This window comes from Eucalyptus grandis, chromosome 4 (genome assembly GCF_016545825.1).
Source record: "Eucalyptus grandis isolate ANBG69807.140 chromosome 4, ASM1654582v1, whole genome shotgun sequence".
NCBI lineage: Eukaryota > Viridiplantae > Streptophyta > Magnoliopsida > Myrtales > Myrtaceae > Eucalyptus > Eucalyptus grandis.
The window spans coordinates 10,640,084-10,711,623 of NC_052615.1; the positions used below are offsets into that span (position 1 = coordinate 10,640,084).

Genomic DNA, 71,540 nt, shown 5'->3' on the forward strand with positions numbered 1-71,540 from the left:
GAAGGTTGTGAATGAATCATATGATCACCTAAGCAATGCAAAACAAAGAGAACTTTCTTTTTGTCCTCAAGGGGACATCCAATAGCATATTACTCATTAAAATGTTTTTGAAAAGCACCAAAATACTGGTGAATAGATGAAACATTATCTCTATGATATTTTTGGAGTTGTAGAAAAATTGAAACTTCACGTTCCTTAGCTAACTTGACAAAAATATTTTGTAAAACAAACCACACGTCAGCAAATGTCTTTAAGTCTATTACTTGAGCAAGAACAAGTTCTAAGAGCATCACAATGACCTATCCTGGAAAAAGGCGATCTAACCTTCTCCATGGTAAAAACTCTGTTACTTCCTCTAAGACTCTAGCTTCTTTTGCAAAATTAGAGAAGTTGGCTATTGTTAGGCTCGGCATTTGGTACTCGCCATCAATGAATCCTACCAAATATTGACTTTCAATTAGTGAAGGTATATGGACTCAGCATCTGGTACTCACCATCAATGACATGGATACTTAGGATTGGTGGAAGCCATGGTTAAGGATAGATTTTTTTCGAAGATATGCTATGATGCCATAAAGGAATAAGATCTTTGATTCTTGATCTCAATGTACAATTGTTGAAATGATTTCTATCATGTAAAGATATTACAAATGTTACACTTTGTAAGGAAACAATACAACAATAGAAAATAATAAATGAATATATCAATATATTAAACAAGTTGTCAATCCCTTAATTATAGCTTATCCAAGAATCAGCTTGTGATTTTTATTGATATCCTATTATTCTTCCTCCTTGATTGATAAATCAGTGCCTTTTAGCAACAACTCAAACTAAGAATGCAATTCACTAATTTTACAGGTAGTCGGCGAATTCTAACGGCAGCAAGAGATCAAGTTTCATGCAACGAACTTCAAATGAGAAGCGAAAGGAAAGGTGTGAGATTGGATGAACTTATAATTTGGAGGCTGGTTCACGTCGGTGCGACTCACCAGATAAAAGCAAGTACGCCGGATAGAAGTGCAATCCGCCGGAAATCTCAAATTTGTGGTCCGCCATTAAAGTAGGGCAAACAACATAATTTCCATGGACTTACATTTTTAGATAGAGTAATGATCAAATGGCGACGTGGGGAGAAAAAACTGAGAAGTCCATAATAATTAAGTTGTTGTTGCAAGGTTCACAAATCCCAAAGCTAATGTGCAACAATCATAATGGGAAGTATTCCAAGTTTGTTTTTTCATTATAATCTTCTAAAGCTACGTTTGGTCATCCAGATTTCTAATCGGGATATGACTAGATAGGACATGATATGAAATTCTTGGATTTTTTTATATGATGTCCATTATTTGGTGAATCGCAATATTAAAACCGGATATATTCACATCATATCATGTACATTTTTATGATATAAATGACATATCATTATAAATGAACCTAAATGTTCATAAACGGAGATGGTGAAAATATTTCGTAACACTATTCTTTAATTTATTTTAATTTTATTTTTCCTCTTTTTTATATTATTTTCTTTATTATTTCTTTTTTTCCTTTTCTTTCTCAAAATATCATCAAATGGTTTTCTCACAAATAATCTATGAATGGACAAATGCGTAAACTAACTATTTTGTTTTATCTCTCGAGTGCTTCAATTTTAAAATTTAAATATTTTCATCTTATAAACCACCAGTGGTGGCAGCGTAGTGGTTGAGCTTCAGTTCCTTTCGGGAGAGGTCTGGAGTTTGAATCCTTGTGTCGTCTACCTTATTGGAAAGGAACCCACGACTGCCTTGTTAGAAAGGAACCCACGACTTGCCTAGGGTAGAAAGGGTGGTGGTGACTCTCTTGCTCCTCCGGGGTTTACTCCGCCGCGAAGCGCACACGGAGGTTCCCTGGGTACAAAAAAAAACAACAATCTCGTGCTAAAAGGAATTAAATCTTGAAAAAAATTTCTCAAAAAAATTCTCATCTCATAAATAAGTAAATTATTTTCATATTATAACAATACTTTCTTTCCATTAACTTTAATTTAGATATTTCTTAATAAAGTGATTTGGTAAAACATTTTGATTACATAGTTTTTGCATATGCGTAGCGGAGGGCATTTAATATCCTTAACTTACATACTAAAATCAGAATGATTGGAGTTAACATCGAATTTCGTGTGTGGATGCACATTTTTTAACCTGGAAAAATATCCTAAAACCCAAAACTATTTTCTTCTCTTTCAAGGAATATTATGATTAGTCCTACTGGTTTTTTTTTTTTTTTTTTTTTTGTCGGATCAGTCAGTTACTGGTTTCAAAGGGACATTCTGTTGATTCGACATTGGATGAGTTCCGGCAAAAATAAATGGATAATGAACTATTTCGTCATGACTAACATAAGTTGGGAAATTGTCCAACGTATCTAATAGAAAAGTATGACCTAGTTAATAAGGCACTATAATGTAATATGACCCCGCAACTTCGGTCGGTGATCATCTCTTTTTTATTCAAGTGGGGCCCAACCATTAAATTCATTAAGACTAAATGACGACATAGATAATTTCATATTGTGTGCATTTGTTTTAAAAAATGTTGGAAATTCACAAGATTCAATCCCCTTCTGACCTCTCGTCAATTGAAGTCCTCGCCTGTTTTTGCGTCTCTAATAGGTTTTGCAGTATACACCTAGAGACCGATCCAGAAGTGACAAAGCTAAAAGCTCTATCTTGACCGAGATCTATTTTGCGTCTCCAATAGGTTTTGGCTTCTCTTTTCATTAGCTCGTCAATGCCATTCTCTTGAGACAATCTGAAATTGGTGCAATTCTACTGTCGACTTTGAATACAACCTACGTTGAATTGAACATCAGAATCGAGCGAGCTTTTATTCATATTTTCCATGCAAGATCTTTCTACATTGGAATTTAGAGATGGGAGGAAAAACAGATTTCGTGTTCCCTAGGTTACCAAAAAAAAAAAACCAATTTCATCCTCTTAGTTACTTTGAATTTTGGAAAATTTTCATTCCTTTATCGACGTCTTTTCTGGTTGAAAATATTTCTAAACAAAGATAAAAAGAAAAAGGAAATACATTTTAAACCTTAGGTGCAACTACTTTAGTCACCGCACGATTATTAAACAACTGAAGTTTCATTTTGACCGCCGTAGGTGAAGATAAAGGCTTTCTAGGGCGTGGGAAGAAACTGCCCAATTATAAATATGAGCCATGGTATAAACTATTAATTAATTACCAATGCATTTAATGTTAGCGTGTTGTATACGCATAGGATAAAATTTGCAAAGCAAATGAACTCCAGTCACTCAGTGTGATGACTTGTTTGACGAGCACACGAGGTAATTGCCGAAGTGTTAGGATTTACATGAGATGCGGCTTTGTTATAAAAGTGAATAAACGAGAAATTATTTTTATCGCCAGTCAAAATATTCAAGCATACGTTGTTTTTGATATTGAGATCATTTTCCCTTAACAAATTGTCAAGAGATACGGAACAATTGAAATGTGTTTCCTTGATCATTTAATTTTCACAAGACGAACCGAACCAAAGAATTTTATTATTCTAAAGTAGCGTCCTTTCAACCCTTAAATCAGATTGTAACTACATGTGAACCAAAGGGAAGGGCGTTCAGATATGGCTCCTATCTTTGGTTCGGGATTTCCTTTGGGATAGGGGAACTTGCTTGATTAGATATGCTTGTGGGATTAAGTTTCTGATCATAAGAAAAAGCAGCTTTCCATTCCTGGGCAAAATTAAGGTTATGAGGTTATGTCACTAGAAAGTTTTAGGGTTTCTTGTTCTTGAAAAACTTTGGAAACGCTTCTCTTGCTTCTCACATGATCTTGAGTGACTTTTTAATACTGCGCAAAAGGGATCTCATGTAACCGACATATGAAATAGTTGCTCTGTGATTGGAGCTCTGGATATTAAAGACATTCAAAATTTTTGTGTCAAAACTTCTCTCTATCTCTATAGTAAAATAATTCTTCTCACGTATAGGATGCATAAAAATTGCTAAATCACGCAAGTTAATGTGATTTCGTTCTTTGCTTGTGGTTATGTGCTTTCGCACTTTATCCTAACAATGAGAGATTAGAGATGTAGTGGATGATGTACAGGCATATTTAGTGATGTTTTAATGGCGAGCAACTTAGGCTGCGCATGACAACGCTTTTGTTCCGGAGAAGATTTTTTTTTTTTAGAAATAGTTTTTTTTTTTTATTTCTGTTCCGAGGAACAATTTATGAGTAAAAGAACCCGTTTAGTAACTACACAGAAACTCTACTCTTAAAATAGAAAAAGAATAGAAATATGTTTTGTAACGCAGCAATTTCTTTTTTGTATTTCTTCATTTTTTATTCTTGCTCACGGATCGCCGCCACCGCCAACCGCCGACCGTCACCACCGACCGACGCCACAAGCCCATCGGCCGTTGACGACGGCTAGCTGTCGGCCACTGGAGGAGGCCAGGCGGCTGCCGAAGGGGGCAGCCGATGGGCTTGCGGCGGCAGTTGGTGGTGACGGTCGATGGCCGGCAATCGTGCAGTAGTGGCGGTAGGCAGCCAGCGATGGTGGCGTTCAGCGTTTGGCATCGGTGTTCGGCGTTCGGCGGCGGCGGCGGCCGACAACTAGCGGCGGCAACGGCAGCGGCCGGTGACCAACGGCAGCGACCGCCGTGGCTGACGATGGGCGGTGACTTTGGGCGGTTGATGGTGGCCACAGCAAGAAAAAGAAATAAAAGAAAAATAAAAAGGAAAATTAGCTTTTTTATAGAAATTGTTCCCAAAACAAAAGGCAACTTTTTTTTGTTTCTCATTTCTGCTTCAAATTTATTTTCGGGTTAACTTTATATTATCGGGAATAGAAAAACAACTTGGCGTTATCAAACAGGTTTATGTTTTTTTTTTGTTCCGGGGAACAAAAGAACAGAAACCATGAGAAATAGAAACGTTCTCATGCGCTATCTTAATGGCGTATCCGTACCGGAGTGCATCTTTGCTAGTCCATACAAAATAAACTCTCCAACTACTCAAGGCGCTAATAAATTTGAATTGGATTGTATGAATTAGGTGAAACTATAGCATCCTCGAAAGATAAACCACCAAAAAAGAGTAATTTTATATCCTATCTAATATGTTCCTTCTACAATTAGAATAATTCGGTACTATTATCAATTTTTATGCGTAGATACGCAGTTTCTTATCCCCCTTCTACAATTAGAATAATTTGATGCTATTATCAATTTTTATGCATAGATACGCAGTTTTCTATCCCCACAAATGAACCAAACCCTAAATCCCAAAACTATTTTCTTCTCTTTTGCGTGTTTTTTTATGATAAGTCCTCCGGATTTGAGGGGACGCTATATTATAATTAATAATGGACCGTTTCACCGTAGACCAAATAAGTCTAGAAAGTATGCTGCGATATATATTTAGGAATATGTCCTATTTAATAAGGCACTATAAACTAATCGTGACACATCATTTGTATTCGCGCGCGTTTGCTTTGGACGAATGCAGGAAATTCACATGTTTCAATCATCTTTGACCTCGTCAGCTTTTGCGTCTCCAGTAGCTTTTGGATTGTACCGGTGACGTGGAGACTGATCCAGTTTCAGAAGCGACGAAGCGGCACTTTTGTTTTGACCTTTTTTTTCTGTTCGCCCTATTTTGATTTCCAATTTTGTGGCCGCCCGTTCCATGAACTCGTCAATGCCATTCTCTTGAGGAAGATTCGAAGTAGATTATATTTGTCCTTTATCAATGCAAAATGACGCCAGTACCATAATCTTTTAAAAAATAACATTTACTCAAATTTCATAATTCTTAAAAATGATTACTAGAGAGTGTAGTAACTTACAATAAAACACTCATCACAAGTGCCGTAAATTTTAATGTCACATTAAATTTTTTGACGTTCGGATGTTTGAATTAAAAATTTATAACACCGAAGTGGCCAATGTATCTTTTTCCTTTAATCCTTTATAGCTTCTTAAATTCTACCATCAACTTTGGACTCAACATATGTTGGACTGGGCGGCAAAATCAAACAAGCTTTTATCCTCTCTTTTTTGCATGGGATTTTTTATATTCAACTTCTGAAAATTTATTTTCTTCATCAAAGTCGTTTTAGAGATGAGAAAAATCGACGTTCTCCTCCTTTTTTTTTTTGGTCAAATGTTCTCCTCTTAATTGTTTGGATTTTGAAAAGTTCTCTTTCCTCCATCGAAGTCTTGCCACCCATTCTTGTTCAAAACATAGAAATTTTCTGATTCAAACTTGCGGGTCGGCTGCTTCATAACTCATAAATTAGTCGCCAAATTCACTTTATTTGTGGCTAATATTTCGTCTTGCAGGGAATGAGATCTACCATTTGTCAATATATAGACAAAATTCTGTCTATTTCAACTCAATGGAAGCACCTTTCAAGTGTGTTGACGTAGTTTAATATTCAAACCCTGATGTCAATCATGTTTTTATGAGAACACTGCTAAAGCGGGCGATCTTTCGAAATCCACCTAGCTGCATATTGGAGACAAAATTGTGAGAGTTAGTATGGGATGAGCTGGAGCAGAGAAAATCACGAGCGAGTAGGGCATGATGTCTCTATATGGGATTAACGTAGAAGACCCTTTAATCGGTGTACAGTTCAAGTACGATCCCCGCGACAACCGATGTGGCCGTAAGGATATGGTTTGAAGAAGGAGCAGTTGTCGCAAAGGCAATTTAGCCAGGTGGCTCCTTCCGAGGATTCTTGGATGGTGAAGGAGACAAGAACCACCTAAACTGCGCCCTTAACAAGGGAGTGTTAAGGTGTAAGATATATAAATTAAGGTGGTCTCATAACAGACACATTTTGGTAACAATTTGCTTTTGTATTGAAAGTCCAATTTTAAGTGTGTAGCTGAAAGCACTGCTAGAATAGTAATCTCTTGAGAAAACGACTATTAGTATTCAAAAAGACAAAACTATCATTTTAGTATAAGAAGGGTTAATTAAAATCAAAATTAAGATACCTGATTTGTTCTCTGATGAATTTGTTCCATTGGATAACATTGATGAAAGGGTGTCTTCCAATTAATTTCTCGTTGAGCTTCTGTAAACTTGGAACCCAGCTAGATCCTCTAATTTTTTTTCCTTGACCAACAACATACTTCACCAGCCCTGAAATCAACGCCGAGCGATTCAAACTCCGACTGGTGAAAATTGTAGCATGATGAAAGCCATTATGTCTGCTCTCGCCCTCTTTCTCTCTTCTTTCCATCATTTTCTTCGACCTTCAGCCATAGGGACCGTTGGAGCTAGTCGTACCCTCCCCTCCCCTCCCTTTTGTTGATTTTGTTTGAACTTATTGTTCTTTTTTTTTTCTTTCCCTTCTCTCCCGATTTAGATTTGTGAGCTATCTTCTTCCGGTTTAGTTCTCGAATTGAAAGTTTGAACTCTCCCGATCTAGTTTTAGATCTTGGTGCTATTCTCTGCCGATTTTGATCTTACGATTGTTTTGTCCATGCACAAATTCTCTGTCTCTGACTTCAGTAATGATCAGAGAAGCTTTGGTGTCTTGTTGAATCACGAAAATTTGCTCCTCCACATGTTAGATCTGTATTTGGTCAACCTATTATGGTTATCTATGTACGACGATAGTGTAGAGGAAGCCAAACTAGGCGTGCATCCCCAACTAGCAACGTATTAGTTATTAGAGAAGAAATTTCTTGCATGTACTCATTACTAACAAAAACACAAACTCTAGTGATTAGCTACCAATTATTTTGTTTGACAAATCCTTTCTTTTGAAATGAGTGTGTGCTTCACTCCTTGTTCTTTGGATTTGATTTTGCTTTTCAGTATTCATGCTCTATTTCAATTTGTTTTGTCATGAAAACTATGTTTTGGATGTCATTTTAAGTAACGAGTACAATGTTCTTTCAAAAAAAAAAAATTCCTTCATCTCTATTGCTCAATGGTCACAATACAATCACTTAAGGGGCCTCTGAACACAAATCCTTCCCTAACAAAATACTCAAGGACAGATTATTCAAACACGTTGAAGTCTATCCCAACCCAAGACTAGCAATATTTCTCCAAATGGAATTGGGTACGATTTAATACTTTGTCAAGATCAACATTTGGATTTTTATTTTTTAATTTAAAGAAAAATGGCTAGCTGACCGTCCTCTATCAAATGACGGAGTTACAATCAGCATTAAGACCGCTCTTTTGAGAGGAAACCGGTTTCCACTCAACCAATTTTATTTTTTTTATGTTTTTTATTGCAAGCATAAATTGAGAAATAAAATTATTGATAAAAAAATTAGATACTAAAATATAAATATTACAAATAAAAAATATTATCGCATACTAGAAAGAAATTGTTAACATCATTATATAGATCTATTAAATTTAAAAGATAAAAAAAAAAAACACTTGAGATTATGATTGATTTTGTAATGTTTTAGGCCGACAATAGTACAATAGAACTGTTAAAACTTGATATAAGGAGACACTTAAGTGTCAAAAGTAACGAAAGGTAAACATAAGTGCCTTTTTTTTTTAAATTGAGACATATGAGTGTCAATTCTAGTGAAGGCTTCCATAAATTCTACATAGCATTTTTTTAATAATATAACTCACTTATATAGCTCATTGGAGAGTTGAGTTAGTAAAAAAGAGCCAAAACAACATTGTTTTGCCTCTTATTTGAATTCTATATAAATATTAATTAAATTAAATTTAAATCCTAAAAAAAAAAAAGTTGTAGAAGGCTTTGGGCGAGGGCTATGCAAGCTGTCGTCGATGCCTCCCTACCGTCGTCAGGAAGGGTCGGTGACAGTAGGGAGAGGGTTGGCTAGGGTCGCCAAGCCCTAGCCAAGGGCCAATGACCCTAGTCGACCAATGGTGAGAGCCTACAAGCCTTCACCCAAGTTTAGGGTGAGGGTCACGTCCCTCCTCTAGATCCGGCAAGGGCAACCCTCATACCAAATTTAAGTAAGGGTTGCTGGTCCTCGCCCAACTAAACTAAGGGTCACTAGCCCCTAGCCGGGGCCTAACGACCCCAGCTAACCCTCCCTCCACTATCACCAAGAATGGTCGGCGATGGTGGGAAGGCACGATGAGGGCTTGCACAGCCTTCGCCTAATGCCTTCTACAACTTCTTTTTCTTCGTTTTTTTTAATAAATAATTTAGTAGTAAATTTAATTTAATTTAATTTAAAATTCAAATCCAAGGCAAAACAAAGTCATTTTTGGCTTATATAGCCACATTAGCATACAAAATGACATCATTTTTTACGTATGTAGCCACATCATTATGCAAAATGACGTCGTTTTCGACTTATATAGCCACATCATTATGCAAAACGACATCATTTTGCGATTGTCTCACTAGAAAAACATAACATCAGTATTTTGGCTAGATTTTCTCTCTGTTGGCATTTAGCTAATTCATTTTGCTTTGATTTTGGTGCTTAAGGGTCCATTTGGTAATGCCTCTATTCCGAGGAATAATTTCTTTTTAGAAATAGTCTTTTTCTATTTTTATTCCTTTGACCAATTTCTGAGTAAACACATTTGATAATTACACAAAATTTCTATTCATGGAATAAAAAAAAGAATAATAATGTGTTTAGTATGATTCATAATTTTTTTTTGTAACATAGTATTTCTTTTAATTTTTTAATAATTTTTTAAGAACTATTTTTCTTTTTTCTTTTCTTCACCATTTGTTGCTAGTCATCGATCGCTGCCCATTGCCAGTGGATGGTCGGAGGCGGTGGTGGTTGGTCAACGGCGGTTGGTTAGCGATGAAGGCCGTTGGCCGTTGGCCAATGGCGACGGGCAGTGATCGACTAGCAGCGGTCGATTAGTGATGGCAAGTGGCGACAAGCAATAGTCGATCTACAACAATGGGCAATCGCAAGTGGCGACAAGCAATAGTCGATCTACAACAATGGGCAATCGCAAGTGGCAAGGAAAAAGAAGAAAAGAAAAAATAGACTTATTTCTAGAAATTATTCTTGCAAACAAGAAGCTATTTTTTTCTATTTTTTATTTCTATTCCCCGGCCACTTTTTTATTTGTAGAAATAAAAATATTAATTGATGTTACCAAATGAATTTTTATTCTTTTTCTATTCAGAGGGACTAAAGAGCATAAATAAAAAAAAAAAAAGGAATATAAACATTGCAAAACGGACCCTAAGTGTGCATTTCCCAACTTTTGACACTTGAATGTCCCCCATGCCAAGTTTTAATAATCCAGGTATTTGCCTCTCCTTTTAGGCCTAACACATCTTCATCTACTAGATTTGGATCAATGGGGTAAATTTTATTCTCTATTAATTCATTATTCTTATTTTGTTCTTTATGTGTAATTGATATCAGTAGTCTTAATTTTGGACCACCGGAGAGTCATTTTAAAGTAATTTGATTCTGGCAAAAGGACTAAGCCAATCATGATTTTGTTATTAATTGCAAAGTCAAAGTCTAAAGTGTTTTTTCATCTTTTAAATTTAATAGATTTATATAATGACATTAATGATTTCTTTTTAGTAGGTGGTTTTTTGGTCATATTTATGAAAATTGATTGTGTGAACCCCTTAAAATTTTATCTCTCAATTTAAGCTTGCAATAGAAAAACATAAATAAAAAAGAAAATGGGTGAGATGAAACTATATGAAAAGTCAACTGGTTTCATCACAAAATGAGCCATCATTAGTTGACCGTCACTCCGTCACCAGATGTAGGACGGAGTGACGGAGCGACGGTCAACTAAGCCGCACTCTTTTTTTTATGGACTGAAAATTCCAGAAAAGCTCATGGATAAATTATTGATCCAATTGGGCACGCAAGCAAGGCCACTTGACACGGTCTCTAGTATATACGTTCTTGCCTACTTCCTCATACACCAACCTACTTATCAATGACGCACGATGACCGTCATCGCAATAATTCGAACTTCTTTCGAGCTCTGACTTTCAAGAGCAACAAAGCCTGCGGTTGGAGGCGATCGTTCGACCAAATAAAGCTTGACCGATTCAAATTGAAAGTGACTGCTACTCTCAATAAATAACCGTGCACGCTCATCCTTCGTTGGCATAATTCGCAATTTGCATCTTCTCATGCACCACCCCTCCGTACAAATTCTAGCCATTTCCTCACGAACGAGCCCCAAAGCATAGTGCACAAACCAAGCATTAGTCCTCATGGAAAGCCAAGTGAGGTTTTCGAGTTGCCGAGGCGTGGCGTTTGAGATCAAGCCTCATGCAGATCCATTTGCCATCGCCACCCCTCGGATAGCTCCCGAGATGCCCAACCACGGAAGCAAAAGGTCTTGGCTTCCATGGGGCTCGTCTAGGATAGCTCCGTCGTCGCTGATCCAGCGATCGACGAGCAAAGCAAGTAGTCACTTTTGCGACCTTGACCTCCAAGACGACAACGACGAACAAAATGATGTCCTTTCGGAAACGCTCGAGGAAGGCACTTTCATCGAGCCTGAAAAACACGCGGAGAGAAAGCGAGCCGAAATGGCCTCAAAGATCGACCCGCCTCCCTCGAAGCCCGCCCGAGGCCATGAGTCGTCGAGGCTGTCGGTCATACTCCTCGACCAAGGGCTGTTCACGGTGTACAAGCGGCTATTCGTCGTTTGCTTGACCCTAAATGTTGTTTCCCTGGTCCTTGCAGCGACTGGACACTTCCCTTATGCGAGGAACCGAGCCGCCCTCTTCTCCATCGCCAACATCTTCGCGCTCACCCTGTGCCGGAGCGAGGCCGTCTTGCGCGTCGCCTTCTGGCTGGCTGTGAAGCTACTCGGCCACTGGTGGGTCCCGCTCTTCGCCAAGACCGCCGTGACCTCTCTCCTTCAGAGCCTCGGTGGGATCCACAGCGGGTGCGGCGTCTCGTCCCTTGTGTGGCTGGTCTACGCCCTAGTCCTAACCCTCAAGGACCGGGACAACACGTCACCCGAGATAATTGGGGTCGCGTCGGCGATCCTCGCTCTCATCGCCCTGTCTTCACTTGCGGCGTTCCCACTCGTGCGCCACCTGCACCACAACGTGTTCGAGCGGACACACCGCTTCGCGGGTTGGTCGGCCCTTGGCCTTCTCTGGGGGTTCGTCATCCTCACCATCGCCTACGACCCAAGGACGAAGAGTTACAAGAGGGACGAGTTGGGGTCGAGGTTGGTGAGGCAACAAGAGTTTTGGTTCACGGTGGGGATTACGGTTTTGATAATAATACCGTGGGTGACGGTGAGGAGAGTGCCCGTCAAGGTGTCTTCTCCTTCTGGCCATGCCTCCATAATCAAGTTCCAAGGGGGAGTCAAAGCAGGTATATATTGATTCGAATTTTATCCAACTGCAAACATTCTTGATGTTAGTTTTTTTTCCTTCTGAATGGACCCTAGGCTATTTAATCTTTGATTTTAGACGTCAAGGTTTCAAATTGTAAATTTTCGTTTCATAAGTCAATCGTACATATTTTTCAATAATAAATATCTTATCTAGAATGAGGATTTTTGGGGTAAGTTAATGTAAATGAAATGGCAGAGTTTCTTAACATAATACATTTTTTCTCCGTCTCTACATCAATAAGATTTTCAAAGAATCCATCTTCTCTTAATATTTTTCTAGCAAAATAGGATATTCACTGTTGGCCCACATAATGAAAATTTCATATGTAGTTTATTTACAAAGATCTCAACGCACTAATTGAAATATTGCTCCATTATAATATGCTCTAATCAAGTTTTTACAATATATGAAACTAATGTTTCATGCTGAATTCAAGTTGAGGTTGAAACTTCATATAATTGCCAAAACTTGGGCTTGCACCAATTCTAATATCTCCGGTAACTCAAATCTGTCTGTAGTTTTCTTAGATTGGGAATTCATATTTGGATTTCTTTTTTTGACCAAAAGTTTATATTTGGACTTTGAATGTGCGTACTTTTCCAACTACAGGCATCTTGGGTCGGATCAGCCCATCCCCGCTATCCGAGTGGCATGCCTTTGGCATCATCTCCGACGGCAAGGATGAACACATGATGCTTGCTGGAGCTGTTGGCGACTTCACGAAATCCCTCGTCGCCAACCCGCCAGCCCACCTCTGGGTCCGCCAGGTCCACTTTGCTGGCTTACCCTACCTTGTCAACATGTACGGCCGGGTCCTTCTGGTTGCCACCGGCTCCGGCATTTGTGTCTTCCTATCATTCCTACTCCAACCTTGCAAAGCAAGCGTTTGCGTGCTATGGGTGGCCAAGAACGTGGAGCAAAACTTTGGCAAGGAGATCAAGGAGATGGTTAGCCATCACCCGAGAGACAAGGTTATCGTGCATGACACAGCGGTGCTTGGGCGGCCAAATGTGGCGGAGATGAGTGTGGACGCGGCGAAGAAGTGGGGCGCTGAGGTGGTGATCGTCACGAGCAACCCTGAGGGAAGTAGGGACGTGGTGAACGCATGCAAGAACGAAGGGATCGCCGCTTTTGGTCCCATTTGGGATTCTTGAGTAGATTAATCATACATATCGTATGTCTAATTTGCGTCCTCCACATATTATCTAAGCTTGGATTGCATTGTAAACTAATGGTGGAATTGAAATGAAGCACCCACCTTGGTTTGGTGGTATGCTTTTCCTTGATAGATTCAAGGTTCTATAAATTAAGACTTGCTATGTATGTTTAAGAACTTACGTGAAATGCAAGTGATAATTGCATATCACATTTGCTCGTTACCGTTATCATTAGAGATATTATTAAGCGTTAACCTTTAATAATAGGGGTTTGATGAGTTACTTGTTTGCATTGTTTCTCTAAGGTAATGTTCTCAATTTCGCCAACGAGACATAACATAAATGATAGACACATTCATCTGCTGCTTAACCATTAAGTAATCCTATGGAGCTGAACTGTTTAACTATACAGTCATGATACTTAACCCTTAACTATGCTGGTAGATTCATTGCCTTGTATGCATTTTAGACAATAACGGCATACTAAAATTCATCGTTGTGATTTGCTGCTATTATGATTGCCTAATCGTCCACTGTCATAGATGCTTAATGCCTAAATGGGTTGGCCTGACGGCTGACAATTTCAATGAGAATACTAGGCACAATTAACTTTCATCATGTACAATACGGAAAAATATGAGAAAATATCGATTTGATATAGACAAATAGGGAGTAAATTTGAAAGCATCATGCTTCGTTACTCTGGAAATGTGCAAGTAACCCTTCAATTGACGCGACTATCCGAATGCATTTTTATGATCATTTGGCTCAAAAAAAAAAAAAACTCTCAATTTTATACTGTTACTTATCTAAACTATTCTAGACATCGCGAAATGTATTCATCAATTTATGGCTTTTGTATATTTATTGGTAAAAACCTGGGGAAGTTTAATTGCAATCAAATATGGGTTGACTTCGTCTTGCGGTAACTGCTGTCAGGCAGATGCCGTCTTCCTTTGGTTGCTGGAAAAAAGAAACCAGATTTTTTACTTTGCAAATAATTTGGATGGTTCTTAGTCTCCAAATGGAATAGAATATAATGGATTTAACGTGCGACTATCTGGGGAAAAATTGGGCTGTCCAGACAAATCTTTGGAGTAAATCGACTGCCAACTGCTCGTCATCATGATGGAAAGAGACATTGGGAATCAAATGATGTTTAAAGTACACCTTTTTTAAAATTGTTTGACTCCTAAGATTGGTACTAGCAAGGCCAAATGGAAATCTAATCGGTATCACGACGTCATCGAGCCATGTTTACCAGATCTAACATCTTGGAGAGACCATATCCGAAATTCTCTGAATAGAATATATATTAATTCTCTTTCTCCGAAAACATTTCGTAAAAATACGCTATAACCATTATTTCTATTTAGATATGTCATGAAGCCCTACCATATTTCTAATTTCCTTAGGTTCACAAACATTTATTAATATCATCATACTAAATTGTCGCACTCCAATTTTCAATTCAAACCCTAAGGATTGAAAGAAAAAGACAAAAAAAGAAACATAATAATTAAGGTCGGAGTGGAGGAGATATGAAGCCCCCGTAGATCAACCTTTTGGCGATGTGATGATAGGCAGACTCGGTCAGGTGAATCCCATCCCAATTGGCGAAAGCCGATGGATCTCTGCAAGCAGTCGAGCCGGTATGGCCGCACCTTGCTGAATTATTGAAGTTAAATGGACCGCCTCCTCCACAGCAAGCCCTTAGTGTCCCTCCATAAAAGCCTGTGCAGATGCACTCATTTATGCATGAACAAATTAATCGCATGGTCTTCAATAATTGTAAAGTGTATCTTCATTTATATCACGACAAGACTTTCGAACAAATTATGTAAGTCTATATGTGTTCATGTCAACGACATCAACCAAATCGTCATGATGTTATCATGTCATTTGGGGTATTTCATGAAATAAAAGAATTACTGGGTTTTTTCTTCCCCCAAAATGTACGGGAGTTTCAAATTAACTTTTTTTTTTTTATCTATTTTAGATTTGGCTTTTAATTTAGGACCCAAAAGACACGGTACTCAGTTAAGGAGTTCCCATGTACTCAAATACAGCTAATGAGGCATGTTCCGATAATTATTTTTTATGCATAATACGAGGAAAAATAGTGGATTTTTTTTTTTTTTTTGGTAAATATATATATAAACTCTTGCGACACTCTTTAACAAATCAACATAAAAATGGAGCGAGAAAGCAAGTTGGTAGGTAAGCTGCCACCCACTTCTTAGCATATTAACAATGTAATTCTGGCACTTCATTAATATACATTGCCAAATGCCTATATGTGAAGAGATCTAACACCTAACTCTACATGAGAGATATTGATTAAGGACAAGAAACTTCCCAAGGCAACAAGTTGGATGAAGGAATAAAATTCAACCGGTTTTGGAGCATCTTAACAAGCAAAAGGAGCAGTAATTGCCAGTCATCAAATGCCTGACCAAAATAATTGCTGATATCATGTCGAACTATGACAACCACATTCGATCGACATTTTCATGTCTGGGGTGAGACTTGTGGAGAAAAACCAACCTAAGAAAGGAAAGACTTTACGTTTTATTTGATGGAATTGAATTGCAATTTGGGAAATGAGGGTCATTATACTCATACTACTTGAGATCTCTATGTATCACTCTCATCAATATTCTCTTTTTCCCTTTCACTTCCTTTTTTGCCAAACATTGGTTCCGATGTCGTACGTTATTATTCATATTTTCTTACGAGGAAAAGAAAAACGCCGGAACAACATTCAAGCTCAAAGTTTCACCTAAAATTCCATGAAGAGTCCAGTCCATATTCGTTATAGCATAAATTATAAACATATATTACTAAGCCATGTGCAAAGTAGTAATTTTAATTGGCTGAAAGCACAATCTTGGAAGAATTTTAGTTAATTTTCCAAAAAAATAAAATATCACCTTTATTCATTTATTAAAGAATTCCTAATTTTTTAGCACTTGTTTGCCGTTTGTCTTCGTCAAAGTGAAAGACGAGAGTGACTTTTTCCTTATAAAGTTACGTATTTTGCTTAAAGTTCATATAAGTAAAGGTACGGAAAGAACTAAGCCGATTTGGGGTGAGCCAGTTCTGGCTTAGCACAAATTTCCTTTGCTTCTACTTTTAAAGAATTAAAATTGATTAGTTGTTATATATCCGACCTCAAAAATATTTTTTTTGTGAGAATTCAACCACTTTTGAACTCAACCCATGTTGATACATTAATTCTCGGTCATTTATTTATGATATTATTTAAAGTCCTAAGAGCATAAATAATGTATTCTACATTATTTATATGTTCATATCATTATATCTTTTTTATTTTTTATTTTTAAAAATTAGTCTGCATTGGTTTGAGCAATTTCGGGTCTAAACATTAAATCCAAAGGCCCGAACAAACCCAAAGGAAAAAAAAAAAAAAAAAACATAGGGCAAGCCTGAAAAGTCTGGCCAATCTGGTTTGGCCTTTCGGACACTTGATTTCCCTAGATTGTAAGATACTGATATTTAACAGGAAAAAAAAAAAGACAAAAAAAATCTCAAATTATGCCCATTGTAACACATTGACCATGAACTGTTTTTGACATAGAAACCATCAAACTATGCTCATTGTGACACTTTTACCCTAAACTTTTTTTTGTGACATAAAAATCCCTAAACTTAAATCTACATAACACACTTATCTTTCATTAAGGTTTTGTCAAATGATTTTTCAGTAGAACAACGTTGTTTTTATTTATGTTAATGCCGCTTACTTTTGAGAGTCGATATAGGTAGAATTTTAATCATGCTCATTGACAAAACATTGACAATTGATAAATGTGTCACATAGGTACACGATTGGGATTTTTGGTGTCACAAAAAAAATTTTGTAGGATAAATATGTCACTATAGGCATAGTTTGGAGTTTTCAGTGGCTTTGCCTATTCAATATTAGGAGACAGTCTAGTGGATATCATGTTATATCACCTGGACCTGCACTCCATCACTAAATCATGTTTTAAGGTTTGGCTTCATTATACAGGTCCATCATACTTGTCATTCCAATCTTAATTGTTCTTTGTGATTAAGCACAATGTTAACTCTAGAGGTAAAGGGAGAAAATTGAGGGGTAAAAGAAGAAAAAAAAATTGGCTTTCATTTGATGTATAGGCAACGTAAAAGTCATCTATAATTATATAACTCGCTTGTAGAGAAGTTAAATATCTACATTAAAGAATGATGATGAATATGATATGTGGAAAGTAAAGGTCATACATGTATGGTTCATTACAAGTTATTAGTTCAAGCAAAAGATATGCGTTGACGATGAAATCTGAAAGGGAACAAGCTAGGTGAAAAGAAGGCGTACCGTAGTGTTTGGGAGTGTGATAGATAGGCAAGGCGGCACCATAATAATCAGCATACATGATTCTTGCATGAGGGTATTGTTCTCTCAGATTTTGCAATTCTTGCTTGAGATAGTTATTGTGATACTTGGCGAAAACATTATAAGCCTTGAGGCATCCGGTTCCCGGATCGTAGGCTGATTTGTCAGGGCTGTGAAATAAAGTCAAATAAACTGCGGAGCAGCCTACCGGCAAGTTTCCCGGCACCACCAGATTCACAGCCCCTTCTTCTATCAGCATCTGTCATTGCGAGAATCCAACCTTAAACTCATACTGAGAAGAAATTTTCAAACCACATGCTCATTGATGATACGTGATGATTCAGAGTGATCCTAAAATTAGTGCCGTTGCTCCATTGATGAACATAATTCAGATTGCTTTCGTGTTAGATACATGTGAAAAAAATCAAGTAAGTTTGTGGGACTTACACCGACGGCACGAGTGATTGCTCCAACCACTAGCGGTACCAAAGCATGGAGCTGTTTAATGCTTGCACCGACAAAGGAGGGATAGTTGTAGTCATTTCCACCTATCTCCCCCACCAGAAACAGGGACCTGTTGAAGTACTCATCACATTCTGCATCCCAAAAATAGATTTACCATCAAAGATTTATCAAGGAGGCGAGATAAAGGAACATATTTACGTGCAATTTGATAAATTATGGCACTTCTTTCCAAAAGTCGCAGAAGGGGGCGATGGCCAGCACCAGCTCGTCCTTCGGTCCATCATTGATTCATATCTCTATCACTAACCTACAAAACGAACCCTACACACGTCCACTTTTTACTTTTCATAGCTATTTCCCCAAAAATGTGTCAGACGATACATAATGCATGCATTAAATTACGTTTCTTTTTTTATAAAGACAGCATTGGTCCGTGATATGTTGGATCCCATAACCTTTTCTATCCGATTTGGTCCCCTAATGATAGTCCTTCTGATCGTTCGGTTCTTGATATCAAAATATATGTAGAATTGCTGGAGTGGACCGCCAGCCAGGCATTTACTGGACTAAAAGTGATAATGTAGAACAAAATGAATAAATAAATAAATAAATAAATATATATATATATATATATATATAGAAAGAAATTTAAGATCGATCATATGAATTGCTGGAGTGGACCGCCACCCAGGCATTTACTGGACTAAGATAGAATTTTACGTTGTTTGGTGGTGCAGAGAGACGACTTCAAATTCTTGAACCAGCGAAGCTGAACACTCAACGAGTCATTGGTCCACATCAGTGGCCCAATCTTCTTAGCATAGAAGAATGATGAGTCGAGTGCTGTGGCACCAGCAACTGCGAAGTTCACTCCCGTACGGACGTGTGGGCCTTTGGCTACTGCGAGGTATGGTGGAAGATGAGGCAGTCCAAATGCTTCAGCTGCATTCTCGTATTTTCACATTCATCATGAGAAGAAAAATACTTCATTAGTAGCACAGAAAATGAAAATTCCTGCCAGAAAACCTGGAGTTGGACGGTATTCGTTTATCGCATCAATAGTAGGAATGATAGCTATACAAAGCTGTCGAAAAAAGCGATTACATAAGCCGGATGATCTTTGGACATAATGCTGAAACTATTTTCATATGAGATAGCAGTGGAGTAACGTGCTGTTGAATTATCAGGTCAATCGTTTTTCCTTAGAAACCTGAGCTACTAAGAAATGGAACAAAAATGCATTTATAGCAGAGGACATAATATGAGTGAAATGCATTTACAGCAAAGAACATAATATCAGTGATCGAAGATATACAGAAGTAATTAAAGAGAGCACGGAATACCTATGAAATCGACAATGAGGCGTCCATCCGAACATCGACCGGTCGCGTGGCGGAAAAAAGTCTCGCCATAAGGGAGCTTCCCGATGACCGGAAATGCGAGTGCCCCAGAACGGAGGAAGTTTCCGGTGTCACTTAGAGAGTCGCCGAAGTTGAAGATTGCCTCGTAGCGACCGGGGCTTGACAAAATGGGATCCGAAGAGAGGCAGAAGAGCAAGAAGAAGACTAGTATCTTCATGGCTTTCATGTCGAGCAATTCTAGAGAATTCTGCTTAGGGTCGACCTTGAGCCCTTTTGTCATCTCATGGAGCAACCTCACGAACCCAATTTAGGGATTGGAGTTTGGGCAGGTGAAGCATCAATTGCTCATCTTGCGGTTTCAACAAGAAATGGCGCCTTTCATTAAATGGTGCGGGGAGACACCTAGGGTCTCTTATTATTACACAGATGACGAGGACAAATTTTCAGTACTCATCCATTATATTTACGTCAGCTGCGGTCGTCCCCCAAGAGTCATGAATTGTCTTTATTATTTTCGTCGTCATTACAACAACTTTCAGCGTGTTTGGTAATTAACTTGAATGAACAAGAACGACGTACCCAAAAGCGCCTCCGTCTATATCAGCCTCTTAATTTTTGCCTCGGAAGTCCATGTGTGTTTTTCCGGTTGTGCAGAAGTATGGCCATGCACACCGAGTGCGATGCTCATGTGAATCCGGCGACATCCGGTTGAACGGTGGCCAACATTACCACCGCAGGTATATGAATTGAAACACCGAGTTGTATATGTAGACTAAAATTGGATGATTTGGGGATAATTGCATCTTATGAACATTTTCCGATTTTGCAACGACTTTCCTTGACTTTGTTCTTTGGGTCCAATCGAGTCCACCAATTGAATTTGTGCACTTTGATCCTCTAGTTTTATGTGGCGCAATCAAAACCTTAACTTTCTTGATTCATGCACTCATGTGCTTTTTTTGGCCGTTGTAACTAATATTGTCAAATCATGATTTATGTTCTTCTTGTTTTTTCTGTGTTAATATATCATTTTCTTTTCTTTTCTTGGTCTCATACATAATGCTGTGTCATTAGAGTGGTTGACCGAAGGATATAATTGAACTAGTTGAGAAAGTTAGGTGTGGCACAGAATAATATTAGAGGATTAAATGGTAGAAGTATAAAAAGTTAGAGGTCATGATTGAATAAAATGAAAGTCAAGAGATCAATCGCACATCCATCAAAACTCAATAGATTATATTTGTACTTAACCTATAACAATAATAGGGAAAATTATTAGAAAAGTTTTAATCTTATTGTATTTGTATCAATTTAGTACTAAATGTTTTAATGGTGTCAATTTAATTCTAAATCTTTTGATTTGACGTCAATTCAGTCCTAAACCTTTTAATGGTGCCAATTTAGTTCTAGACCTTTTGAATTGGTGTTAATTCAATCTTAAACATTTTGATTTGATTTCAATTCAGTCTTTTTGATCAGTTTTGGCTAGATTTTGCTGACATGGACACCGGTTTACTTACATGATACCACTAGCACTAATGTGAATAATTTTTAATAATATTTAATAATGTTTAGATTTTTTATTAATTTTCAATTTGTTTCTATTTTTTTTCTTTTTTTCTCTCTCATTCAATTCTACTTCCGCTAGTCGATGGCCAGCTGGTAGGTGATGGCTAACCCTTGCCTAGTCCAAGGCAACCTCATTAGGCATTGCCTGGGCAAATGTGACCCCCACGAGGTTGCCCTAGCCTAGGTGAGGGCCTGCCTCACTAGATTTGGCTTGTGCAAAGCCGACCCTAGCCTAGGTGAGGGCAGCTTGCTCACTGGGCATTACCTTCGCATGGGCGACACCTAGCAAGGCTGCCCTGGCCTAGGCGAGGGCCAACCTCATCGACATTTGACAAGGGAAGCCTTTGTTGAGGTCGCCCTCACCCAAGTGAGGGTCTGCCTCACCCAAGCCAAATCGGGTGAGGCTGGCCATCACCTGTCGACCAGCCACCACCTAAAGGAAGAAGAAGGGAGGAGAGAGAGAGAGAAAAAGAAAGAAAAAAGAAGAAGAAAAAAATCAAAATAAAAAATTGAAAATTACTAAAATATTATTAAAAATTGTCAATGTCTATACCAATGGTGCCATACAAGTCGGTGAAGTCCACATCAGCAAAATCTGGCCAAAATTAGTTGGAATGACTTAATTGACATAAAGTTAAAAGGTTTAGGATTAAATTGATACAATTAAGTATTTTGAACTAAATTGGCACCAAGTCAAAAAGTTTAGGGCTAAACTAATATCGTTAAGGGTTTAGGACTTGTCACAACCTAACATCGATTGAACTACCTAGAGTTTGACTAATGGATTACTAAGCCTAAACTTAGCTCTTCCAAGCTCATACCAATTCGTAAGTTAAGTTCAAGTTATTTAATGTGCAAATGAATTTTAGCTAGGAATTGCCACTAATCTATTTCTTGGTGAGTTAATTAGAAATCCCAGTAAAGTAACATGAGAATTACTTTAATGCACTTTTGGTACTTTTTCTCTTTTATTTAAAAAAAAAAATTTGTTTTGCAAGCAAGTTGCATTGATTTTAATTTACACCCTAATATGTGAGGTGATCAGACGGGTGCACAACCATTATTTAGCAATCAATAATCAAAGCATTAAATGAATTGCGAAGAAATGAGAGAATTACTCATCTTGAAGCAATGAAAAGATCTATAGTGTTAGTTAGAAAACCACATTAATAACCTAGATATGATATCTAATTAGCACGCAGTTTCACTCAAAAGTTTTTTTATTTTATTTTATAGGTTTTCTCTTATTTAAGTGAAACTTAGTCTACATGGAATGCAATGCAATGACACACCAAAATGTCTAACTAAAATGAAATGTAACATGCAAACTATTATGCAAACTATATGACACGTATTAGTTATTTAACATAATCTAATGACATGAAAATATTAAATACAACTATCCTAATAACGCACTTAAATAATCCTAAACATGCAATGACTAGATGACGTGGAAGGGATGGCCTAATTCTAAGTGGCACAAGCATGATATTTTTTATGTTTTCTTTTTCTTTCTTTTTTATAAAATTCGAAATTAAAAAATACCCAATAATTGAACATGCAATTTGAATTAATGAAAGAAAAATTAACATCCTAAATTAATATTTTTGGTGTTTTTTATTTCAAAAATTTGGAATAAATAAATTGCCTAATCTAAATATGTAAACCATCCTAAAACAAGCGGTATTCTAACGATCCAAATGAAAAAATATTTCTTTTTTTAGTTTTCTTTTATGGGAGCAAAATTAATTCAAACAAAGGCATCAAGAACTATAGGGCAACAAATCAACAATATATCATCTATGTCTGTTTAATTTTAAAAATAAATTAACGAATTATATCTCGGCTTATTTGGAAATCAAATTAGATAAGATTTTCACTGAATTCGAATATTGGCTTCCAAATTCAGATCTTCGAACAGCTACTCGCAAGTCGACGTGGCGGTGCTTGGTGAGGCTCACGGTGAGGTGGCTCGATGGTGCTCATCTGGCTAAAGAATATACAGCCATGAATTGAAGATGCCAAACAATTAAACTAAACTTGCAACAATGGGAGTGTGGGTAGTTGATCAAAAGAAATCTGCAAGGTGACAAAATTGGGCACCACAAACTGTTGACAGTGCGACCGTGACCGATATAGTCGCTGTGGAGGAGCTCTGGTGTGGTTCGGATCCGAGAGAGAGAGAGAAGAAGCGGTAGTCTTCTTTCTGCTCGCCTTTGTTAACTTCCATAGTCAACACTTGGGGTGTGGTGGCCGCTCAAACGGATGGCAGCTGGGAGGAGGCGTGGCCGCTTGCTGAGCTCCTTGGCTGCCACTTGAAGCCTTCATGCAAGGGACGTGGCTCCTTGGCGTGACTTCTCTGGACGTTGCGTCTTGTTAGTTGACTTCCCTAGTCAACTAAATTTCTTTCTCCCTTCCGTGGCCGCAAGACAAGAAGACAGCCCAAGGGACCCGTTTGGGCGTGAGACATCTTGCATGTCTCATGCAAAGGACGTGCCCCCTTGCATGCAAAGGCCTTCAATTGCTGGCCACCGAAGGAGAGAAGAGACGTGGCTTCCGTTAGTTGACCACATGAGTCAACTAAATGAAAACTTGGTGGCAGCTTGGACGGAGACAGCTCAAGGAGTCCGCCCATGCGTGAAACATCTTGCGTCTCCATGCACGTACGTGGTTGCTGCATGGTCCAGGTCTTCAATTTGGGAATTCGGCTGGCTGAGGAAGGGGAAGAGGGCGTGGCTGCATTCTTGGTCAATCATTCCTTTTGGTTGACTCCCAATTGGACGTGTGCATGGGCTGCTGCATGGCCAACAGAAAGAAATAAAGCATGGCTGAAGATGTGGCCGCTTGCATGGCTACCCAAGGAGAGAAACGGCTGTGGCAGGGCGCACGTAATCCAAGTCTTCAGCTCGGTTGATTGGCGGGGCAGCTCGGGGTTAACGTTTTCCTTCGTAGTTTACCGCATTGGACATGTGCATGGAGACGTCGGATGCTTGCATGAAAAGCTCACTTAGTAAAGTACAAATGCCGGGGATGTTGGTCTCGCGAGTGGTGTTGCGTGAGGAACTTTTAGATGAGGTGCTATCGCGAGAACGTGATGTCTCAGCACGGTGAGGGTGGTGATGAAACACAGGGGCGTAAGTGGTGCCAACAACGTAGTCCAATGACAAACTTGTCAACCCAACATGGACCGTTACGTACTCAAGGTCCTACGAAATCCGGATATCACAGTTGAACAGATCAATCTAACTATGACTTGTTTTCTTGCGTATTATGCATCGATAATCAAACGCAAAATTATTCTTTTTCTGGCTATGGTCCAAACTGGTTTTGGTTATTGGCTCCCACTGGGACATTAATTATATCCCTCGGCCTCATTTTTATCGTAATTTGGGTGGCACCACAAAATTCCAAAACCCCCGTTCGAGGAAGTTTCCAAAAATTAGCTGAGGTTTGAATCCCACGGGCTTTACATATTCACTTATATAAAGGCAAAAAAACAGCACAAGCGTCAAAATTTGGCACAATGAAACATTTAAATACCAAAAATTAGAAAAATACCACTTTTTTTTTGTCGGTCCTATTATATTCCTATTCTACACTTACTCTCAGACTTTTTGCCCTGCCTCTTGCAGAGCGTAGGAGTCGAAACCCACTCTTGAAACTTACGCGTCCTCACCCCATCCCTCCCTAAGAAGGTGGGGATTTGAACCCCTCACCTCTCCCTTCCATATTGGAAGGGTGGCCACTGAGGCGAATTCCAGTGATTAGAAAAATGCCATTTGAGTGCCATTTTTTTTTTAAATGAGACATTAAAATGTCACATTTGGCAAACTCCGCCAAAAATCCTACATGACAATTTTTTATTAATTTTGCTCATTTACATGACTCGCCAAAAGGCTAATTCAGCAAAGAAACACAAAAAATGACATCATTTTAGCGCAATTCGAATTTTAATATATAAATTAATTAATTTAAATTTAAAACCAAATTTTAAAAAAAAAAAAAAAAGAAAAAAAGGAAGAAGATAAATAGTAATCGCAGCCGAGGGGCTAGCCCTCGCCGCTGCCCCACCACTGCCGCCCCGCCGTCATTTGAAAGGTGGAGGGAGAGTCAGCCGGGGTCACCGAGCCCTAACCAAGGGCCGACTAGCGGCAAGGGCCTGTGAGCCCTCGCCTAGATCTGGGGGCAAGGGTCGCCGCTCTCCCCCAAATTTAATGAGAGTCGTCGATCCTCACCGAACAGGGCCAAGAGCCATCATTGGCTGGGACGACCCCTCAGCAGGCGACGGCCCTTAGTTCTACTAGGCAAGGGGTGGTGACCCTCGCTGAATCTGGGGTAAGGTCGCAACCCTTGCCCTAGATCTAGGTGAGAGCTCACGGGCCCTCGTCGCTAGCCGGCTAGGGTCGCCGACCCTTAGCTAGGGCTTAACAACCCCGGCCGACCCTCCCTTGACCTTCCCGACAACAATGGTGAAGGCTCAATCCTCAACTGTCGATTGCTATTCATCTTCCTCCTTCCTTTTTTTTTTTTTCTTTTAAGAAAATTTGGTTTTAAATTTAATTTAACTAGTTTTTATATTAATTATTTACCCACATCAACATCAAAATGACGTCATTTAACACTATTCTAACGACGTTAACGTGCAAAATGACGTCGTTTTACACTTGGCTCAACAAAAAATTGTCATGTTGGCATTTTGATCGGATTTTCTCACCGTTGGCACTTAACTGATCCATTTTGCTCTGATTTTGGCATTTAAGTGTTACTTTCCTAACTTTTGACACTTAAGTGTCTCCCATGCTAAGTTTTGGCGCTCCAAATGTCCCTTGTAATGAGTTAACTACCAAATCGAAAAACCTACCATCGTTCATAATCTATTCCACCAAATCGAAACACGATGGCAATCTTTACCAAATTCTGCAATTATGTGCGAGATTGCCTTTGATTCGATCATATTCATTGAGACACGACATATATAATGGTGGCCATTAATTGAACTCAAGTAAGGATACTCCTTGGTTAATTGCACAGCTAGGAAAAGACAAATTATCCTAAGGATCGCAAGAAAAAGAAGAAAAAAGGAACCCAAGCCCAAGTCCAAGCCCATAAATATAATCAATTGGATTAGTACTCTAATCCAAAACGAGTTAAGAGATAGATGTATAAAGTGAGTATTCAATGCCTAATCAACTCTCCCATGGACGTCTCTTATCCCTAACGCAAATATGTGCACCTAAACAAATTAGTATCATCAGAAATATATATGGTCAATTAAATACTTTGAAAACATTTTGATTAATATATGCTATCCAAAATTGTTCATATTAATATGTCAACCCTTCAAAAACATAAATTCAATAAGTAAATTCATCTCTTGATTTGAGAGGATCGGATCATAAAATCAGTTGAGAAAAATTGGATAGTTAATTAGTTGTGTGGCTCGCAATATCAACAATAATTTGCAAGATTTTGATTTCATCGGTATTCATGACTCATCACATGAATGATAATCCAACCAGAAAAGTTTACAGGATGGAAATCTGAAACAAGAACACATGGGTAGAACAACAAAATGTCAATCCACCGAACACAGTGACTCTTTATGACTCGGTGACCATGAGCATACATTCATCTTTGACATTAGAATCGAAGTTTTATGCATCATCCCCTTCGAACTTCTAGGCAACGAGACGTGGAGAAGTGAAGGGACTGTCGAGTAAGCCCTTGGCCATGTGCCGATACGCCGCCTCGGTCAAGTGAACTCCGTCCCAAAGTATGGAGGCTGATGGATCTTTACACACGCTTGACGTGGAACCACACATCATCCTGACGTTGAAATTAAATGGTCCACCAGCTCCACAGCAAGCTACATGTGTTGATTTAGAGAAACCTGAAAACGAGAGGACATCGATCTCACCGCTCATCCTCATAAGTTCATAAAGGCGCCGCAAGTAAGATAAATTTTCTATCTATATACGTAGTTGAAGGTTCTACATGCCTATTCACCGTTGATTGTGAAGGTAAGAAGAAAGTAAACTCACCATATTGTGTTGGTGATTCAAAGAGACGCATGGTATCTCCATAATAATCCGCATAGATAATCTTTGCATGGCTATATTTTTGTCTCAAAACCTGCAACTCTCGTTGGAGATAATCATTGTGATACTTGGCGAATTCATTATAACGATTGAGACAACCAGTTGTCGCATTAGCGTCGTTCTTGAGAAAGGGCGGAGCTGTCGTTATGTACGATGTCAAGCAACCAATTGGCAGATTCCCTGGCACTATTAACTCCACCGCCCCTTGTTCGATGAGCATCTAAAACAATCACATGCCATGAAAAACTTACTGGAGTGCTAAAAAAAGGTTAATCACGCAAGATCTTATTGGACAAATAGTATTGTGCTTTGTTCCTTGCAAGAAAAAGAAAAGGGCCATACGCTGGTGGCCTTGGCGATGGCTCCAACAACATTTGGCACAATGGGACGGAGCTGCTCAAAGGTTGCACCCAGGGCGAAAGCAAGATTGTAGTCGTTCCCACCAATTTCCCCCACTAGAAATAAAGACTTCTTGAAATATGTCTTGCAATCTACAAAAGAAAAGAACGAAAATAAAAATCAAATCATCAAATGACTCAAATAATCAATTTAAAAATCCTAATAATGATATATTCCAATATTGAAGTCACTTAACGAAAAATTTCTTTTATTTTCCTTTGATATTGCAAGAGCACGAAAATAGAAACCCATCTATCTAGAGACCTATGAAATGCTCTTCAATCCCCATAAATTAATAGACCATGCCTAAGCAAGTGTCCTCAGTTTCTAAGTTGTAAGTCTAAACATCCCAATCTATTGCACCAAACTTGTAGTTAGGGGTGTCAACGGTTAAGTTCGGTTCGGTTTTTCAAAAAAACCGAACCGAACCGAACCGAACCGTTTGAAAAATCTTTCGAACCGAATACAAACCGAACCGAAATTTCGGTTCAGTTCAGTTTTTCAGTTTTTGGTTTTCAGCTTTTGGTTTTTTCTGTTTTTCTTTTCGGTTATTTTCTTTATTTTTTGGCTGGATGAAGCTCATGTACCTCCCTCCCAGTGCTCCCTCCCATGGCCGTATCAAACAGAGAATAAAACCGGTGATCTCCTACGTGAAGCAGTTCACCGGCTTCCATGAGTTCGCCCAGTTCACCAAGGACGACGTCGGGACCGGGGACAGTGGGCTCAACTCGATCGCGTTGGCGAACAACGACAAGACGGTTTTCCTACCTATGAACGAGCCGGTGTTCGGGACCAAGAGGAAGAGCCAAATCCAGACCTACCTCGAGCACAACGAGGGCACCGGGCTGCAGCACCTGGCGCTGACGAGCGAGGACATCTTCCGGACGCTGAGGGAGATGAGGAAGCGGAGCAACGTGGGCAGGTTCGAGTTCATGCCGTCGCCGCCCCCCACGTACTACCGAAACCTGAAGGCCCGGGCCGGGGACATGCTGACGGACGAGTAGATCAAGGAGTGCGAGGAGCTGGGGATTCTGGTGGACAAGGACGATCAGGGGACGCTGCTCCAGATCTTCACCATGCCCGTGGGTGACAGGTATGTGATCTCGATTTCAGGCGGGCTCTCTCCTTTGAGTCTTCACCGAAGTCAATTCCTTTAGCTATGGGCATGTGAACCTTTGAATTGAGGATGGATCGTGGATTGGATATGGTTTGAGGGTACAAAACATGGGTTTGTCGATCATTGACGAGACAATAGACTACATTCTATCTTTCGAAAACAGCATGTATGCACTTGATAGAACAGACCCTCGATTACATCAGTTCCCCCACGGTTGAAGCGTGACAGGGCAAAACAGAGCACCAAACGGAGAAAAAAACCAAACTTCTATCGGTTTGTGGTTCGGTTCGGTTAACCGATAAAAACCGAACCAATAAAAAAATATTGATTTTTAATGAGAACTGAACCGAACCGAAAAAAATCGAATTTTTCGGTTCGATTTGGTTCGGTTTTCGGCTTGGTTCTCTACACCCCTACCTGTAATGGTCATCCTACGAAATATTTATGAGCTACAAAGACGTGATATCTACCAAATCACCTCAATAAATAACCATATCTTCAGTGAATATGATCGATCACACAAAAGAGTAATTGCTATACATGTTGGTCCTCAATCAGAGCCTACAAAAATAGGGTTTATATTATTTACCTTGCTGGGTTGTGCAAAGAGAAGATTTAAGTTTCTTGAACCAGTCGAGCTGAACATTTAAGGAATGATTTGTCATTGTCATCACTGGAATGCCTCGAGCTGCAAAGAATGTCGGATCAAGCGCTGTGGCACCAGCAACTGCAAAGTTAACTCCGCTACGAGCATCAACTGAGCCGTTGACTACCTCAAGATATGGCTTCAGATAGGGTAACCCAACTGTTTCCGCTGCATTTTCATATACGTAACGCATATACACCAATTAAACATCTAAAATTAACACCCGCAATGATGATAAAGACTGCTAAAGATTGTCATTAACTCTGCTTTAAACGAAAAGTTCTTTTTCCTGTCGTTTCGAAAGAAATATATGTACCGTCGTCAGTGAAATATCAACACCAAACGTAAAAAAATAGCCCCGTCTTTGAACTTGGATATATACTGCTGTTGATCCAAATATTCTCAGCAAAAGCGTGGCCTTCTGATTTAAATGCCTGTTCTCTTCCCTAACACAAGCATGCATTTACAAAAAGCAAAGAAGAGTCAGGAGAACATACCAATGAAATCAATTATAAGACGTCCATCTGAATAACGACCGGTCGGATGCCCAAAGAAGGTCTTGCCATAAGGAGACGTCGGCAGTATTGCATGATCCCCCGCAGATCGGAGGTAGTTCCCAGTGTCGCTTAGAGAGTCGCCAAAGTTGAAAATCGACTCATACTTATGCAGGATCGTCGAGTTGGCCTTCAAAGCAAGGCAACATTGCAGAAGGATCAAGATTATTGCAATATATTTCATGGCAACTCTTGAGTATTTTTTAGAGATGAAGTCTTGAAGATGCTAAGAGAGTTGGGCAACGATTTTATATCCTCTCTTTGCTAATTTTCAGTTGGTGAAATTTGGGGTCTTCAAGGTGAGCTTAAATAGCTGAAATTGGTTCAATCGGTTCATTAAGCCCTTTGCTTATAATAGAAAGGGTGAGATGGAAGGGCAACCGACAGCAAGGGGACATGAGAACGTCGTTTTGTCGTCATCGAGTCGTTTTGCCGTTACCTTTTACTCGTCATTCCTATTGAGGCGACTAAGGTTGTTGATTCTAGAACTTCTTTTCGGTCCCCGTTCGACTGGTGGGACGGCGTACGGAGCGACGTGGAAGATAGATGTAGCTATTTTTATGGTCGTGGAGAACGTCTTTTTCCTCGTAAAACCTCCAATAACTTTCCAGAAACTTGTCGAAACCTACGAAAGCATCTTGCTCTGCCACAGGGGACCGTTAGAAGGTGTCGCGGCTTGCGGGCTTCAAGGAACGTCCAAGACTTCTCTCCTATTTAGTCAAGATTTATGAGAAAAGTCGATGATAATTTTCCTTTTCACAAATTTAACTTTGTAAAAGATTGGCAAAATGATTAATCATCTTCGAAATTTAATCAACAATTCTAATGACATTGACAATTCTACTTTTGTTTGCCTCTATGCGTTATTTAATTTGCTCTGAATTATTTATTATCGCAAATTATTTTTTCAGCTGCAAGATTCCAATACCCCATTATGAGAAATCTTCCAAAGATGAGCCCAACTTGGAACCCATTAGCTTTATATTATGCAGTCGAATCTATATATACACAATAGGTTAAATCAGAATCAAGAGTCGATTTTGTATATCCAGTAAACCTCCACCCATATTGCTACGTCGGAAAACCTGCCTTCATTCATAGTCTCTTCCACCAAATCGTGAGGTAATGATATTTTTTCCTAAAAATCTGCAATTATGCGTGAAATTTTCTATAATTCGATCACATTCATAAATTGGTGGCCACTAATTGACCACAAGTGGTGATTCTGCTTGTTAGAAAAATTTGTGAAAAGACTCCTAAACTTATTACAATTTTGTCAATATAATTATATATATTTTTTTAACTTTACCAATTGAGTACTAAAAATGTTCATGTTTTGTCAATTAAGTCTTTTCAATCAATTTGACCAAAAGTTGTTGACATAAACATCAACATTCTTACATGACACAATCGGCACCAACATGGCAAGAGTAATAAAAACGCGTCTCTCTCTTTCTCTCTCTAAATGCTTCATTTGCAAAAGTGAGGACTTCTCTCAGAATGTTTCTCTAATTGCTCTTATTAAACAACAATGTCTTTCTCCCTATATGCTTTCTCTCCGAAACTCATAGACTCCTCAAAAATACAAGAAAATATCGGTAATAAGCCCTCGGGTGTGGAGGAAGGAGGAGTGGGGTTCTTGATTTGGAGACATTCTTGTTCTCCTTCTCGTTGTCGCTCTTGATCTTGATCTGGGTCTTTCTCTGACCTCGCTCTCGCTTTCTCCTTCGTCACGGTGCCTCTGGAGAGAGTTTTCATGGCGGCTTGGAGATTTGGACAGATTGATGGCTTCACCGAGAAGGAGAGAGCGTCCGAGCGTCAAAGGAGAGAACTATTGCCACCCAATCTACTCCTTTTTGCAAATTTGATAAGGTAATTTGCCCCAATTTGTCTAAATTTGATTAGGTTCCCCAATTAGATCTTTAAATGACGTTGTTTTCCTTTTCACTTGCTGACTTCATCTTGCTGGTGAGCCACGTTGAATGCTATATAATAAATTTAAATCACATTGGATTTTCCATATAGACAAATCGCTGATGACATTCAAGTGAATGAAAGGAAAAAAAAAGTTACCATCTTTGAGTAAATGACGTAAGAAAGTTATAACACTATTAATATTCTTATACTTAGGCATGGTCAGGCTAGGTTCCTACCATAAATTATTAGGTATTCATATGTAGAACAATGCTCCAAGAAGCATACATCTACAAGTCTCAAATAAGTAGGACACGAATTAATATGCTTATTTCATGTAATATAAATGGTTAATACCACAAATAATTCCATATTGGTACATTCGTGATAAATTTAAGTTAAATTATTTTTTGACCACCAAAAATTCTAAAACGGTACATCAATGACAAATTTACCTAAGATTAATTTTTTGACTATAAAAAATTCTAAATTAATATATTTGTGATAAATTTGCATTATATTAATTTCTGTTAGATTGGATTAATTCCACAAAAAATCACAATCCAATACACATGTGACAAATAGATGATAAAACACAAAACTAGTATATCTTCAAATATCACATGTTATCCAACTCAGCAATTTAATGATAAAATCTGACATAAATTAATTGATGATAAATTTGTCACAGACGTATCAATTTGTGATTTTTTGTGATATTAACTGTAATATAAAATGACTAAGTTACAGATACTACATTATACATGATCAGATATTCTTCGCAAATATTCTTCACAAACCCAGCAATAAGCGTTCCATGAGAGTCTTGATAGATCACGGCGATCGAAGCCTCCCGAGGAGCTGTTAACCCACAATCCGTCAACATTCATCTTCAGAAGCCCCTTTCCCGGCGGCATCCGCCCAATCGTTAAGTTGCAACTCTTCGTTGTTAAACTCGTGGGTGTTTGGGACTGCAACGAGAAACTCTTGCGCAGGGCGAGGACGTCGTTCAAGATTGAACAGAGTTCGAGGGATGGAAAGAAAAGTTAGAATGACGAAAGTCAATATGAAGCTAGCTGAAACCCTAGCTCTGCGAGAAGCGCTTTTGTTTTTTGATGGAAGAAGGAAGCTAGGCGCACGTTCTGTTCTGCACGAAGTGGGAAGTGATCAGTGACCCACACATGGTCCCCGCTAAGCGAGAACTTGTCAACTGTTGACTCTGTATCAGGCCTAATCCAAAGCCCATGGACTACTCGTCTCTTACTTGATGAATGTAGGGGCCTCCTGGCCCATCTCAAAGGAGTTGTTGTGGAATTTTGCCCAAGAAAAGCTAATCACTACACCAATTGGATTGCCAAAGCTCATGGAATAAGGTTCCTTTCTATTTATTAGCCCTCTAAACCCACAGCTCCTTCGGAATTTACTATGTTTAGATGCTAAATGATGTTGCTCTTCTAGTCCTACTACTTAATGAGAATGTTTCGCTTTTGACCAAAAAGAAATTATGCGTGAATTCAATCATATCATGACATCTTTAAATGTTATCCGGTCACAAATAAGAGCGTAATTCTCCCGAACTGTAACATTTTACCTAATATTCTGTTGCCTGTCTGCAATCTGGTCTTACTTTTCTCAAGGATTAAGGATGAAATCCCCCCTTTTGTCCGTAAAATCATGCATTGTAAATCAGATTCAGCATTGAAGGAGGAAAGCTTCCGTAGTCCATTTCGTCGTAATGTTTATACGACGTGTTGCAGCATCTGGAAAACTACAAAATTTCTTGAGAGCTGTCAGCTCATGATCCAACGATTACAAATCCGGAGTACCAGGTCTGATGCTTTTAAGAAACCGCGCGCACGTATGAAGAATTAGCTTCAGTGCTAGTTCGTGCGGCATCAAAATCAAATGCTGTGAAAAGAAACTCCTATGTAATCACAATGGTCGGTAATATTGAAGGAACAGAGGAGAGATGGGGAGTCCTCCGATATTCTTGGGAGGGTGTTCCAGTGGCTTTATTGTACAATTCACTCTTGTTAAAAGTTTACATCATACAGAAAACTCTCGTACATCAGCGTTCATCTTATTCACAATTGATCCTCTCTCCCTCTCCCTCCCTCTCTCAAATCAATGTAGGACTTAGAACACGGAGAGATTACTGAGGATTAGGAGGGCGGCTGTTCGCGGCAGAAACACGCGACCCCCACTCTAGCAGCTCTTTGCTTGTGTCGTCCTTGTGTACGATCACCTCAATGAAGCACAGGCAATCCTTATGCGGCCCTGTCGCTGTCGCGATTGCGTCTTTCAGCTCTTCCTCTGTGCGAACCTGCTTTCGCAACACGAGTCAATAAAAATTTTTGAAACAGTTGCAGACACAACATTTCATCAAAATGCCTTTCATTCCCAAAAATAAGCATAGGAAGAAAAAATGGAGGGAAACTACGAGAGGGAATGAGGTAATTGTGCTGCCGTATGTCCTCGTTGTCGTTATTTAGAATTAGAATGAAAACATCGAGGGCTGAAGCTAACCTTTGCTGTCCAGCATTTGCCTTCACCATTGTGAATGGCATCCACGAGACCAGTGTAGTTCCAGTTCTTAATCACGTTGTAAGGGCCGTCGTGAATCTCCACTTCAATTGTGTAACCCCCGTTGTTGATCAGGAAGATTATAGTCTTCTGTCCGCATCGAATCATCGTTGATACATCCTGAGCCGTGACCTGAGTAAAGGGAAAAATAAATCGCTTAGGTCCCTCCAAAGTAAAAAATGCCCGACAGAAATTAGAAAAAGAGGTCGTGTAATCTTCCAGATGATTTGTGAAATTAATGTCATCACTTTCTTTAACAAGAAAATATACCTATTCGAAAAAGAAAATTCACTTCGTGAGTTGAGTTGTTACTAGTCAGCTTCCTCGTCAATTACTCAGGTTGAAGATAGATTTACATTGAGAAGAGGAAAGTGCAATCTACATAATCTTCACACATGATCAGCCAAAAAGCTTCTTCGACAATTTAGCTATCATCACCAGTCATTCAGTTTGCATAGTCATTCAAAGTTCACTTTTCAGCTGTTCAAGAATGTCACACATTACTTGGTGATGTTTCTGCAGAAGTTTAAAATTTTTGTATCATTCTTCATGGATATTTGTAACTGACCTGGAAACTGCCATCACCAATGCAAGCTATCACACGCTTATCAGTGGCTGCTTGAGCATATCCGAGAGTGGCACCAACCGACCAACCTATGGATCCATATTGCATCTGGAATTCATACCTGAATGAAGTTTGTATGAGAATTTAAGTTAAACGAACCTCGACACAACCATCCACAAACAAAAAGAGGCAATTTGGAAGACTGGAAAAGATGTTGAAATTCGCGCTTGTAGTACCCGCAATTCTCAGGCAACCGCAGTTTCTGACAGTTAAACCAAGAGTCTCCAGTTTCAGCGATAACTGCAGTGTCCCCACTGAGCATATCCTGTTTGACAAGTCAGAAAATGAATCATTAGAGTTGACACCTTTTGCATTTACAGATGAACTTTTAGTGCTCACCTAGAACAATAAGCTTTGAAGACACATGAATAATCTATTTACTGAGACTAGATAGATATAGGCTCAGTGAGAACTATCCATTTCCGAGGAAGCAACGGTATGAATCCCTCAAGAATATGCATGGCAAAGGCATGTCTGGACTTAGTATCAGCACTTACCGTTTACCAAATGTACTAAAATCTGCTTAATTTACTGCTGGCACCTAGAGTTGATTAAGCTTTTTCACGTGCAAGTAGCTTTCTTCAAAAAATTTAAAGTCCAATCAATATACCAGCGTGCACCTTACCTGAATGTGCTTAAACATAACATTGACTCTAAGGGGCTCATTTTTCTCGCACTTGAGAGGCATGCCCGGAGGTACAAATATCCTGCGGTAATTCTCCAAAGCAGTTGTGTTTCTCTTCAGCCTCTTGGCCAATGCGCTCAGAAAATCTGCCATGAAAACCCACCCAATGGAAGGACCATTCCCTACAGTCACGCGATTGGGCTGCACCATGATTGCTTTCTCCTTCTTAATCAGCAAGGAATAGCCCACAGAGCTGTAATCGTTGAAGATGGGGCCCACAAAAATGTAGGCATCAGCTGACTCTACAATCTCCCCGGCAAAGCTTGTACTCACAGCACCCCAATAGGTTCCAATGAAGTGGGGATGATGCTCTTGCACCAGCCCCTTGCCCGAAGGCATAATGGCGACTGGGTACCCAGAGGCGTCCACAAACTCCATGAAGGCCTTTTGAGCCTTGGCCACCCTGAGCTTTGGCCCACCCACAATGACCGGTTTGACAGCTTTGTTGAGAAAATCTGCAGTTGCTTCGACTGCTGCTTCCAGGCCCATTGGATTGCTCATCCTGCATCAACAAGTGGATACTATATGAAACAAGAACATAAGAGACGGAAAAATTATTCTTGGCATGAAATGTAGTTTCTAGTAGTTGTGTAAGGAGAATGATATCTGGAAAAGTAAGTTAAAACCAACTCGAGTCATTGAACAGAAAGCCAGCATCAACAGCTCAAGTAAAAATTGCTCCGAGACACACAAGGTTCACAACAGCCTACAGCCAAAGACAGTCAACTATCACATGAATTTGGATATTTGAAATTTACATGGCCTGACAAGTTCATCCAATGCAGAATTATCGACTCGAAGGTCGATTTCTGGCATATTCAAGCATATTCTTCATTTGGTGATGGAACGAGTGAAAACAGTTACGTTTGAAAAAAGGCAGCATTCGCTTCTGACTTCAAAAATTACAAATGAAAACAAGCTCCAGTGCTTCCTGAAGACAATCTTTCCAGGTTGGACGAACAAAAATACCAGCGAATACCAAATATGACCAGAATTCAACTTTATATTTGAGAGAAACTTGGTTCTTTAAGACAATCAAGGAATAAGTGATGTTCTCAGTTCTTATAATTCTTTCTCTTCTCTGTTTTCCCTCCTTTTGAGCACTAAGAGTCAGTCCTTAATTGAACGGCCAAATGATTATATTACTTCTTATGACGTTACATGTCGTGTCCAATCCACGGGACATCGTCTGTAACTTATAAAAGCTAGATATATTGTTACTATATTCAAAGAAAAACACAAAACAGAGAGACATTCCACAGTGCTTGGCAACCCAATCAGCATCCAATGACATATGAGCTCCATCATCTAAACTTTGGAAAACCGATTACTCATAAAGACAGAAGACACTTACTTCGGTGCAAGGGAGAACGGAACTGGATCTCTGCAAAAAGTAGGGTGACGAATCCCTGACAAATTACAGCTTATACTAATATAAGCCGGCTTGCTTTCCTTCAAAGCTGTCGAGATCGCGGTATCAATCTGCTCGTGCGCATCCTCCAAGTTATTCACCACTGCCTGCCACATCATAGCACAATCTTTTTCTTCACAGCCAATAAAAAATGACAAGAAAATCAAGTATAGATTTCTTAGACAAATTTTACACAGGACTAACGTGGTTCAGGGGGAGTTTTAGCCCTGTTCTACAAAAATTACCATGTTTTGCAGTTGCACGACCGGAGAACCTGATTCGACAACCTAATTTAACACTCAAACACGGACTAAGTAGTCTATCTGAAACTAACTAGGCACAAATTCGAAGTTATCACATGATCAAACTTAAGAAACAACCATTCACACATTTGTCAATCTTAACGCTAAGAAAAACACCCCTAAATCTTCTAATTACCTGTGTGCAGGTGATTGATTGGAAACACCTGAGCTCCTGGGTAAAATCAGGCAGCCCGATGGTGTGATGCAAGATCCTGTTAGTCCCATAATCATTAGAGTTAGGCCCACCCACGATGCAGATCACAGGCAAGTTCTCACTGTAAGCCCCTGCAATGGCATTGAGCACACTGAGACCCCCGACCGTGAACGTCACCACGCACGCGCCCACGCCCTTCGCCCGCGCGTACCCGTCGGCCGCGTAGCCGGCGTTCAGCTCGTTGCAGCAGCCGACCAGGTTCAGCCCCGGCTCGGCTATCAGGTGGTCCAAGAGGGTCAGGTTGAAGTCCCCAGGGACCGAGAACACGTCGCTCACGCCGATCTCCACGAGCCGCCGGGCCAGGTGGCTGCCCAGAGTGCCGCTGCCCGGAGCCGAGATGGGCAGCGCCGCCGAGCCGATGTTATTGACAGTATCCATGAATACCAAGAATTATCAGCTGCGCTGAACTTCAAGTACAGAGACAGATTTCGACGGTAACGATGTGATGGTTTTGATGGGTTTGAAGGTTCTTGTCTTCTTGGCGATCTTATAGGCGAATTGAGCAAACGGGCATGTGCAAAGATGCAATCTCAAGGAAACAGTGGGCTAGTGCGTGAACCCGGTAATCGAAAAGCGAGAGAAGAGGGGAAGTAAAGGTGATTGGTCGAAAGTGTGATCAAGTTGTCTCATTAGATGGTGGTTTTAGCTGGTACTTGGTTTTGATTATTGCGAAGGGGATGTCCCTGTTTTACGGTCCCCAAGGAGAAGGGAATCTTGTGGACTCTAGCGGGATTAGAAAACGGGGATGACGGACACATTCTTCGCATGCCGAGCGGAAGACAAGTCGCCGAAGATATTGTAGAGTAATCGATAGCTTCGAGAGATCTAAGGCCGCCGCTTGAGAAACCAAAAGGCGGTATGTGGTTTCGTTGATTACAACGTTTGGGTTAGCGTACGGTGACTTCTGGTTTCGTGGGCAGAGAAAAGTTTGCGCATCCCTCTCTGACAAATATCCCCCAAAAGAACCTCCAAACTCATTGTCATATGTCGGCTCAAATCTTTTCCGATTTACTAAAAAAAAAAAAAACCGACTGAAAAGGTTATCTCGTTCGTATCTTGTCGTCATGACTCAAAAACATTACCTTGCTTTTTTGTTAAAAGAAGACTTGGTTTTCGTTCTTAACTGTTTTGCCCTTATTTTCGCTATTTTTATAATGTATCATTTATCCAAAGATCCAATGTAATAATCGTTCTGTCAAAAAAATTTTAAAAAAAAATGTGACAATTGTAAGAAACAATGATATTACTAGTCTTATCGCATCGAATTATCACTCTAGTAACATAATCTCTTTAAATCTCAATGAAATTAAAGTTGTGTTTGGGTGAATATTGCACTATAGACCGTTGACAATTAATAGATTAAATACTATAGGACTAGTATTTATTAGAAGGGTTAATACCACAAAAATCTTAAATTAATACACTTGTAATAAATTTAATATAAACTAATTTTTTTAATCATTAAAAACCATAAACTGGTAAACTTATGACAAATTTACATTTTATTAGTTTCCATTAAATTTTACTATTGAATTGTTGAGTTGGAAGATACATAGTAGTTGACAGGTTTACTAATTTGGAGCTTTACCCTTCATTTGTCACATGTGTACTAATTTGTGGTTTTTCGTAACATTCATCTAATTTAATAAAAACTAGTGAAGGGTAAATTTATCACGAAATATACTAGTTCGGAGTTTTTTGTAATAAAAAAATTAATTTGAGATATATTATCACGGATATAACAGCTTGGGGTTTTGACGGTCAAAAAAAATTAATTTAGCGTAAATTAATTTGTCATAAATTTACTGGTTTGAAGTTTTTTCATAATGTTAACCCTTTTAAAATTGTGTTTAATGGAAGGAATTGGGGAAAGATAATTGAGTAGGAAAAATAAATTTAAGAATTCCGAGAAAATAACAAGAAAGAATGTTTGTGAAAAGTTTATAAAATTGAAATATAGCGTAGATATATGAACACCATGTTTGCAAGGAAAAACAAACATATAAATTTAGGACAGATTATGCTACTAAAACAGTTGAAAAACAATTCCCGTAATGAAAATGATGGGACTTTTCAATTGCTTTCCAAAGCAATGATGAATGATCGCACAAGATAATTCAATTAATTACATACATGATTAGTCCGAACTACTTTAAAACCCCACAAGGATTGGATTAAGCACTTCCATCATCATGTGTCTAGGTATAATAAGTTCATAAGACTCTTTACTAGGAATCGTAGAATTAACAGTGTGTAATGGCTACATCAATTCCTATTGAAATTTTACTATTTCAATAATTGATCCAAATGTCACGAGAACATCGATGATTCAATGGTAAATAAAAAACCTCAAGATTCAACACGATTCTTTTTTCTTTTTTCTTTTTTCTTTTTTTTTGGGGGGTGTTAGGGAGCAGCCCACTTTCATTTCTTCTATTAACAACTTGAGTACGACCTTTAGGGCTTCGGGACAAAAAAGTCCGATGAAGCAGGAGGAATATTACAAGATCAACTGCAAGGGTCTTGAGTCTATGGGCTTGGACAACCTAATCTACTATCCTAGAACCTCTAAGGCGATGATTACTTAGGGTGCGAATGGTAACGTTTATATTCTTTTTTTTTGTTAGAAGAAACAAAAAAAGTGTTTACATTCAGGGAACAATTTTTGAACAAAATAACGCGTTTGGTAACGTTTGTTGGGAATAAAAAATGAATAGAAACACGTTTGGTAAATTTTTATTCTTTTTTTGTTTCTTTTAATTTTTTAAACATTTTTATTTTATTTTTCATTTTTTCCTTTCTTTTTTATTTTTTTTTTTTCGGCGGTCCCGGCCTCCGTGGCTCGGCCGACGGGGGGCAGCCTTGCCTTGGCTGGGCAAGCTCGGGCTCGCCCAGATCCGGCGACGCTCCGGCGAGGTCGCCGACCCTCGACGGCGTCGCCGGCCATGGCCGAGGCCAGCGACCGGCCAAAGAAAAAAGAAGAAAAAAAGAAGAAGAAAAGAGAAGAGAGAGAAGATTGTTCTTTTTTGGCTTCGAAGAAGTGTTTCTTTTCTCCAGAAACAACTTTTTTTGTGTTTTTTTTTTTTGCTCCAATTTTGTTAGGGAACAAAAAAACAAAAAAAAGAACAAAAACACAACCAAACGTGTTTCTGTTCTTTTTTGTTCAGGGAACAAAATCCCGTCTGAAGTGTTCCAGAAACGTTTCTTTGGAGCATTTCCATGCACGCCCTTAGATACTTGGAATTGGGCCGGTAGAGCCTTGCATTTGATGATAAGAGCTAGTACGGCCCACACTGGCTTATCTAAGAATTGACATGATTGGAGGGTCATAAATGCTAAGACTAATAATATATATGAACTATTATAAGCTTATGTCAACAACAATTGATCCAAGAAAACATATGTTAGATACAGATGAAGGAGAAACCATTTCTCTACGTGCAAGTACTGCAAAACCAAACATAGAAATACCAAAGATAGTCACATAGAATGAGATTCAACTCTTAGAAAAAAAACAGAATTTTCAATCATAAACTATAACACTACCAATACTTCTTGAAAGATTACAAATTTAATGCTCTCATATGACAACATAAGAATGTAAAAAATTTCTCTATAATTGGAATGTAAAATTTTTCTCTATAATTGGAATTCGCACCCTTGATCAATGTTTTCTCGGTGTTCAATTGGTCTCCTTTTATCCTCTTTAGCATCCAATCTTGTTATTGAACAAACTTTAAGAGGATCAATTTCCAATCATCCCATTAGACAATCGTTAATGAAGATCAAAATAACCGTTGAAGTGTATCAATCAGAGTTTCATGAATTTGATTAATCAAAGAATCAAATCTTGGATTTTAGAAATAAAGTAACTTGCCTATGGATATTGCCTTTGAGATGATTATCAATCAATTAAGATATCTCATGTGATTAAGTATTTCACATGGATAATCTTTAAGATTGATGGTCAAGTAAGATCTTCTAAAATAGAATCCATATCAAATCATTTCTCTTCAAGGGATGAGATAAAATGTCTCAAAATAATAATCTTGAAGATCATGACAAAGTTAGATATTGTAGATGCTCTGCTTACATCAAGCTTCCTAGTTATTTGATGATATTAGACTTTCACCAGTCTTCTACTTATATTGGACCACTTCTCATCAGTTATTTCGAGTACCACGGTGATGTAAATCTTGTGAGCTATTCATCTTGGTACCTCCAAGTCCCTATGAACTTAACCATTCTTATAGACTTGTTTACATAGGTACTTCCAATTATTCATAATCTTTTCACTCATTATCTCGAAGTTCCTTTTTTACACGACAATTACCGGATACATAAACAACTTTGTGCATATATCAAAGTCTTAATAAATCATGAATAGTTTTTTCAATTTCAAAATATATTAGCAGATTATCTCAACAAGTTTCCCTGATTATTTGCTAGTAAAAGTAGATACCTCCAAGGCCAAGCTTGCCAACATTTTCAAACTTCCAAATAAATGTTTTAGCACTTTTTTTTTTTTCTAAAAATAGACCACAAAAATGTAAAAGAAGATTTCTTTTCTAAGAAGAATAACATGAAAACAAAGTGGTTTGCACAAACTTATACTCTTCGAGAAAGAAAAGTTCCCAAGAACAATGGCATGCGGTAAAGAAAAAGAAAGTAAATATCGAGAAAAAAAAAGTTATTGGTTCCTACCTAGGGTTAAACAAAGAAATATAAATAACATTGTACATTAATTTACATATGATATTCCAGTCGATGTTAAATCTCAAAGGGATCCATCCTTCCTCCTTTAATTATATTAAAAGAAGGAGAAAACACTAAAACATCACCATAGATAAAGGTAAAGAATGATGAATCGATGTATGAACAATAGAAGGATAAGAATCAAATGAGGAAATTAGATGGAGAAACTGGAATTGTTTTCTTTCTTTCTTTTTTTGTTAAATAAAAATTTGTAGATGATGGAAATTGAAGGTCACTGTGTGATTCAAAACAAACCCCAAAAGACTTAAGAACATTGAATAATTGTATCAGCAGTTAAGAATTTCAATGGGTTAAGATTAGAGATTGTGATATTGATTGAATTTTGAAAGCATATGTTAAAAAGAATGGCCATGTATGTTTTTGCACTAAAGAAAATGTATAATAGCGACAAGGCATCATATGTGTAGTTGATTTCGTTTGGTAATCTCTCTCATTGTTTGGTTGTTGATTGACAGACAATAAGCATATGCTCGAGTAATGAAAAAGAAAACATAATGTTTGCAATAAGCAAAAATTATCTAATCAATTATAAATCTTTTGATGATTTTTCAACACAATCTTTCTAGGTGATTTTCATTGGATATTGCTGACAAGAAAATTCAAAATGAATCATTGACATTGCATTCTCATTCATATGCATACACATAATAATGTAGCATTATTCCCTAAGTCAAGATTGTAAAGACACTTAATGGATGAGTAATGTTCAATTATTGCTTGCATATAGTAAACATGTTCTCATTTCAAGACAAACGAAATCAAGCTGGTATTGCTCATGAAGGTGCCATTCATGGGGCATTGTTTCATCGTACTTCATCTTAAATAGTTCATAAGCAGTTCATAACTTTTAAGAAAAATGTTCATTGTTATCATCATAAAGTTCAGCTTACTATAAGCCATTCTAAATAAAACGATGTTGTTAAATGAAATTGCTTGGATTTGTGGAAGAAATCATATACGAATATAACAATAATGAAAAGTTTGGAATAAATGTGATGTGAGTGCACCAATAGAGCCCTTACTAGATCTGGCAAAGAGAATCTTCCCTCAATTCTTGGGGGAGGTGACATGCCAAAAGCAAATCTGAGCCTTGAGCGATCGTTCTCGTCATCCCCAGCGGTACTATTTAGCATAACTAGCGGTCTAAGGATGGTGAAACAACGTCCTTTTTGCATTTTTTTTTATTTTTATGTTTTTCTAATTTTTTTCTTTCCTTCTATTTAACACATAGATTACCACGTTGTGGCTGATTACAGGGACTAAAATACAGGCAAATGAAAAAAAGAAAAAAAGAAAAACAAAGGAGACAAACACCAACAAACACAAAGAACATGCGCACGGGGAAGATTGCGGTGGTAAGGGCGGTGGCGCCCAGCAGCCACCGGCGTGGGTCGGACGCCTCTTGCCGAGCTCAGGCAATGCCGCGGCGACCGTCATCTTTGATCCTAGGCGAAGACAAACATACACAAACGGGAATGCACATGTCTTGAGCAACTTGAAAAGTTCATGGTGTGGAAAAACACTCTGATCATGACATTATGATGTCTCACGCGGTCGAAAGGCCATCTCTCACCACCCACAGGGTCGAGCCCCTTCCTTCGCCCTTCGCCCATTCGCCGACGATTCATACTTGCCCTCTACAGGCGCGTTCTCAAACCCTATACCTTCGACATGACCATAACTTTCTCCCGCTCGCCGATGCCCTACTCCCTTCCCAATAGATAGACCAATGAGATAACCCCACTTCCCCATGTCTGTCTTCTGAAAAAGTTAATTTTTCTGTGCCTTTTTGTTCAAGATTCCCGTGGGTATTGCCCGTCGAATCATACTCTAGAGTGGAAGAGTTTATTTTGTGGGCGTTTTTATATAGGTAAGCTGATGCATTCTAGTCGTTTGATAGAATGCCCAGGAGACAAAACATAAGCTGTTGCAATCTGATATATAACGTTGATATTCATTAGAAAATGCTATTTTCCCCCGATTTTTCACAAATATAAAACGAGGCAGTGCTCGACTCGCTATGTGCGGGTGCCTTTACGAAGGATGTTAACGCCATGCGTCCAGGCCAGGGTCGTGAAATCTCGTCGCAGGGCCCCCAACCGTCGATGTGGTAATGACTCTCTACTTTCTCGCCAACAATGGCAAAGGCAGCAGGGGCCAACGAAAGGAGCTCTAGCTTTGCTTAGAACCACCGTCACCCATTCGTGCTCTAGCGAACTTCTCCCGAAGCTAAGTCCATCTCGTGCTCCGGCAGCAAAAGACACCGACGGAGGAGCATCGGAGGAGCTTTGTTCAAGCAATTGAGGGGTTGAAAATGACTTGCGTTAAGAGGAGATTTCCGCATGGAAAGAAGGAAAGAAAATGTAAATAAAACACGAATAGAAAAAAAAAAATAAAAGTGACGTTGTTTCAATCATATCGGACTACCAGTCGTATTACATAAGACCTTAACGGTGATTGCACAACAACATCATTGACTTCTAGAGAACATCATTGAGAATGACTACACTAAAAAATTATGAGAAGGTTTGAGATTATATTGACAAAATTGAAAAATTTAACAATATTTTTACATGTAATTTATCCTGTGTGGTGAGGGCCCTTTTTTGTGCATTATGAGTTTTTTTTTTATTTTCCACATTTATTTGTTATTTCCTATCTTAGAAAGACGCAATGCGCGCCAACACAGTACATGTTAGCCCAATCTATGTACCGGGTCATTTTTCGAAGTTATATAGGACCAAAGAAATTCAAATAAGTTTAATCTAATTCCATCTCATCCAGCACATGATAGACCCAATGATGCTGCCCAGCTCGTCCACAAAAGATGAGGGCGTAGAAAGAAATTGGGCTCATATGGGCGGGCTCAGCAAGTTCCTAAGCTCTGGTCATCGTCAGAGTAAGACAGTGAAGATGAAGGTCAACCCAATTGGAAGATTTTAATGCAGGGAGCCCTCACCTGACGTCCCCATTAGTGCTCAGTCACCTTACTTAATATGTTCACAAGAAAAATGTCAGATGTACTAAGAAACCGTTGCATTGCATGAAAGTAGATGTTATAATTGGGAGGAACACGAGGACACGATTGCAACCATGACCAAACTTCTGTCCTGCAGCTATGCATTCTCTGTGATCCCTAAGGTCCCGTTTTTCTATTTTCGTGATCAAGAATGACTACAGAAGACCCTCAGAGCAGATTGTTGCCGGATTAATTGGACTTTCATGGAGCTGAAGATGCTGCGGTCAACACGAATGTGTCTCCTATGGATCAAACTACTTCATGCACATGAGCAAAAAGAGAGACTCGTCATCCAAACTTTTACTTTTCCATTTTGTGGGACAACTTATGAAAAACCTCGAATTTTTGTGCTTCAGCTCATACATCTTCCTTGTCCTAATACCCTGAAAACCCTCCAACTTTATCTCTTGTCCCATTCTACATTTTATCTGATAAAAAACTTCCAACTTAAGGTCCTATCCCAATTCTATCCTAAACTTTTTTTGTCTCATAAAAGATTCTCAATTTTAGGACCGGATCAATTTCGCTTTAATTTTTTTTTTGTCTCATGAAAGATCACCAACCTTTTTTTGAGTCCCAAATTTGCTCTTTATTAACCTTCCATCAAAATTGCCATTAGTGAATTTGTGCTGCTCTATTTCTTGTACTTGGGAATGTTCCATCTCTCATAATCGAAGAGATTGTGCTCGCGACACTCAAATAGTTTGTGCTTGGGAGTTTTCAATCTTTCAATTGTTAACGAGAAATTTTGGACAGAGGGTTAATGGGGACAAATTTGTGAATCAAGTAATAGTGTGTGGTTCTTTGTGACTATAAAAATTTTAGGGTGAAATTGAAATTGGATGGTAAAATTCAGATAAGAACTAATGTTGAGGGTTTTCATCGGACAAAAAAAAAATTAGGATAGATTTAGCACAAAACCTAAAGTTGAGGGATTTTTAAGGGACAAAAGCTATTTATGGTAAAATTGTTAAAGTTAGAAGCTTTTTATGAAACAAATGGTAAAATTGAGACAAAAAGTTAAAATTAGAGGCTTTTTGGGATAGCAGGTCCATCTTCCTTCTAATTCTTGTTCAACTTTCTTCCTAGGACAGGAGTTCCCTCACAGGTGGATTCGCTGCAGGCCCATGAACGATGACCCATAAATGTGCTCAAAGTCACAATGTCAAAGTAGGTCAAAAATACCTACCGAAAAAAAAAGTAGGTCAAAAATGGCAGTGAGGTAATTATTCTTATCCTCCAGGGCAAATGTTTGTGCTAGGGAAGAAGAAGGTCCCTTTCCTAGAGGGTAACGTAAACGCAGAGAGAGTCGATTAAAAATATGTGGTGCAGCCATTGGCCCATTCTCAGTCTCACCGAGCCTTCCACATTCAAACCCTCCCTCCCTCTCTCTCTCTCTCTCTCTGGGTCTCTACTGCTAGTAGTAATTGCCAGCCCTCTGGCGTGCAATTAATAACGAGGTGCGAGGCTTTCATTGATGCCAAGCTAAAAAGGGGTTGCTTTTCACAATCGTCAGGTCAGTTTTCGAGGGCTTTGATTCAGCCGGTTGCGTCCCTCATCGTCTCATGCATCAGAATTAAATGTGAGGATCGCGTTGCAGGATCCGATTGGGATCGATTCTGCAGGCTTCTCAGCGTTGCTGCTTAGTGAAATAAATTGTAGTAACTCCTCATCTGATAGCCGACCCAGTCCACTTCCGGCAGCAAAGGAGGAAGAAGGAAGGGAAGATGAGACCCAAGATTTACATCTTCGGCGACTCCATCACCGAAGAGTCCTTCGGTGACGGTGGTTGGGGCGCTTCGCTCGCCCACCATTTTTCTCGGACGGTAACAGTTTCGCTGCCCGGTTTTTCTCGTCCTTTTCGAGGAGAAAGATAAATTATTCTGGGTTGCGTCTTTTAAACGTATGTAATTAATCGGTGACGAAAATACTGAGTTTTGTCTCGCTTGTCTTGGAAAAACGCTTCTTTCGAGTGTCGTGGTCCTCGTATTTGATTGTGATATATACTGATCAGACACCCTTTGAAGTGGTTAGATAGATTAACCCTATGTTGAATGTGGATCACTTAGGTGGACGTGGTGCTGAGAGGGTACAGTGGCTACAACACGAGGTGGGCTCTGAAGGTGTTGGACAAGGCTTTCCCGGCGGCAGGCGGTGGCGGCGACGACGACGCGCCGCTCGCAATCACCGTCTTCTTTGGCGCGAACGACGCTTGCCTCCCAGATCGGTGCTCCGCCTTCCAACACGTGCCCCTCCATGAATACAGGCATAATCTCCATTCCATCATCTCCATTTTCAAGGTACGTAACCATCTTTGTGAATTCTTTTTGTCCTCTATAGTTGTCGATGCACGCACGCACCCACGTGGCCTTCTTGTTCTTAATAAGGGTTAATTAAGTGGCATGAATCGCATACGTAGAGACGACGGTGGGATGAAGGGAATGATGCAGGTAGGGACGAGAGATTAAGATATAAAATAGAACCTATATTATAAGACTGACGTATGAATTTATATTTTTAAGACTACTACTCCTAGAGTAAGGCGCACATGTGGACAACATTCTCGTTGGCAATTTTGAATTTACTAAAAAAATACTGTAAGACAAACATTATTTTTTTTAACTCTGTTGTGCGACTTCTTTCTAAAACTAAAAATGGGTTTAAAGTCCAAATATCCTCAATGCATCTGGTGTGTTTGAATGAAGGGACGACGGATTAGCGATGTTTGGGACAATAAAAGAACCAAGGTTATAAAAAAAAAATTGAGTCCACATATATTCTCCCCGCTATAGGAATTATCGACGACAAAATGGTAAACTTGAAACCGGCAAATAAGAATATCATTCTTGTCACTCATCTTAAGTTTAGTAGAGAATGAAAAGTGGTGGGCTCAACCTAATTTCTATCGTTTTCCTCTTCCCCTTTCCTTGACTTCCATTTTACGTAATGATCCCACTACAAAGCGGAAGTGGAATGCCTGACCTTTTCACCCTCTTTCTTCTTTCTGAAATCTCCACCCAGAAATTTACCCCCCCTCAAAAAGAAAAAGAGCACAAAAAATGTCCACTTAAAAACTAGAGTGGGCATAACTGGGGGAGGTGGTTTTTGTCTGTTGCTCTCGCATGCGGCTCATGTGGGTTGGGCTGACGTAGATCGGAAGTACCCATAAAGCATCTTTGTCGATTCATCCCTTAATTTTAGTTGTTGGTCTAGGAAAAGAAAGGAGTGAGCGGGTTAAGATCACGGATCGAAAAATTTGTTTAGTGCGTGGACCGGGTGAATGGATCTCGAGATCATTTCAGCGTTAAATTTTCGATAAACATGACGTGACGAGCCTAATGAGATCTATCCAGTACAAATGATTCAATGTTTTCGAATGCGTGCAATGATTTTTTCTAATTTATATATAAAAAGAAGGGATGGTGCCAAAAAGACTACGTGGGTGCGTGAGGCCCAGTTGTCGCTATTGATGTTTCCCACACACCCTCTGCTTCTATGAAAATGGGGCTCGATTCATCTTTGGTGGTGAGATCGAGCTTGAGTGCGAGAGCAAGCGCCTGTCATTCTCATTGCCCCCCTTTTTGACAAAAGGTTGAGAGATTGCATCGCATCGCATCACAATTAGTGTAGTTGGATGGTCCAGCCTATCGTGAATTTTTTTTTTCTTAATTAAAAAGGATTGCATGCTTAGGATCATGAGCATGGTTCCTTTTGTTGGTCTAATTATTTGACTCGTTCCACGGGCTCGGAGTTGAAGAGCTTTATGATGTCAATGGACCCACGACTTTGGTGTTCTCAATAATGGCTCATAGTGCCGTAGGGATAGCCAAAAATCCCCGCTCGTGGGGAGGCGTGGGGGCAAAACCGCTGCCCCCACGAGGCGTGGGGCGAGAATAGATCTCCTCGCGGTCCTGCCCCGGCTCCTGCTGCTCGGCATTGTGCACATTTTCTAGCTCTTGTTTTTTTGGCTCCGTGTTCTTCATAATGAGCAATACTGTCATTACTAAGTTTCATTCACCATATACCTCTCCGACCTAATCTAGAATTTAACACAAATATTTTCTCACGGCATCTCTTAATATCTCTCGCTCTTTTGAAGTTGTATCTTGCTCCTCACCTTGCCCCCACGTCAAAAGATCATCCTGCATGGGGTGTATGTCAGGCTACTCTTTTGAGGTGCATGGGCGTGGCGGACCCTATTGCCATCGTTGGTATAGTTTTTGGAATTGAGAAACCATGAAATCGTCTGTCCCTCGATGGCTGGTGGTCATGGCCAGGAAGTAATTTTACACGCTCTCGAGTCTAACCGTATCAGTTTCGTCTTGCTGATGTTCTTATCTTGTATTTGGTTGATTCTGACCACCACTTTTCTCACAAAGGGCAATATAACTTCTCTTGTCTTGAAACATGGCGGTCTGATTTGAGTCAGTGTTACTGGGTTCTCACTTTACTTTGCGGCTTCCTAGCAATTATTATTTCAGTGTTTTCATATCAAGAACCATTTGGACTTTAGGGCCATTCAGTCCTTTCCAATTACGTTGATCTTACATTTTTGAAGTCACTGTCCTGATAGATTAATAGGATCTAAGCTTATATGATTGATGATTTCTTTAGGATTGAAAAACATCGTTTACTTTTTTTGTTTTTGTTTTTATAAGACATTACTTATTGGCTAATCAAGCTTCTTATGCCACGTGATCTAAATGTGCACTCCATACAATTTAAATAGCAGGTGATGTTGGATTGCAGTCTTGGAGGACATTGATTAGTACTTGTTTTCCATTGACAAAGTAATGAAGCATGGGACTGAATGATGTCTTGTGATATATCTTATCACTCTTATATGGTTACTTAAGCAAGGAACTGTGAATTGCATTATCAGCATGATTAAAGCTGCAAAATATGCATACACAAATACATAAAAATATATATTTATGGGCTTCTTAGGTGAATAAGTTTTTTAGAGCTTGTTGATCTGTAAACCCTAATCCCTATATGCTTAATCTAAAGATGACCTCGGATGAATCATGTATTCATGGTCATAACTTGCTCCTTGGCTATTGTGCTTTCCCCATCGATCTATTGCATGAACAGGCTTCTGTGGTTGCAGAAGAATCAAACTGAATTCGAAGCTTCCTACACCATAAATATTTTCTTAAATGAAGATGTGTGAACCAAGTTTGTTAGTCTCTAAAGGACGTAATCAAGTAGAAAACCTGATCCTAATTTTTGTTTCGTTTTTATTAGTTGTAAATCTAATAAGCTAAGCATCCAGTAATTGCACTCATGATCTTATCCTATGTTTCATGATCTCTCTTGTTTACCGATCTTCAGAAGCGATGGCCCGAGACTCAGATTCTTCTCATCTCTCCCCCTCCGATTGATGAAGATGCTCGCCTCAAGTATGTATTCTTTTGCATCCAAAGTTTCAATGCTTCTCAGACACTTACTGATATAGTGTATTTGTATTGTTTTCCCCCTTTACTGGTGTTGCATGGTGACAATTTTCCGTGTGCTGAATTTTTAATTTTGTGATTTGACTTATCCGGAAGTAGCTTACCATGGAGAGAGCCTGTGATTGGAATTTGATGTGATGCAGATTTCCTTACGTTGAGAATACGATGGGCATGCCTGAGAGGACTAATGAAGCTGCCGGTGCGTATGCTAAAGCTTGTGTTTCCGTCGCAGCAGAATGTGGGATTCCAGTTATCGACCTCTGGACCAAAATGCAACAGTACGCAGGTTGGAAAAAGGCCTGTCTAAGGTACATTACTAGTCTACACAACACATTTATCTCAGTCAAAGAGTTAGGATGAGAGTTTGCGTGTTTGGCCACATTGCAGCGAGATTCTGGTTGTTGAAAATCCTACATGCTGAGAGTAGAAAGTGTTGATTGCTCTTATCCTGTGATTTCTTTCCATTCTTTGAAAGTATGAAGAGATTGCATATGCATTGAAAAAGATATTACAGACATAATTGACAAGCACTTCTCGAGCAAGCAGATTATTCTTAATTGAAAAGAGAGGGTGTCCATGTAAATCTAAATCAATTTTTGGATGTTAATTTGTAAATTTTCTTGTTCTAGTTACCAGATTGTGGGCTTTTGGAATCAAGAATTTCGCTTATATCTAATAAAACATACTATCGACAGGAAAATCAGTTGCCACAAAAGATGTTGGATAGGTGACAAATGTGCAATATGTTGAGTTTGAAGTGTTTACTCGATATTGTCATTGATCTGATATATGCCTGAGATTAAATAATATTTAGCACCTGTCTTTTTAAATAACTGTTAATTTATATTTTTACATACATCTTGCAAACCAAAAATGCAGTGATGGTCTACATCTAGCACAGACTGGGAACAAGATCGTGTTTGAGGAAGTGATCACGAAGCTGAGGGATGTGGGCTTGAGCTTGGAAAGCTTGCCAATTGATCTCCCCTTGATTAGTGATATTGATCCAAGCAATCCCCTCAAATCTTTTGAAAACTGAAAGACTTTTGTTATAGCTTGGGTCAATTTGCTCATCTGTATTAGGGTTTAGATAATACTATACACTACCTTCATGCTCCATCATGGTCTAGCCTTTTGTAGAAGACAGTTATTTTGGTCAACTCTGATGCCTATTTTCCGAATGTTTAGGACGTAAGTACTCGTGCATCAATAAATGTGGATTATTGTGCTTCTGTACCTCGCATGGAGACTGACATCATCAAAGGATACACATGTACATTGGATGGGATCCGTAGCCACATTTGGTAAATCCAAATCTCCAATCTTGCTCACTAAATGTTGATACTTGTCCCCTCCATTGGTTCCTCGTCCACATTTGATCCAAAGCTAAACACTAGACCATTCAACCCTTCTAGCTCTCCCTCCCTCTATCAGTGTTATCATCTACCTCGACTACCATGACTCTTGATTGCTCTCTCTCTCTCTCTCTCTCTCTCTCGATGAAGTCTCGATATTGCATACGACATCTTTGAGGTTTTGTCATCATTATCGAGATCTAGCTAAGACCTCGAGGGTGATACTGACACAGAATTTGGAGGAGGCACCTCATCTGGAGATCCTTCGCATCGGCAAGCCTCGTTCACAGTGACAAGACAGAGCCAATGTGTGGCGACAAGCTTCATCATGGCCAACTAGCTTGATGCTAGCGCATGATCCGCAAGTTTAAGTGTGCGCGACAACAAAGCTCCATCATGACCCACTACGTAAGCTGGAAACTACAAGTTTATGTGTGCGCGACAACAAAGCTCCATCTGACCAACTACGTAAGCTGGAAACTCTACAAGTTTCTGTGTGCGCGACAACAAAGCTCCATCATGATCAACTACGTAAGCTCGATGCTGAGATTTAATTGTTTCCCAACAAATTGACCTACTCCATCAATGAACACAGAAGGAGGCGTGTAAGTTTTCTTTCCGTCAAGATAAACAGGCTCATTTCGGGAGAACTACTTAAGAATTAGCAAAGTGCCGTAGAAGCACCTATTTTCATGATTGCCTGAGCAAGACACCCTTATTCTTGATTGGAAAACAACGACAATCGAGACTCATCAATAGTGCACAAGAAAATCACAGAACTTCAAAGGAAAAGTTGTCCCTTTTTCTTCCGCATGAGCTTCCTTTCACAACCGGAACTCTCATACGGAAGTTGTAATGGATACTTACGTATTGTCACTTGTTTTGTTCTAGATCGTAATACATAATAAAACACTCATAATCTCAGCCTCCAAAAAATGAAGCCAAGAATGTGTCTAAGGGAGAAAAATCAAAGTGTGGAAGGATGAAAACACCAAGAGCGCGAGCAACTATTAAAACAAGATATGAAGCTTTGTGGTGAAACAACTGTTTCTTCCAAATGCTGGAATTTTAATTAAAATAAACTATTTGCACCGTAATTTGCTCTTGCATTCAACTTCGCTAACGAGATCATTCACTTAGGCAATATCCGCCCAGCATAAAATTAAGGATAGCTTAGCAAGCATAAGTAGATCGAAGTAAATGAATTTCAGCCCTCAACAGATTCATCAAGCCATGCCATGGGAGCTGCAGCGGATCCTCTATTTTCATCCATGTATCCAAATGGAATTTCTACATCTTCGATGCTAATCAATGCGGATGCAATTCATTTTTAAAGTTGTTGTTCGGTACATTAACAGCTGAAGCTGTTGAGACACACCAAAAACAAAATAAACGACATGATATGGAATAGAGGATCTCGTCCCAATCCAGAAAAATTTATTTATGTAGCGATGTTCATGGTCGACTCCTCATGGTGCAACCCTATTCGTGTGTGTCCGGGTTCGGTCCTCCGGGTACAGTCCTATCCGCGTATCTTGTTGGAGGTACATAGTGATGTTGAGGGTTGGGTCCTCCAGGTACAGTACTATCTGTGTGTGTCAAGACCCTTCTCTCACTCGGCTCCACGTTGCCAAACCCTAATCTGCGAAATAAGGAGCGGCTATCAACCCTCTTCTCCAAGGCCTTTCCATCAAGAGACGACGTTATTCCTTCCAGACTACTCACATGCACCAAGAAAATGAGTAGGATCAAAGCAGAAACTCGCATTGTTGCTGGTAACAAGCAAAACACTATGGTAACGAAGGAAGGGCTAGGAAGAGAAGCGGATGAATAATTCACGTAAATTGCCATTATATATAGTGAGCATGTGAGAGAATATCCTTAGGCTATGTTTGGTAATTGGGATATAATAGGATAAAGAGATATTTGCAATCCTCTAAATGTTCTCTAGATTGTAGAAATATCATATCATATAATATTGTAACTTACAATGGGACTTGAAATCTTTGAAATCTGCATCCTAAGATAGGATTGAAAATCTTTGAAAATCACATCTTGACTGGCTACTCTTGAACGTGAAGAATGTCTCTAGGAAATCGACCTTGGGAGCCTGACGACTTTCAATAGACACGGACTCATGGAGTTATGGTATGACCTCGTGAACAGTGGAAGGGACTTTTGAATTATTGGTATATATTGTATTGTAATGCTCTGGTCTTGTGCCGTAATTGCGAAACAAATTCAAAGAGAAATTGGAGTAAGGGATCAAAGTTCCAGATGAAAGCTACATTAGGTTTAAAGCATCAATTTCCATAGATTGAAGACGAGACTTCAAAAAGATTGCTGATACATTCGACCACATATTAGCTGAAGAAGTTGATTTTATAGCTCGATTTCCAAACTCTAGTTGGTTTCCTTACAACCATTTTGAATTTGAGAATAGATGCTAGCTAATATATGATGTCTTGTGTACTTGATTTGATATGTTGCCATTTAGCTTGATATTTTCTGCGATTTACCAAATCTCACAAATGATTTGATATGTTGCCATTTAGCTTGATATTTTCGGCGATTTACCAAATCTCACAAATGATTTGATATGTTGCCATTTAGCTTGATATTTTCGGCGATTTACCAAATCTCACAAATGCTTAAAATATCGCATGTATCTTGCATATATGTTTTTACCTTCTATACGAAGGATTAATATTGCTTGTCTTCCTTGTTCTAGTGAAATATAGAATCCCTCCATTATATATCTTTCATGGCTAACTCAATCTTTCTATTTACTCTAACACGCTTGAGAAAGGATTCGGACAAGAACTTCCATGGAGTATACACTAGGGAGGGGTGTTTTTTCTTTCTTCTTTTTTTTTTTTTTGGAAAAAAGGCCATAAGAAGACTCTAAATTATATCTACTGTGACACATTTACCCTCGACTTTTTTTGTGACGTTATAAACTCCAAACTTATACCCTAACACATTTACTCCAAACTTTTTTCTAAGACATGAAAAACCTCAAACTTATACTCGTGTAATACATTTATCTCAAATTATTTACCCAAACCTATACTCATGTGACACATTTACTATAAATTTTGAGGTAAATGAATATAAGTTTAGGTTATTTGGTGTCACAATTTTTTTGGGTAAATGTATCACATTGGTATAAGTTTATGGTTTTAGGTGTCACAAAAAAGTTTGGGATAAAAATGTCACAGTGAGCATAATTAGGGCTTTTGGTGGCTTTTTCCTTTTTTTTTTTTGGTGAGGCAAGATTGAAATTTATCTCTCACAAAAATTAATTATGACTAAAAAACTTATTTTCCATTTTAACTTCTTGTGAGGAGTAGTCAGGTGAGGCTATGGTTGTTTAAGCAAGCTGGATTTTCTATGAAAAAATATATCTCCACAACGACGCTGGAAACATTTTAGGCTATATTTAGCTTTTAAAAAGAAGAAGAAGAAAAAAAAAACTGAGACTATTTGCAAGGGAAACATATTCTCTCAACTTTGTTCCAATATCTAATTCCTTTTTATCATCATATTCGCCTAAAATATTCTTATTGCATACCTCAAGTGCTCAATCTCAATCTTGGCGTTCTCCTTCGCTTAGAGACATCACAAGTGTTATTCTCATATTATGTTGATAATCCTTTGATTTTCCATAAGTTTATAGCATAAATTCATTCTAACTGAAAAGTAAAGTATGAAAAGTAAAAAGAAAAAAAAGAATAAAGAATTTATATGGCATAAAAAGAAAAAAGAAAAAAAAGAGTAAAGAATTTATATGGCTTCATCTTTGGGAAAAAGTACCAAAAAAGTTTTGAACTTATGACATTAGTACCAATTTAGTACTCAATTTTTTAATTAGACCAATTTGGTCATAAACTCTTTCACATGAATACCAATTGAGTCCATCTGGCCAATTTAGCTTGCATGTATGTTGATCATCTTACGTGGTATGGCCGGTGCTAACGATGGACATTAAAAAAAATTAATTATTATTTTCAAAATTTTAATTAATTTTCTTCCCTTTTCTTTTCCCTTGGCTAGTTGCCTGTCTTTAACCATGGTTGATAAGGGCCAGAAAGGGCGTTGCGGCCCTAGCTAAATCTATTATGGTAGCCCTAGCTTGTGGCTAGTCACTGGGCCTCACTGTGGCCAATCTCTAACCATAGCCAAGTATCAGGATATTGGCCACAGGTCAAAGAAAAAGAAAAGGAAAAAAAAATAATAAAAAATTCAAAAAACATTTAAAAATTGAAAAAAAATGTCTACATTAATGTTGGCTGTAACACATAGGACGTCTTACATCCATGTCAGCAATATCTAGCCTAAGTTGGGTGGATGAATTGAATTGGTACATATATGAAAAGATATAAAACTAGATTATTTTAATTGAAATGTTTATGATAGAATTGATACTTATGTAATAGATTTAAAACTTTTCTTTTGTTACTTTTCAACTTAAATTCTTTTAGTTAGGAATCAAAGCATTGATCTTCTCCTTTAGTTTTGCAATTAAATTGAACATAATTTGTGGTTAATAACTATTGTAAATATGGCTTTATATTCCCTATCATATATAGAAATGTAGCGTTGTCTCAACATGCCCACTGCTGCAATGCTTTGCTTTGCTTATGCAAGAATTATCTAGAACATGACTAAAATGTCCACGTCAAACCGCACACAGTTTTACCGACCAAATCATAGTAAACACTTGGTCACAAAGGATGCTCTTCTCCCATTTTTCTTTTCTTTGTTTTATTAGCAAACCATTTATGAGTGACTGGTGATACTCTTACTTTAACTATATATATATATATATATATATATATATATATATATATATATATATATATAATTATCTCAGAAACATTACCAAACACCGAATAGGCTAATTTGTAAGTGGTAATGTAATTCCTGATGCAGAAAAATTAAAGAACCTTAAATTTTCATGACTTGTTCATGACAAGAGGGATGAAGAAATACCTTTATCCATAATAATAATTTTGAAAAAATGATTATAGAAATAGAAGAAATGAATAAATCCGATTTCTCTACCTTAACCTACTATATTCTTTAGGTCTTTTATCTAATGGATAATAGAACATAACCTTTCGTTAGCTTAGGTGGAGAGAGGACTAGGCTCTTTAATCAAAGGGTCACTTTCAATAAGTGTCTTCCGTCAAAGCACATTCTATTGCATCTTTTCATAAAAGTTCCATGTTTTCATAGCAAATATATATATATATATATAATATATATATATATGTATATGTATGTATGTATATATTAAGTTAAACCATTAAGATAATAATATCATGTGAGCCACAATTATTCTTACATTCTCCCACTTAGCCCATATGACATTTCTTTAATGGTTTTATGAAAACCATAATGTGCACAATAACATTATACTAAAACCTTTTTTTTTTTAAATTGACTATCCCATAACAATCACAAATAGGTAAAAAAAAAAAAAACCTAATGTAAATCAAATCGGTTGTATGTCATTAATCAACACAATCCTTTTCACTTACAACAACTATTTCTCTTGATTTAACATGATACATAAATTCTAACAAAAAAAAAAAAAAGATACATAAATGAGAAGTGTGACATCCTGAATTTTCAATCCTATTTTCAATTGAATAGATTGGGCATTTCATTGACGCTAGACTATCTGAGGAAGTCATTAAGGAATTTTAATGCCTATAGGGCTATTCTCTACTAAATTGGAAAATTCTTGTCGGCCGGCACTAGAGTTAATCACTCTTGAGATAACTAGACTATCTGAGGAAGCCATTAAGGAATTTTAATGCAATAGATTTGAAAATTTGACCAGGGATCGGTTACTCGATTGTGCTCATCTGTCGAGGTCATTACAGCACAAATATAAATCAATTAGTGATCAGAGATAGGTTGGTTCGATTAAGATGAGTGGCTAGTCGTGGGTGACACTACTAAATTAGAAAATTCTTGTCAATGGGAATAGACTTTGAGTCTTGAGTACTAGACAGATTTTTCTATTGTTTTGGATTTCTCCAACAATATTTTTCTATGTCCGTATTTGAATCATCGAGATTTCCACGATAATTGAGAGTTGCTAATGTGTCGAGTGGGTTCATAGTGGCTCGAAGAAAATCGATCACGGGTCATTTGTACTAAAAATCTTCAAAAACTACCTAGTAGTCTAGGACACGTTAAAAATGTGCTGAATGAAAATTAACCGAGAATTCGAGTCCGTTTTGAGAAATTGAAGAATATGTTATATCACAATAAATTCTAAGAACATCGACTCAGTTTCAGAAGATTTTTCTATGACCCGAGACTTTTTGGGAAAAAGTTGGCGTATTACTGTTTTTGTTCAGAAAAAGGTCGGGGATCATTTTAATCACAAAATTGGGATGCAAGATGGATCTAATGGCAAGCAAAAATGTCGATTGAACCAAGGATTCGATAAAGGAATTTATCAAGGTCGAATTGAGTTGATTTGAGAATCGGTAAGTGGCCAATTGAAGGAGAAGTCTAGGAAATTCGTAGCTCCCCCATGGCCTAGCATTTTGGACCATCTGAAGTGTCTATGGAGAGGCCTTGGTGGCTTATTGAGAGCCAAGGATGATGTGTTTGGTCAAGGAGGAGTCTTGGAGAACAAGTGTGGAAGAATTGGCCTTGGTGGCCCACCTTCCCCTTATCCCTTCCCTTCTCTCCCTCTCTCTCCTTCATCCACCGTCCAAGACCTCCTCTCCCTCCTGCTTGCCTTGTGCGACACACCAATAGCCAAGGAAGACAACCAGCAAGCCGCCGGACCGTTTTCCTCCTCTATTTCACTTCTTCCAGTTTCTACTTCCGGCCAACCTTTCGCCAAAGATCCAAGTAAAAAGTCAACTTCCTGAATAAATCAGCAAATGAGCCACCCATTTCCGTGACGAGGACATCTAGACCGTTCTAATGAGTCCAACCTCGCCCCAAACGGAGCCTTTGGCTGTCCTGTACGACCACTGCAAGCCGTTGGTCGCCTATTTGTCAATCCCTTGCCTGCCTACACTATTTCACGTTTTTCGTGAGTTTCTCTCTACTCCGACCCTTCCTTTGCCCGTTCCAACCACCAACACATCCCCCCTTGACCCCGAGAGCTATCGGTTGCTGACCACCCACTCGCCGGAGCTCTAATCAACCCGTTTCTTCGCCGTTTGGCTACCGGTTGCTTGACCAAGCCTTCCACCGGTCTTGCTTTGCCCAACCGAGCTTGTTTCCTCTCTGTTTCAGCAAGAACAAAACATAAGTTTTGTAGGTTTCACAATGGCTGTTAGGCTCGTTTTGAGGTGCTTCCTAGCCTCGAAGCATAAGCTCACTTTGGAGAGAAACATCCTCCACGATGTTCCTGTCAATTTGATTTGACCCGTTCGTTAATCAAGTGAGTTTAGCTCACTAATCCTTACATATTTTTCTAATGATACTTAAAGGATGATTAGTGTTAATTAAACATGATTAGGTGGTTAGATTAGTTTAGAACAATTAAATTAATGGCTTAATGATGCATGTTAGGCGGTTAGACTTAGTCATTAGTAAGTAGAGAGCCTCTAATATTTATTGAATGCATCTTGGGATTTTTCCTGATCCATTTTGGCGTCCAATTAGGCATTATGAGTCCAAATTGGATTTATTCTATTTATTCAATAATTTTCAAAATTAATTAATTAATTAATTATTTTCCGAAAATTAAGTAGGGATAGTCGACAATCGGAATTTTATGTTGATTGTTGTGGTGTAGTCCATTTATTTATTTAAGCATTGATTTATGCTGAATTGAATTAATTATGATTTTATGATTTTATTCATAAATTAATTAATTTTGGTAATTAATGGGAAAATTACTGAGCGTCAAATTATAGTGCCAAAAATATGTAATGGGCTGTTGAAATTGGTGGGATATTCGAAAAGTGAAATTATGATATTTTGGCTAAGGTCAATCGTGTACCCACACACAACTTTTATTTATTTATTTATTTATCGAGAATGATAAAAAGAATGAGTCGATTGTATGATTGGGATGATATACTATATCAACCTACGGGCAATATGTCAATTTAGATAGAGAGCAGTATATCGGTATATTATATCAACCTACGAGCCTTGATATGATAGCTTAGCAGAGAGCAGTATACCTTTTCAGCTTAGTAGAGAGTAATGTCGGTATACTATATCAACTTACAGGCAATATGGCAGCTTAGTAGAGAGCAGTATACTTTATCAACTTAGATTGAACACTGTCGGTATACTATATCAGCTTAAGGGGGATATGGTAGTTTGGCGGAGAGCAGTATACCTGACCATCTCAAAAGTGAGCTATACTATCTATTTATCAGCTTAGTAGTGAACAATCATAATATGAACGGACTTATAAATAGTATGAGATGAACCGACTAAGAAAGGGTCGAGATGACATGTAATCGACTAAGTAAATTAATCGATGATTCAATCTGATTGATGTGATGTGATTGTGTATATATATATATATATATATATATATATATATATATATATATATATATATATATTGACTTGCAGGAAGGAACTAAGGTCAAGGTAAGTCCTTTGACTTGTGTTGTGCTTACGCAGTCTCTAAAGTGTTTGGCTTCTTAATTGGTATTAGGGGTAGAACTTGCTGAGATGTTGTCTCATTGGTTATTGAATAATCATTTTCGAGTCCTTAGATGGCATTGGTGAGGGATCGAAGGCTCGAAGTGTAGAAGGTGAAGCTTGAAGAATTGATGATCTTATTGGACTAGTTAGTCATGATTCTCTTTATGAAGTTGACTTCCTTTTAGGAACTTGTGGTTTAGAACTTGATTTAATAAATTGACTTGTATATATTTGCACTACGATTTGTAATGTATATGAGTGCGGTTGCTTTCAGAGTTGAAATTTGAAATCCTACTTTTTATCCCATTGTTTTATTGTCTGGGGATTCTTATTTGCTTCTGCATGCATATTAAAATGAAAGGGTTAGCGATACATCCCGGGACATCGCTAATAATCGATCAAGATGAGAGATGGGTTCATGCATGAGAATCGGGGCGCGACAAGAAGTATAATAATGTTCCAACTATAATGTCTTTGTTAGAGATTATCCTATTAAATATTATCAATTTGCATCATATATACTAAATAAAAAATGGAAAATATCATAAACACACAAATGAGTTCAAAGTGTCAAATAAATAAACTTAATTGAATCATAATACAATATCATTAATAATGTCTAGTAATGTTCATCCTTTCAACATATTCATTAAATATTTTGGTAGACCTTTGTTGAGGAATCTACAATAATAAGTGCTCTTTTGACACTTTCTATTTACTTTTTCTTTAAGGAAAAGTATTTGATATCCACACGTTTAGCATATTTATAATACTTATCATTTTTAGAGAAGAAAACTATTGTATAGTTATCACAATAAATTTTCAGTGGCCTAACAATACTATTGACAATCACAAGTCATGAATAGTGGCCTTAAAACATGCCACAAATTCAGCCATTATAGTGGTTGTAGCAATAACTGATTATTTTATACTTTTTTATGAAATTTCCCCTCTATAGAAAATGAACAAGTAACCAAATGTTAATTTTCTTGTATTTGCACATTTGGCAAAGTCTAAATTTAAATATTAAATCATCCCAGGATAATCACATCTTTTATAAGTGAGCATATAATTTTTTGTTCTTTGCTTTTATATGAGCACTTTCTTTGTAGTTTTCCAATGATTCTGTGACATCCCGATTTTTCAATTCTATTTTCAATAAATTGAGATGGGCATTTCTTTGGCACGCATATAGTTCTTTTTCTTGAGTCGGCCACTCATGTGAAAACTAGTCTATCAGGTGAAGCCGTTAAGAGATTTTAATGCATTAGACTTGAGAATTTGATGAGCAAGTGACATTTGGACCGAGCTAATCTGCAAGCGTCATTACGGCACAAATAAAAATTGATTAGAGACCAGAGATAGGTCGACTCGACAGAGTCATGTGATCAGGTGTGGGTGATTCCACCAGATTGCACAATTCTTGTCGATCGGCACTAAATTGACTTTTTTGTCGATTGGATACCTTATGTCTGTATTTAAAACCTTGAGATTATCTTGACAAACAAAATTCGCCAATGTGTCAAAGATGTACATTGTGGCTTGAATTGATTAACCACAAGTCAAATGCATGAAAGTTTCTAAAAGCTGTCCGATATATCAGGACGTGCTAGTATAACGTCGAAGTGAAATTAACGGTGAAATTGAGATCGAATTCAGAAATTAAAAGTCATGGTGTGTCACAAATCATTTTAGGATCATTGACTCATCTTTGGAAGATTTTTCATGCAAGCCGAGTTTTTCAGCAAAATAATCAAAGTATGGTTAATTTGGTTCGGAAAATGGGTAAGCTTGCTTTTGGTGGTATTTTTGAGATCAAGATGGTTCTATGATCAAGTAAATATGTGAATTGAAGTGTTGTGACATTGGATTAATTTTATGGACTTCAATTGGACTCAATTGGAAGAGAATTGAATGGAATTGATGAAATTAACATACAAGATTTCATGCCTTGGCGAAAAAAGAAATTGGACCTATTGAAGATAGTTGTGGAGGATTTGAAATTAGTGGAAGATGACATCACTTTAAGTCATGGTTGTTGGGCCAAAGTTAAGAAGAAATTGACAAGTGTAAGGTGTAGATTTAATCTCCAAAAAGGGCCCATCACTTCCACCAATCACACTTCATCTTCAAGCTTGGGAAGAGAGAGAGGGGGGAGAGGAAAGCTGCGTGTGGAACCAGCAGCCCGATGCCGACCAGCTCGACGCCCAGCTCATCCGCTGCTCGGTACCATCGCCGGAGTTGTTGCGGTTGTCGCCCGTTTGCGCGAGAAGGCCCGCGCGCCGCTTGCCGCCTTCGTCCGCGTGTTCCAGCTCGTCTTCCACCGTCTTGTGGCTGTCCGACACCGCTACACGTCGTCGAAGTTGCTGCCAGTCACCGCCCGAGCTACCGCCGTGCTCCTTCGCTGGTTTCACGCCCGAATAGCCACCGAACCACCTCCGTCCGACTTCAACCAGCAGCTTGCCGAGTGGGTATTGTGGCCCGATCTTGGCCTCGTTTTGGCCAGCTTCCCGCCCCCAAAAGCTCGGCTCACTTTGAGGAAAGTCGATCCCCGTTGCGTCCCCGTCATGTGGAACCACTCAGCTGGTCATTTGAGTGAGTTTATCTCACTAAATCTTGATTAGAGGGTTAATGATGCCTTAAATGTGTTTAACTTAAGTCGATTAAGATTAGGTGGTTAGATTAGTTTATTTAGTTGTGAATTAGATTAAGGTGTTTAATTAAGTTGAAGTATGTTTAGTTTAAAGTTAAGTAGGTTTATTTTAATATAAGTCTTGATGTGACTTAAATAAATTTACTTCTGATTTAAATAAATGTTTTGAAATTATTGGATTATTTAATAATTTATTATATTCCGAAAATTATTAAAATATTATTATTTAAAAAAATCGAAAATTTATTTTTGACCTCAATTGCTTAGAATTTCGTCTTTGATCACTCTTGTGTATTTAGAATTTAAATTTTATGAGTGGATAATGCAAATTGAGTGTTGATTGTGAAAAATATGGACTTTATTTAGAAAATCCCAAGTGTTGGGTTTGGCAACGAAATTGGATTTTTAAGGATTGATATTGTAATTGGAGTGTTTGAGTGATATGCAAAGTATCCAGGGTTTAGAATTGAATTGTCATGTACTAGTTGAAAGACTCGGTCGTAGTAGAGGCTAGGCCAACTAGACCCATGCTCCTTTGGGAATGCCGTTGACGTGGTGATGAAGCCGTGCTTTAAGGGGTGAGGCGATGCCTGGCATTAATGTCAGTAGATAGCCGAAATGCAAATTGGCTATACCCTTGTGTGTTAGTGAATAATAATTGGAACGCTTGTTATGATTGTGAATTATGTGAAATTGATTGTGTTCCAATGGTTTAAGTTCTTATTACTACCTGTGATTGAGTGATATGAATTGGACTAACCTATAGGAAGGAAATAAGATGAGGTAAGTCTTTTGTGCTGTGTGGTTAGACCACTCTTGGGTGTATTTTCTTTCTAATAGAGGTTTAAGAGGGGTGAACTTGCTGAGACAATGTTTCATCTCGTTGTGGGAAAATATTACAGGGTCGTGGATGGCAGGACCTCTGGAGAAGAATGACATCCCAGTGCACATTGTTGAGTAGGTGCACAGTTTTCTTGACCCTAGGAGTCATTGGGTCTACTAGCTGATCAGGACCACCGTCTAGATTCAGGAGGCCGAGGATGTCAGGGTACCACATAGGTTTAAGGCATGGTTCTGTTTTGGGGCTAATGGCGGCAAAAGAACGCTTCAAGTGCCATAACTTTGCCCAAAGGGACACTTAAGTGCCATAACTTACGAAAGGTACACTTAAGTGCCACATTTTAAGAAAAGTGGGACACCTGAGTGCCATCTCCGGCGAAGCTGGCCGGAAATCATACGTGGCATTAAAATATTAATATCTCTCGCCGATGTGTCTCGCCGGAGAGCTGAGTCAGCTCAAATTAACCCCAAACGACGTCGTTCTGGGTGTTCGCCCAAAATAGACCCCTTAAATCAGCGAAAACGCGTCGTCGTCTTCCCCATTTGCCCTAAATCTAAAACCTAAATCGGGTAAAATGCTATTGAAGCACCGGAGCCCTAATCCCGCATCCTAATTCGATTTGCCCCAAATTCTACCACCGAATATTGGAAATGGAGAGCAAGACTTTCAGCAGCGGCTCAAATTTCTCTCGTCGAAGCGAAGGAGAAGGCGAGCATTTGCTTTCGTGGGTTTCCAAGTCCAAGAAGAACATCGTGGACTCGAACGAATCCGGGAGAAGATTCTATGGATGTGCCCGATACGAGAAGGCTCGAAGTGCAAATACTTCAAATGGGTCGATGCGAAATTCTCTCACCGAGCCACAGAGGTGATATTGGACCTACTTGATGGATGTCATCAACCTCCATCTATGCTTGTGGACGACTTGGACGATGTTGACTCAATGCAAGCTCAAGCTCAAGCATCTTCTATTAACCATTTGAAGAACGAAGTTGCAAAAATGAAAATTGAACGGAAGTGTTACCAAGCGTTTATTGTGTTATTGTTTCTTTGTCTATCCTACTTTATGATGAAATGTAATGGACTGGAAGATGAGAAGTTTCTCCAACCGCCATAGTTGTAAATGTGTGGGGAAATGTACTTGTTTTGAATGAATGAATGAATGATTTCGAGAGTTTTTGCTTATTCTCAAATATAAATCAATGATGATGGAATGTATATTATGTCGATGTGTTGTGGTGACTATTTTACTTGAATTGAATGTAAACCAGCAGCAAATGTGTAAACCAGACTTCTCTATTTTTTGCAAACCACCATATACATAGAATAAACACGAGTGATTATTCGAGTACTATAAGTTGTATCTAGTGATCACTTAAGTGCCAGTCGTGATAGACAAAGAGTCATTTAAGTGTCAAGTTATTATTAAAAGGATCACTTAAGTGCCACTTGTTATTAAAAGTGAACACTTAAGTGCTAGGTTTTTTAGAATGTGATCAGTTAAGTGGCATTTTTTTTTGTAGACATCGGCTACTACCAGCCACCACCACCGCCCACCACTGGCCACCATCTCCAGCCATCATCACCACCAGGCATCCCAAGCATCCACTTGAGCCACCACCAGCCACCACTATGCTGGTGGTATGTTCTGCATAAGTTGTTCTTACACCACTTGCATCGGCACTACCTGGTGCAAGCGTGCATATTGCACATACATCTTGCACTAGGTGCAGCAAAAACCTCCAACCCAACCCACTACCACCAGGCTTTTCACCAGCAACCACCACCAGCCACACGAGCACCCCAGTCACCGTCATATATCCACCACCAGAAGTAGCAATAAGTAAAAAAAAAAAAAAAAAAAAAAAAAAAAAGAAACAGGCATGCCAAAAATGATAAGCAACAACGGTTGTTCCATTGATTTTGAACATCTGTCTCACAAAGTCAATGACAAATGAGTACTCACAAACTCAACTAACTCAATGACAAAGTATTATAAAAAAAAAAAAACATCCACAGATGTTTACAATTGACTCATCAGCCCCACAAACCATATCACATCCCATTTCATCAATCATCAATATGCACAATGCCTCCCGTTCGTGCTCGTTTTGATGGACTTCGCACTTGATTCATAATCCTTGCACTTTTTCTAACCGGACGTGAGACTTCTTCTTCAGCTGTCTTGGGATGCGTTGAGTCTGATGGAGCTGCAATTGTCCTAGGCTGAACTGATTCAGAAGGAGCTGCAACTGTTGTAGGCTGAACTGATTCGGATGGACCTGCAACTGGGTTCTTCTTACTCTTCTTTCTTGTTGGTGCAGCAATGTCTTCTTCTTTGTTGGTGCAGCCGTTGATTCTTGAGTTCGGCCTTGAGAGATGAGAATCTCGAACTTCTCCCAGGAGCTTCAAAAAGAAAACTCAATTATCAACAAAAGTTTGCACTATAAATTAAATTAAATGCAGCCTATAAAACTTACATTAAGAATAACAGTTCCAGAATGGTCATCTGTATAAAGGCCATAACCATATTGTTTAAGCCTCTTCCCAAGAGCCCCTCTTGTTCGAAGGGGAGCATCACTTTGAGGTACTTGTGATTGGTTGCCTCTTCTTCTCGCATGTGATTTTTTCGGCTCTTGTGGCTGTTCAGCTACAGAAGGGGCTTCTTCGGCCAATTCTTCAGCTAGGCGTCTTGTAGATGGCCTTCTGCTGGTGGCTCTTGATTTGGCTTTGGCTTTCTTCTGGTTGTTTTTCTAGTTACACCTTCGGTAGGCTTTGGTGGTGGCCCTTGTGATGACCCTTCTAGCGGCCTTTGTGATGATCTTGGTGATGGATCTTGTGGTGGCCCTTCAGTTGGGCCCTCTATTAGCGGCTGAGCTCTAGCTTGTTTTCTTCGAACCTGAGAAAAAGGCAAAGGACATCATAAATATTAGAACGTAAATGAAAAGTAAACTCAAATCATTTAACCGTAGGGTATTTTTTTTTTCTCTGTTGCCGCTGAAGAACAGTCGACTTAACGGCCCTCTAGTTGTTTTAGCCAATCCCGTAGCTAGCTGTCTTTCACCTTCGGTTCTTTGAACATGCCATTCATTTTCAGGTATAGTAGGGGCTTCGGCCAATTCTTCACGTGTCACCGTGACCTGACAAGGACAAAAACATTACATATATGTCACTTATATCTATGTACATATTCATAACAAACCATAAAGCAACATAAACACAATTGTCATGACTAACTGGGTTTATTGTCGTCGATTGAAGAACAGTCGAGTCACTTCGCCTTTCTGTTTCTCCTTCTCCAACTGTCCCTTCACTAGGCCCTTCGGTTGGCCTCAATTGTTCCCTGCTTTGCTTCTTTAATTGACAACCCTTAATATTATGCCCGCTATGTGGCGAGAAAGAGCACTTTACCGGTACACCCGTCCTATTCATCCTATGGTGACATGAGTCCTCTCCCTCCGTCATTTTCCTTTTTTTCTTTGGTCTTCCCATTCTCTTCTTGAGTGGCAAAGGTTGAGGTGCTTCGCGTTCTGTTGGCTCCCAGAACTTGCTACTTCTAATTGGCTGCAACATAAATTGATACGAAGCAAGATATTTTGGTTTCTTGTACCAATCATCAAGGTAGTCTTCTGTGTTGTGGCCCTTCAATTGAATTGCACATATGGCATGTGCAGAAGGAATTCCACTGAGTTGCCATGCTCTACATGAACACTTCATCGTACCTAAATGGACAACATACTTATCGGAACCCTTCATTATCTCATATCCTTCATCCCCATTCCAAATGGGATGACAATACCTACTTGCAGCTAAGTTGTCATCCAATTTCTTAGCAATCCTAGGACCATATTGCTTAGTCCACTTTGCAAAGTGTCATCTCTTTGTCGTGCAGCGAGTCATGACCAAAACGCGTATGTCTTCAAGCATCGAGATAATTGGTTTACATCTAGCATGTATTATCCTCCCATTGAATGCTTCGCAGAGGTTGTTATCAATGTTATCACACTTGAATTCCTCGCTGAAGAACGCCCTACACCAATGCTTGGTCTGTTTGGAACAAAGTGCATCATAACCATCCTTTGTTAATTGAAGCATCTTTTCTTTGGCCACCCTAAAGTCAGCCATATTCGTGCTCTTTGCTAGCTGCCAAAATTGCGACTGCAACTTGTCCCCTTTATAGATCTTTGCCCAATTTGCGTATATGTGTCGCGCACACATTCGATGTTCAGCATAAGGCAACAGCTCAGCCATTGCGGGAACAAGTCCCTGCAATAATTGAAAATATAAAAAAAAAAAGTAAACAAATGACATGTTGATATCAAAAAGCAAACATTACCTTAAAAGTTTATAAAAAGCAAACATTACCTTAAAAGTTTATAAAAAGCAAACATTACCTTTTGTTGGTCGCTCATGAACGCCCACCCTGCCCCATTTGTTATCTCCAAATCAGTCATCAAATTTTTTAGGAACCAGGACCAATTGTCCTTGTTCTCTACCTTCACAACAGCCCAAGCCAGGGGAAACATTTGGTTGTTTGCATCTCTTCCAATTGCAGCCAGTAATTCTCCCTTGCATAAGCCCTTTAAAAAACACCCATCCAATCCTATAATCCGTCTACAACCAGATAAAAAACCTCGTTTGCATGCATCGAAACAAACATAGAGTTTATCAAACTTCGTCCCAACATCAGGAAGTGGTCTCTCCACGACCTCGAGATACACTCTACTTCCAGGATTTTGCAGCCTACACTCCCAAGCATAGTCCCACAACTGTCCATATTCACTGCTGTATCGACCAATGAGTATCTTCAGCACCTTTTGCTTCGATCTTTTACATTGATTCCTAGATATATTGATGCCTACCTGCTCCTTCACCAAAGCATCCCGAACCGAGTACTATTCATCGAGGCATCGGCTTAATCAATTCAAAGAAGTGCTTCGATAACCATGCACTTGTTACTCTTTTATTCTCAAAATTAATGGAACAAGTATGTTCCTCTTCGTAGGCTCTAATCTGGAAAGATCCAGTTTTCCTAACAAATGCGCCATAGATCTTCCATGGACAATTTTGCTGCGAACACCTAGCTCTTACAAAGGTCTTAGTGTTTCTAATGAAGTCAATGTTCCTTTGTGCAGCAATGGAGATCTTTAGTATAGCTTCCCTAAATTGTTTAGCATCATGAAATTTCATGCCTACCGACAAAGTGGGAGAGGCAACAGATGGATCATAAGAAGGAAACTTACTTTTCCTTTTCCTTCTATGCATAGGTCCTTCATCTTCTTCAAGCTCATCCGGGAAGTAGCATTCTCGACGCTTTCTTCATAGTCGGTCTCCTCGCCAAAGACACCAAAGATCCGTATGGCCTTCGGGTCTGTTTGGAACGTCAACGTCCTCGGCTACTTGCAAAGCTGCAAACTTAGCTGTCAAAAATCCCTTCGCTGTATTCTTGACTGTACAAGCTCCTCGTCGTCGTCATCACTTATAAAATTTTCAGCAGGCAACCTTCCATCATCATCATCAGTTGATTCAGCTACTTCCCAATCTAATCCAGAGATTGTGACATCACCTATGTCATCATCACTTTGGTGAACTGCATCTGCACTTCTCTCATGTTCATCATATCTTTCCTGCCCTCCTTCGTCCCTAACGTCAGTACTACCTTGAATACCATCTCCTTCTTGTCCTACTTCGGCACTCTCTCCATCATCATCTTCATCCTCACTTTCACTATTGTACTCAACAAATATTTTTACCTCTTCACCATGAAGATAATGGTATAGAACATCCCTAAGACCATTATCATCTTCTAAGCATCTCAAACCTTCGGCCAAGTCTTTCCCAGGAATACAATACAGCAGCTTCTGAACTTTACAAGGCAAATAAGTGTTTATATCCCTAAGAAATCCTATATAAGATGCTTTCTTTATATCCACAAAGATGGTGCCCTCATTTCCACCCTCATACTCCCACTCATCCTCCCCAATCACAAATTCCCCATTGTAGCAAACTATAACAGCGACATAATCCTTGTCATGCGCCATTACGCACTAAGAACAAGAAAAAGAATCATTAGTTTTTGGGACCACTAGACAATTGCACATGCGAGTCCCTCCACTCTCATGGACTTTAGTAAATAGAGGTCCCCACACTGAAAATATGCCCCTACATGACAGCCAAAAAAGCCAAAAAAGAGGTTGGCACTTTAAATATTTGCCTTCCTTTTCCTTAAAATATTAAACAAAACAGAGGTCCCCACAGCAATCACAGTCCAAGCATGTCTACTGCACTAAACGTGCGATGTGAGAGAATGTACATTAACTTAAGCAAATCAAAGCATATCATACTATAACATCAACTTAATCAAATCACAGCAGGATTATGTTCTTATTCAAGATTTTGGATTGATAAACATACCCTATAGAACAATCACAGCAGGGTTTTCAATTGATAAACATACCCTATACAGCAATCACAGCAGGGTGGTTTAAAGACATACCTTATACAGCGTCACAAACAGGGTGGTTCAAGGCAAACCTTATATACTCTCACAAGCAGGGTGGTTCAAGAACTTAGTTTTTTTCTCAAAATGGCATTAGTCACCTGCTTTACTAAGATGCTCTTAAGGAGATGCATAGATCACTATCTAACAATCACATACTCGACATTAGCTTCAAAGACAAATTCACCAAAATAATGAGAAATCTGGTTTCTTTGTGTAATGTCAGCAAGTTTTAGTTGAAGTGTATTAACACAAATTCCATCGGAGCTGTAATAAAATAATTGAGCCCTAATTAAATAATCAAGCGAACCCTAATTAAATAATCGAGCCCTAATTTCATCATAGGGGAGGGGGAGAATGAGCCAAACCTGGACAACTGATAATGGCAACTGACGACGGCAACCGATGATGGTGAGCGGTGAGCGGCGACGGCGACCAACAATGGCGACTGACGACGGTG

General features: G+C 38.8%; 5 protein-coding genes across 5 annotated transcripts; 2 read left to right on the forward strand and 3 right to left on the reverse strand.

Annotated features, from left to right (window-relative positions):
• Positions 1–11,205: 11,205 nt before the first annotated feature.
• Positions 11,206–13,505, forward strand: LOC104440920 (adenylate-forming reductase 03009). The gene is made up of 4 exons (XM_039311218.1): positions 11,206–12,013; positions 12,098–12,328; positions 12,961–13,235; positions 13,296–13,505. Exons 1-4 carry the CDS (start codon positions 11,206–11,208, stop codon positions 13,503–13,505), a joined length of 1,524 nt encoding a protein of 507 aa, XP_039167152.1.
• Positions 13,506–14,846: 1,341 nt separating this feature from the next.
• LOC104440921 (GDSL esterase/lipase At5g45910) lies at positions 14,847–20,072 on the reverse strand. The gene is made up of 5 exons (XM_010053914.3): positions 19,698–20,072; positions 19,075–19,296; positions 18,337–18,485; positions 17,872–18,148; positions 14,847–15,242 (listed from the first exon to the last, which is right to left on the reverse strand). Exons 1-5 carry the CDS (start codon positions 19,993–19,995, stop codon positions 15,028–15,030), a joined length of 1,161 nt encoding a protein of 386 aa, XP_010052216.1. The 5' UTR covers positions 19,996–20,072; the 3' UTR covers positions 14,847–15,027.
• Positions 20,073–26,962: 6,890 nt separating this feature from the next.
• Positions 26,963–32,929, reverse strand: LOC104442627 (GDSL esterase/lipase At5g45910). Its single transcript, XM_039310690.1, has 7 exons — positions 32,813–32,929; positions 30,042–30,228; positions 29,488–29,712; positions 28,901–28,906; positions 27,725–27,873; positions 27,326–27,602; positions 26,963–27,174 (listed from the first exon to the last, which is right to left on the reverse strand). Exons 1-7 carry the CDS (start codon positions 32,927–32,929, stop codon positions 26,963–26,965), a joined length of 1,173 nt encoding a protein of 390 aa, XP_039166624.1.
• A 1,005-nt stretch (positions 32,930–33,934) lies between these two features.
• Positions 33,935–38,596, reverse strand: LOC104440922 (pyruvate decarboxylase 1). The gene is made up of 7 exons (XM_010053915.3): positions 37,755–38,596; positions 37,260–37,423; positions 35,846–36,407; positions 35,397–35,485; positions 35,164–35,281; positions 34,539–34,727; positions 33,935–34,335 (listed from the first exon to the last, which is right to left on the reverse strand). The coding sequence occupies exons 1-7, from the start codon at positions 38,208–38,210 to the stop codon at positions 34,165–34,167; spliced, it is 1,749 nt and encodes a 582-aa protein (XP_010052217.2). The 5' UTR covers positions 38,211–38,596; the 3' UTR covers positions 33,935–34,164.
• Positions 38,597–46,959: 8,363 nt separating this feature from the next.
• Positions 46,960–52,319, forward strand: LOC104440923 (GDSL esterase/lipase At5g45920). The gene is made up of 6 exons (XM_010053916.3): positions 46,960–47,143; positions 47,228–47,453; positions 47,697–47,927; positions 50,962–51,029; positions 51,227–51,391; positions 51,963–52,319. Exons 2-6 carry the CDS (start codon positions 47,355–47,357, stop codon positions 52,120–52,122), a joined length of 723 nt encoding a protein of 240 aa, XP_010052218.2. The 5' UTR covers positions 46,960–47,143; positions 47,228–47,354; the 3' UTR covers positions 52,123–52,319.
• The last annotated feature ends 19,221 nt before the right edge of the window (positions 52,320–71,540 follow it).

Bases quoted from the DNA above. Each gene is read 5' to 3' on its own strand.
- LOC104440920 (XM_039311218.1), top strand. From the start codon at position 11,206: ATGGAAAGCCAAGTGAGGTTTTCGAGTTGCCGAGGCGTGGCGTTTGAG. The intron at 12,014-12,097 runs CACTTGCGGCGT...GGTCGGCCCTTG, and splicing joins CGCTCTCATCGCCCTGTCTT to GCCTTCTCTGGGGGTTCGTC. The intron at 13,236-13,295 runs GTTTGCGTGCTA...GAGATCAAGGAG, and splicing joins TCCAACCTTGCAAAGCAAGC to ATGGTTAGCCATCACCCGAG.
- LOC104440921 (XM_010053914.3), bottom strand. From the start codon at position 19,995: ATGACAAAAGGGCTCAAGGTCGACCCTAAGCAGAATTCTCTAGAATTG. The intron at 19,297-19,697 runs GTATTCCGTGCT...ACGAGAATGCAG, and splicing joins CCTCATTGTCGATTTCATAG to CTGAAGCATTTGGACTGCCT. The intron at 15,243-17,871 runs GTACGCCTTCTT...GCATCTGCACAG, and splicing joins TCACACTCCCAAACACTACG to GCTTTTATGGAGGGACACTA.
- LOC104442627 (XM_039310690.1), bottom strand. From the start codon at position 32,929: ATGCCGCCGGGAAAGGGGCTTCTGAAGATGAATGTTGACGGATTGTGG. The intron at 30,229-32,812 runs GTTTGTGAAGAA...CTTGCTTTGAAG, and splicing joins CATGGAACGCTTATTGCTGG to GCCAACTCGACGATCCTGCA. The intron at 27,175-27,325 runs GTGAGTTTACTT...TCTCGTTTTCAG, and splicing joins TGAATCACCAACACAATATG to GTTTCTCTAAATCAACACAT.
- LOC104440922 (XM_010053915.3), bottom strand. From the start codon at position 38,210: ATGGATACTGTCAATAACATCGGCTCGGCGGCGCTGCCCATCTCGGCT. The intron at 36,408-37,259 runs GTAAGTGTCTTC...TTGTTGATGCAG, and splicing joins CCGTTCTCCCTTGCACCGAA to GATGAGCAATCCAATGGGCC. The intron at 34,728-35,163 runs GTCAGTTACAAA...CCCTTTACTCAG, and splicing joins TTGGTGATGGCAGTTTCCAG to GTCACGGCTCAGGATGTATC.
- LOC104440923 (XM_010053916.3), top strand. From the start codon at position 47,355: ATGAGACCCAAGATTTACATCTTCGGCGACTCCATCACCGAAGAGTCC. The intron at 47,454-47,696 runs GTAACAGTTTCG...TGGATCACTTAG, and splicing joins CCCACCATTTTTCTCGGACG to GTGGACGTGGTGCTGAGAGG. The intron at 51,392-51,962 runs GTACATTACTAG...CCAAAAATGCAG, and splicing joins TGGAAAAAGGCCTGTCTAAG to TGATGGTCTACATCTAGCAC.